At 32.3% G+C, this 72,089-nt stretch overlaps 7 protein-coding genes across 10 annotated transcripts in view; 2 read left to right on the forward strand and 5 right to left on the reverse strand.

Moving 5' to 3' along the window:
* The first annotated feature begins 15,114 nt into the window (after positions 1-15,114).
* LOC114763162 (B3 domain-containing transcription repressor VAL2) lies at positions 15,115-22,219 on the forward strand. 4 transcript variants are annotated; one of them, XM_028952772.1, is made up of 13 exons: positions 15,115-15,376; positions 15,476-15,650; positions 16,408-16,489; positions 16,595-16,693; positions 17,113-17,771; positions 17,909-18,005; positions 18,117-18,291; positions 18,923-18,999; positions 19,113-19,538; positions 20,274-20,323; positions 20,476-20,589; positions 20,674-20,741; positions 21,229-22,219. In XM_028952772.1, exons 2-13 carry the CDS (start codon positions 15,511-15,513, stop codon positions 22,008-22,010), a joined length of 2,769 nt encoding a protein of 922 aa, XP_028808605.1. In that variant the 5' UTR covers positions 15,115-15,376; positions 15,476-15,510; the 3' UTR covers positions 22,011-22,219. The 4 variants fall into 4 exon arrangements, with proteins under 4 accessions (XP_028808605.1, XP_028808606.1, XP_028808603.1 ...); XM_028952773.1 differs by having other exon boundaries at positions 15,518-15,650; XM_028952770.1 differs by having other exon boundaries at positions 15,115-15,325.
* Positions 22,220-24,492: 2,273 nt separating this feature from the next.
* LOC114763163 (probable serine/threonine-protein kinase PBL1) lies at positions 24,493-28,385 on the reverse strand. The gene is made up of 5 exons (XM_028952775.1): positions 28,250-28,385; positions 26,852-27,525; positions 26,192-26,449; positions 25,910-26,029; positions 24,493-25,409 (listed from the first exon to the last, which is right to left on the reverse strand). Exons 2-5 carry the CDS (start codon positions 27,482-27,484, stop codon positions 24,771-24,773), a joined length of 1,650 nt encoding a protein of 549 aa, XP_028808608.1. The 5' UTR covers positions 27,485-27,525; positions 28,250-28,385; the 3' UTR covers positions 24,493-24,770.
* Positions 28,386-35,022: 6,637 nt separating this feature from the next.
* On the reverse strand, positions 35,023-36,917 carry LOC114763164 (RING-H2 finger protein ATL74-like). The gene is made up of 2 exons (XM_028952776.1): positions 36,906-36,917; positions 35,023-35,748 (listed from the first exon to the last, which is right to left on the reverse strand). The coding sequence occupies exon 2, from the start codon at positions 35,665-35,667 to the stop codon at positions 35,077-35,079; it is 591 nt and encodes a 196-aa protein (XP_028808609.1). The 5' UTR covers positions 35,668-35,748; positions 36,906-36,917; the 3' UTR covers positions 35,023-35,076.
* Positions 36,918-47,410: 10,493 nt separating this feature from the next.
* Positions 47,411-50,701, forward strand: LOC114763160 (uncharacterized). The gene is made up of 7 exons (XM_028952768.1): positions 47,411-47,483; positions 47,752-48,366; positions 48,511-48,657; positions 48,914-49,028; positions 49,263-49,723; positions 49,805-50,087; positions 50,215-50,701. The coding sequence occupies exons 1-6, from the start codon at positions 47,430-47,432 to the stop codon at positions 50,063-50,065; spliced, it is 1,653 nt and encodes a 550-aa protein (XP_028808601.1). The 5' UTR covers positions 47,411-47,429; the 3' UTR covers positions 50,066-50,087; positions 50,215-50,701.
* A 169-nt stretch (positions 50,702-50,870) lies between these two features.
* Positions 50,871-52,076, reverse strand: LOC114763148 (non-specific lipid-transfer protein 1-like). The gene is made up of 2 exons (XM_028952758.1): positions 51,709-52,076; positions 50,871-51,129 (listed from the first exon to the last, which is right to left on the reverse strand). Exons 1-2 carry the CDS (start codon positions 52,059-52,061, stop codon positions 51,120-51,122), a joined length of 363 nt encoding a protein of 120 aa, XP_028808591.1. The 5' UTR covers positions 52,062-52,076; the 3' UTR covers positions 50,871-51,119.
* A 5,715-nt stretch (positions 52,077-57,791) lies between these two features.
* LOC114763151 (non-specific lipid-transfer protein 1) lies at positions 57,792-58,718 on the reverse strand. The gene is made up of 2 exons (XM_028952759.1): positions 58,308-58,718; positions 57,792-58,021 (listed from the first exon to the last, which is right to left on the reverse strand). Exons 1-2 carry the CDS (start codon positions 58,646-58,648, stop codon positions 58,009-58,011), a joined length of 354 nt encoding a protein of 117 aa, XP_028808592.1. The 5' UTR covers positions 58,649-58,718; the 3' UTR covers positions 57,792-58,008.
* Positions 58,719-70,078: 11,360 nt separating this feature from the next.
* Positions 70,079-72,089, reverse strand: part of LOC114763161 (protein DETOXIFICATION 53-like) — a 3,709-nt gene continuing 1,698 nt past the window's right edge. The window contains exon 2 of the mRNA XM_028952769.1: positions 70,079-71,521. Within this exon, the coding sequence (XP_028808602.1) occupies positions 70,079-71,521 (1,443 nt within the window). The remainder of the gene's footprint in view (positions 71,522-72,089) is intronic.

A 72,089-nucleotide genomic window follows, 5' to 3' on the forward strand; every position in this document is an offset into this window, starting at 1 on the left:
ATTACGCTTGTTTTAAAAACAAACAAACAAAACACAAGTCTGAAATAAAAATCAAGAGTCCAAGGACAAGCCATGTGTATATTTTACTTCTGCTACTTCATATAACACCCTCACATTAATTGCATTAATTTTAATGGGGATAAGTGTATTTGGTTGGAAAAAAAATAGACAGAGAGCGAGCGAGATTATGTAACAATATATTATTCAAATCAACAAATTTAAATAAATCGCAATAATTTCATTTCAAACAGATTTGGGCCAAATTTGGTCCATTTGAAAATGAATTGAACTTTTCTTACGATCCAACACATGTGCGTCGTGTTACTTTATGGATTAAACTGGATTAACCCATCAAATGAAGCCCATATTTTCAGCCCCAAACAGAATCTACCTTTTTTAATTTGATTGAAAATATATAAATATATATATTTGACCGGAATTGGAAAATATATATATATATATTGAGCATATAAACTTAAATACCTAAAAGTTTTCTCATTTATGTCTGATAACAACGATCGGTTTGAAATACCTGTAGATTATCGATCTTTAAACTAATTTATTTTATTTTAAACTAGTTTTGTTAATTTTGAATCTGACGAAACCATGGAATCGCGACACTTGAACGCAGAACCATTGAATTAGAGGTGGCACCGTGGCACAACAAGAAGATGAGCTCAATTAGGTGTCTTGTTATAAAAGGGAAACACATATACATACATGGCTTTTCATAGTCAATGATTTAAGAAACCAAAATCATGATTATATTGTTGTGAAAAATATTTAAATATTTTTATACATATGTCAAAGGGGGTGTTTGGTATAAAGTAAAATCACTTTAAAAAATAATTTCATGCAAGTCGAGATTAAATTACTATCACATGCTTATCTCGGACTCTGTTTTAAAAAACTAATCCAAATATGATCAAAATCAATTTACGCGTCAAAAGGAGGAATATGTATTTAAAAGCCCATGATTAATCAATTCACATATAAGAAGCAAAGTAGCAGCTCAGTGTTTTTGTTACACAGGCATTGAAGCCTTGGGTGTCCACTTTGAGTTCATAGTGTCGCCAGCACTTTGTGGGAACCCCAACACAGCATCCCTTTTCTTCTACTTTCTTCTTCTTCACCTCCTTACCATATTCAAACTGCAGTATATTTTTCAAATTAATTTCAATCGATGTTTCTATAATTATAATATGCTAATAAATTGATCTTCCCACTACGTTGTTCGTGAGATTTACAAGTCAACACATCAAAATGTTCAATAAAAGTAATACGACTCTCTATTTTTAACATAAGAATTAGGTGGGGATTGAATTTAGTTTAAAATATATAAGTCTCTCGAATCAATGATTTTTTCCCAGAATATCCCTATTATTGTACATAGGTTTTCACAAGCAGGTAATTCTGAAGCACATAATTAAATAGGATAGTTTAAAAAAATCAATAGACATTTGTTACAAACAACGAACTTAATTAATTTTCTTAATATGTGTAAATAAGTCATAACTTAATTTTTATATTAAGGATCAAATATAGTAGCTAGCAATACATGATTGTATGGTGAAAGGTGTAACAGTAGTTTTCTTTTTCTTTTTTTTTGGGTGAAGATAACAGTAGTTTTGTAATAACAAGTTATATAGTAAGTTTCATATAATGCGTACCTTTAAGGAGCAAATTTTGTCGTTCTGAAGGATGGAGAATGTGAATTCCATGGGTTTAGGTGCCAACCAAAGCAAACTTTTCACCAATTTCATCACAGTTTTATTTTTTGGAGTACATCTCATTTGGACTTTCACATACTTCAGATCCTGCAGTGGAGATAGATTGTTTTCCACATACTCTTTTGGGAATGTCACATCCTGAAAATGAAACCAACTAAACCAACTTAGAAGACTTCAAATTTAAAATAGGACAATGAAGGAGTTTTTTTTTTGTTTCCTCGTTAGATATATTTAATTTATTCCGTATATGACTCTTAAAAATGCAGCTCTGGATGTATACAAGAACCTCTCGATCTATAAAAGATCAACCAAAATAGGGCAAATATACATATATTATATAAAGACTCAGCAAAAGACTTGTCTGAATTTTTTCCCCTTCAAGTTCATAGACTTAAAACCCGTATTTTTTAGAGAATTAATCATTTGGTATCTATAATTTTGCTTTAACTATGACTTAATCTCTAAAGTTTAAGCCAATTCAAATCCTTATATGAACCCGATTGATACCTAGTCTCTGAATTTTAACTCTATGCAACTTAATACCTATAATTTAATCACACAAGACATTAGTCCGTAAATTTTAAAACATAACTACTTTAGTCTTTATAATTATATTTTTTAAAATGCAGAAGCCAACATTTTAAAGATTAAAACTGTAAGGATTGAATTACACCAACTTTGACTTTACAAATAGAATTTTAATCAAGTTAAAAATAAAGGCACTTAATTGCACAGAGCGATGAAAACTGAAAAAAAAAAAAAAAGAAAAAAGGATGAATTCTTCCACATTTTTTCAAAGAGATTTTGGCAATAATTCTTTAACACTCATGGCAAACTGAAAAATAACGTACCTTTGCTTGGAAGCAAGTAATAGTGAGGTCTTTGATGTGATGAAAGCAAGCGAGAAACTGCATAATGTTACCAAACCATAATTGAAGATCTATGTTACATTTTGGTAACTTGATGCTGACACTATTGCATTTGTTTGATGAGATTTGCATCCGATAAACTTGCAAACTTCCATAATAGTCAAATGTGAGCAAGTTTGGTGCATCAATTGTTGCCTCTTTTAAATTCGAACATTTCCTCAATGACAACTTCTCAAGCTTGTCATTTTTCAGTTCCAACTTCTCCAACTCATTGCAATCACTTATTTCCAACACCTTCAGACAACCTAAGTCTGATATTGTACTCCTCAAACACTCATCTGTTAAAATTGCTCCTTCCAATTCCAGAACCTTGAGAGCCACACATGCTGAGATATTAACACTACATTTCTGTTCTTCGGGAGAGAGACAATAACCCAAACGCTCTAGCTTGGGCGCCGAGAGCAACAAGTTCTTCATTTTGAAATTGTGCTTCATGTCCAACACTTTGATGCTAGGGTTATGAACACTCAAGTTCTCAGGCAAGTCACAGTTAGTAATGAACAACCTATGAGTGACTAGTTCCATCAACTGCTTTGAAACCTCTGCATCGTATAGAAACATACGTTTTATTGATTCACAATCAGAGACGTTAATGTGACATCGATGGGGTTCATGGGTTTCCTTTTGAAGGCCAATAAAGACGAAATCCATTAGATTCTTTGCATTCAACTGAACGCCTTCTAGCCCACTGCAAAAATTGATGTTAAACTTCTCCAGAGACAAAGATGAAACTTTTATAGTTTGTAATCCTTCGCAGAAAGAGATTAATAGTTCTTTCAGTTTTGGGCATAGGATGTTAGCCTCAGCAGTTGAAAACATAACTCCAGTAAGGTTGAGCAGAGTCAAAAATTGTGACGAAAATAGACGAAGAAGAGAATCATATCTCACACTAATCAAGACGTCCTTGATGGGTAAATCAAAAATGATCTCTTTAGTATTGTAGTCCATAGCAAAGTTGAGCAACACATCAAACACAGTAGGGAAGAGAAGAGAGTCTGTGATACTTTCATGGTGCTCTACGGTTAACGTCTGCAAAGATTTATCGGTATTATGAGGACAACGAAGTTGGAGGGTTTTGAGTATGAAAAACAAGAAGCTGTGATATGGGTCTTTGTCTCGTTTAAAGTATTCATAGTTAAAGTGAAGCACAGGAAAGGAAACCCAAATAGAATGAAAAGTTTTGGATAAAACACTAAACTTGGCAGCTTCCTTGTAAGGGAGAAAATTGATGATGTGGTGGAGGAGATGTTGAGGAAGATTTTCGAACCTAGTATCGTTTCTGCTATTTTGAACTATGCTTTTGCTGGCGTCTTCCATCTCCTCAAAGTGGTTAGTGTTATACACAAGAGGTACATACAAGTTCACGAGAAACAATAAAATTTACCTGCGAGAATGTTGAGTTTGGAGAAACTAATAATCTATACGCACAGTATCTTCCTCCCCTTCCATGGGAATTGAGGAAATTCCGAAGCCTAAAAAGGGTTTATATACAAAGAGGGAATGGGTTTGCCTTAATTAAATTAACAGATGCCACAATAAATAAGATAATCAATGTTTGGATTAGGTCATCTCAAAAATAGGAAAACAAGAAATTTTCCAAATAACCCAAATTCGTATCACAATCCATCGCTCATTATCATATCAAATCTCTTTTCTTTTTTTGCCGAACATATGAAATCTTATTTATCCTACATATTAACCCAAATTCGCATCACAATCCATCGCTCATTATCATATAAAATCTTTTTTCTTTCTTTGCCGAACATAGGAAATCTTATTTATCCTACATATTAACACATAAATATTTCATTTGATGCGCCACTCACCTATCGATAAAGATCTTTTATATGACCATTGTACGTTTAAATATTTAAATTTAAATTTATATTTTTTAAAATATGAGACATATATCTTAATATTTATTTATCTCTATTTTGAAATATCAGATATGTATATCATCATGATATAATAATATAGTATTTAGATAAATAAATATGAACCAATATTGTAAATTTAGCATTTCATAAAAAAAATAAAGAGAGGGACATGACTCATGAGTCTATTATATAGTAAATAGATTACTCCTTATCAATATAAAACTAAAATTTATGACGAATTGTAAAACTAGACGTAAATCCTGAACATCACTTGTATATTCTCTAATCTAGATATTGGACCATGTACCTATATAGAGACCCATTCAGCCGATCCTCAATCATGCAAAATACAATTTATGGCCAGTTTTATAGGCTTACATTTGGATAGGGCCTGATAAGATATGGTTTGATCAAGTTTTAATGCAAAAAACCTAATAACATGAGTAAGTTAAGTGACAAGTCACAGGTTCGATTTCATTCTTGATACTGTAACCTCAAGTTATTGGTGTTTTTGGTGTCTGTCCTACTAATTAAAAAAAAAATTATCCTATGCTTAGCTATATGTCGATATGATATTTAATTTAATTATAGGGTAAAAATAATCTTTTTGACCATTGAATTCTTGTCACAAGCACTTCTTTTTTTGTTTTATATATATATATATATATCTTTTTATTGAAGATAATTCTATTTAAAGTAATATTAGATACTAAATATAAACGCATACCTCTCTTAACGGGGCATTTGAACCCTTTGCAAGAGACTAGTCATATGTTGTGGGCCTTGATTTTTTTATTTTTTTGACCTGAGGGCTTTGAAATTATATACAATTGACCGTTGATTTTCACCCATAAGCTGACATTATTGTTTAATCAAATCAGCATGCAAAATCATAACCCATCATAAAATATACCGCAATATGGGCCAATCACATTTATATGATCATCATATTTTCCTACCACGTTTACCAAATTAAATTGAATTTGATTTGGGTCAGATAAGAGGACCCAGCTGGAATTTTGAAGAGTGGGGGGCTTGTCCGTAATTACGAGTGGGGGCACTATTTTTGACTTGAGAAATGAGAAAACAGATGCTTTAACAGAAAGGGAAGGAACACAAAACTCAGCAAATCAAAAAATGTAATGTAAACACGAAAGGTAACCAAAATCAAAATGTTTCTTAGCTTCTAGATAAAAAGGTCGCCCTAATGATGATGAGCCCCGTTGAATATTGTTAATCATGTAGCACCAATTAATATATTATAATTTTGTTTTTAATTATGTTTAATCACTACCAAATGTCTTCTAATTATCAGTGATCGCTCCACACAAGCCTAAAGAACAACTAAGCATATTATAAATTAAATAATTAACATGACACGTTATATATTTTAGGAAATAAATTATGCTTAGAGATCAGACCAAACCATGTCAAGTTATTTGCATATAAGATTTTAATTTTCTAAAATTATACTGCAAGGCCAAAGTCTTTCTTTTAAAATAAAATAAAATGCGTAATAACTAAAGTGCTCATGAGACAAATGACTTTTTAACCACTAATTTGTTTATTGCCCTATTCAATAGTCAATGGTCACATATAGGAAATTGAATGTTGTGATGGAGAATGGTTGAGATAGAAAATTTCTTATATCACTGTATGTGGCTATGATATTATTCTCCTACCTATCTTCCATGGATTCAGGGGTAAGAATCCAACCAACACGGAAAGGGGTTTAATTCCATGTGGCAGCACTTGGGGAGGTATCATGACTAGATTTGTATGTCTAGGCAAACACTTGAGGTTCCCAATATAAAACGATGAAACACCTTATCTTTGGTTTGAGTTGTGTCATAACCACCGTCTAAGATTTTAATACTACCTCCAGTTTTTAGTACTTCTCCTGTCCTTAATATAAGACTTATTTAACTAATTTGATTAGATTAAAAAAGTTAGGTAAATTAATTAATTATAAGAAATATGACATATTTTTCCTAAATCACCATGATCATCTTCCTTAATATCCTCTCTCCCTCTTCTACTTGATTATAGTTGAAGGAGTATCCATAAAAGTAATTTAAAAAAAATTGGTAAATATGAGAAATAGGTCTTATATTTAGAATCAAAATCAACTCAATAATTAGGTCCTATATTGGAGTATAAGAGTTAGTTTAATTTTTAATTTGGTCTTAAATATAAGACATTAATTTATTTAATCTTTCTTATTTATTTATTTTTCAAAATAGTCCTTATAATAATTGTACATCTTAAAAGTTTCATCAAATGATAGTTCTAACTAATACACATAATTAATAAAAATATTATAAGTAAAAAAATTTCTATTTATTATAAATAATTCATTTAACAAATTTTCTCAATCCATCTAATTCATCAAGACAGTATAATTTGATATTGGAAAAGGAGGGAAACGTGATGCGAGTAAGAGGTGACGCAGGCACGCCGCACTGACCACGCGTGCCATTCCCACTCGCATGGCCCTCTCATTGCTTTCATTGTTTTCTTCTCCATAACATGCCTGTCCAAGTGTCCATACCGACCTCACTCCTTTATCCCTAACCTACGTCATCACTCCCCTCACATGATGTCATTATCATCATCACTGTGCCATAAAAATAAAAGATACTACTATGCATACTGTTTTTTTCATAAGATTTTTTAACTAAATTTAACGGTTTAAAAAATAGTCAAGATTAGTTAAAAAAATTAAATATGTAAAAATTAAATAGTTTTTAACCATGTCCTTGTTTAACAAGGGAGCAAATAAAAGAAATAAATATTAGTAATGAAATAAAGGGTGAAAAGGAACGTGAGAAAAATATAAGGGATAGAATATAAAATTAATTAAGAGTAAAATTGGTAAAATGTATTTAATGTTCAGATAACTCTAAGTAAAATATGTTTTTTCCTAAAAAAAAGTCAAATCAATTCAAATTTTATGGAATATAATAAAAACAACCTGCAGATGGAGTACTTTTTTAATCAAGGCTTGAGCTGGTTCCCAGTTGTAAGGGCTATGACATGCCTTGAACAAATTAAAAGTTTCTTTGGAATGGTGATTGAAACTTTCAAAAGTAATTTTCTCAACTGGAATTTATGAAACACGAGATATGTGGGGAAAAAAATTATCTTAACTTATACGAAAACAGCTCAAAACAAACAATAAAAAGTCCTTATAAAAATACTTATAATAGTATAGGTATTTTTCTATGAAATTATAATTTGCATGACAATATTGAGCTTTAAAACAATTGGGTGTAATTAACCGATACCCTTTTAAGAGCATCTTAAGGTTTTTGAATTTTTTATTTTGTTTGTTCTTTGGAGCAATTGATTTTGAAGGAGATAGAAGCCAAGAAGGTTACTTGGCATAACGTAATAATTATCGTGGGATAGGATTTTAGCTGCGCGTGACCAAATTTGTGGGGTTTGGTATGTGACAGATGATAGGCAGAATTGGGGACATCACCCACGTTTCACTTCCCATCATCAAGAAACAACCATCTATCTAATCAATCAAAAACGCAAAACTTCATTAATTATTGTCTTGTAGTAAATCAGTGTAAATTGTTTTCTGTCTTTTATTTTATACTTAAATAATCAACTGATACATATCTCTTCACATTATGTAAAGTTAAAAAAAAGATGAATAATTTTATTATTCATCACCTATCAACAATAGACATATTTGCTATTGTAAATTTCATATGTATTTTACATGTTCATATTGATATTATCCGTTGATGTCATTGTCAAGGCTAACTAAACATTCTTAATTCCTCATAAAATGCTCATCATGAAGATTAAGGAGATATTTGGATGAAATCAAAACTATGGTTTTAAAAGTATTTTTACGGTATACGAAATAAATATGTAAAAAAATTTATCTCGATTTGCAAAACATAATTTTCAGAAGCACTTCTTGTGCTATCCAAACACTCCCCATCGTTCACATTAATAATGAATTACATGCATGTTGGATTATGCGACGTTTTATAGAATTCAAATCCAAAACAATGTTTTTTTCCTTGTGAAAAAAAAAAAATCCATCTCAAGCAATGGAATTGATGATACAAAAATTAACGACATTAATATAAAATAAATATAAAAATTTATCAAAGTAAGCCAGTATAATATATATAAAAAGCATATATTTATTATCAATATATTCATATACCATAATACCACTTTCAGTGTTTAATATAAGAGTTAGATAACTAATTTATGAATATTAAAAAAAATTAAATTAGTTATTTATAATAAATAAATATTATATTTTTAAATTATCTATATCAATAATGTATATTAGAATTATCCTTTAATATACCCAAGTAGAATAATGCATAGTGGAGGGAGAATATGTGAGAACTAAATACAATGATATGAATAATATGAATAATTAAATGAGAATAAAATAAAAAATCAACAAACAAAGTTTGAAATCATCTCTAAATGTCTACCATAAAAAAAAAAAGGAGAATTCCACACAAAAAATTTGAAATTACGAAACTTTAAATAAAATTTTTTTACAAAAATGTATTGTTATTTATAAGTTTAGTGTTGTCAAAATCTATTAAAATATTATTATCAAACTTGATTTAGAATTTAATGATTTCAAACTTTTTTTTCATAAAATTATTAAAAAAATGTTATCCTTCACAATTATCTCATATAAAAACTATGAAGAGGAACGAATGCAGTAGTACCGAAACATTCCGTGCAATGTAACAAGGGTGTAAATATATGGGACAAATCTCATTATTTATTATTAAATCTGGTTGTTAATATAAAACTCAATTAATTTTTGAAAAAATTAAGAAAGTTATTAAATTACTTAATTATAGTATATATTACATGATCTCTTTAAAATACTCTCTTTGGTCTTATATATAAGTTTCAAATAATCGAATCACGCTTAATGAACTAACATTTAAAATTAGTTAAAAATAATAAATGGGTCATAAATATTTTTTTCTAAATTTGTCCTTATTTATCAAGAAAGTAAATGAGAGGCAATAAATGAAAAAAATAATGAAAGATAATATATAGAAGTGATATTAATGAGAGAGAGTAGCAAATACAACCAACTAGGAGCAAAATAGAGGAAAAAAAGGTAATAAATGTTTAGACAAACTCAAAAATAAACCTTATATTTTGAATCAGACCCATCTCTAAAAGTAAAACTGATATATATAGTCAGAAGAAGTACTTACGTATATTATTAAATTATGTATCAAGTAATACAGTTTAGTTTGAAGATTAATGATAAACATAAATTCTTTAAAGTAATTTATTGAGTAACTTTTTTAATCTTTTCAAATAAGATAATTGAGTTTTATATTAAAGATAAGAGGTAGTACTACTTTTGATTCTTAATATAAGAGTTAATTTGATTTTTAATTTGGTTCTAAATGTAAGATTCAAATTTATTTTATCTCTTATATTTATCTATTTTTTTAAAGTAATCCGTGTAGATTCAAATTCCCCCTCATATTTATCTTTTTTTTTAAAGTAGTTCTTATAGTAGTTACACATGTTAAAGATTTCATCAAATGGAAGTTGTAACTAATATACATGATTAACAAAGGTATTCTAAAGAATTCAACTCATATTTGTTACAAACAATTAACTTAACAAACTTTCTTAATCTATTTATATTAGTTAACTAGCTCTTATATTAAGGATGAAGATAGTGCTACCCTCAATCTTAATTATAAATTATAAATAAGATATTATAATTAGGGCATGAGGAAATAGTATTTTTTATTATTATAACCGAGGAAAATGATACCTGTAGCCGTACAAGTGGGTAGATTATCGGGCGAAGGCTGCTGATTTAATGCCAGCGATGCATTATCGTTGACCAGGTTGTCAATGTGGGAGCAGATTCAGAGCACGAAATTGGGCGGCTAAGAATCTCGAAAGGACAAAAAAGCACAAGCCCAACTGTGCTTTTCACGGCCAAATCCTGGATAGTATCGTCATTCTACCTCCCCTAAGTGGAGCATTTCCCGGCTCCATCATTATTTCCGCCTCGTGTATTCGCTTTCCGCGCTCTCCTCCGACGTATTTATCTTCCTTTTTTTTTTTTTAATTTTTAATCCTCTCCTTTTTTTTTAATTTTCCATTAATGAATCTCAGATACTTTGGGCCAAAAAACAAAAATCCTCTGCCCAAAAAATCTCGGCTCCTTCCTCTGGCCTCCATTTGAAAAGATCGTGGTTTCCGTTAACCAATCAACGGTAGATACCACTGTTGTCAAATTTGCGAGTTGACTCGCTGAGTTTAATGTTTTTACATTTTCAGTTAACAAAATCGTGTCGACTCGTTCTTAAACTCATGATAACTGTAAACTTGATTAAATTTACGAGTTCATTTATCGAATTTACCGTTTTTACGTTTTTAGTTTACAAAACCGTGTCAATTCGCTCTTAAACTCGTGTTAAATTTTTTAATTTGATTATGTTTAGTGACTTTATATATGATTTTTATAGAAATTTCTTTGTTGAATATGATAAATTATGAACAGTGATAGATATAATTTTAATTATTTAAATTTAAAATGTATTTAAATGAAATTGTTCTCATTTTTTATATATTAACTATATGATTATATACTTTTAATATCACTTTATTAATAAAAGTAAACTCTTACAAGTTTACGATTCAAGTTTACAGTCCGAGTTTACATCATTATTACGAGTTTGTTTAAACTCACGAATTTGACAACCTTGGTCGATACTAATCTATTTACAAAAGTTATTAAGATTCATATTCATAAATTATGATTTTTTTTTTTGCCAAGCTAAATCATGATTAATTTAGAGCTTATTCCAGTTAAAATGGGAAAAAAAGTAAATGGTAAACATATTAAATTTTCTCTTTTTTTTTTTTGGTGAAATTTTCCGTGTTTATTTGATACCAATGCTTTCAAATTAGACTTCCAACGCCCCCCAAAAAAAGTAGCTTCCATCATGCAATGAAATACTGATATCGATCTACACACATATATATAAAAGTAAGAGTATTTGAATAACTTTTTGAAAATAATTTTACGGTATATAAAATAAATATGTTAGAAAAATTTTATTTCAACCTACATTGAAACTTTGTTTTAAGTGTTTTAGAAGTTACCAAACTTTTTCTTAGTACAGTATTCCTCTGGTTCTAAATATAAAACCTATTTTATAGTGTAATTTATACTTTAAAAATATTCTTATATTTAATATCAGAGAAGTATAATATTTAAGAAGCCATTAACAACAGACTGTAATTTTTGTTTCATGCAAGTACAAGAAAAGCCGACTTCAGTCACAACTCACAACAACGTTGTATGACAAAAACATTAATTCTTGTTTCATTTCACTCTATCTTTAGAAGACATTTTTGGAATAGTTTCATGTTTCATAATAAAAAAACTGTTTCGGAGAAAACAGTTGTTCATATGTTGTTCCAAAAAGACTCATTATTAGTTGTGAGTTAATAATAAGAATTGGCGTTAAATAAAATCTATTTTTGATAGGCACAACAAATATTACGTAACACTGTGATTGGATGATGAGGGGTGGGCACTATATATAAACATTAATTATAAAGGGAAGGTCAAGTGCTCGTCACCATGCAAGAACTCGTTGGAATGAATTTCTGAATGATTCAAATTCACACGTACAACCATTAAGCCAACACTTGTTTCTGAATCGTTGACCATTATGGCTGCCAATATTCCACCTTCGCAAAATTACTACGACCTCATATGTTTAATACCACATTCGCTCCTAATTATAAGACTCAATTGACTAATTTGGAGAGATTAAGAATCTTAGTTAAGTTAGTTATTTGTAATGAATATGTGTTGTCCTTCTTAAAATATTCTTGTTAATCAAGTGTATTAGTTAGAGCTACCATTATTAGAAGGACTACATTAAAAAAAAAAGCATAAATATGAGAGACAAAGTAGATTGGGGTCTTATATTTAGGACCAAAATAAAAGCCAAACAAGGTCTTATATTAAGAATCGGAGGTAGGACAACATATATTCATTACAAATAACTAATTTAACTTATTTTCTTAATCTCCTTAAATTAGTCAACTAACTCTTATAATTAAGACAAAAGGTAGTAGCTAGTTAGGATTTGATTTAGTTCTAAATATAAGATATCAATTTATTTTGTTCTCTAAATTTATAATTTCTTACTAGCTATAGTATCTTTATTGATTATACATATCAAAAGGTTTTAACTTAAGGGTAATTATGATTAAAAATAGTACTTTTAAAAAAATCAACTTGTATTTGTAATAATAACTAATTTAACTATTTTTCTTAATCTATTTAAATTAATTAAGTAGTAAGGACCAGAGGTAGTACTTCCTTATGTTCTTATTATAAGAATTATATAAATAATTTACATAAATTAAGGAAAACAGTTAATTTAATTATTTGTGCAAGATTTATATATTAATTTTTCTAAAATACCTTATTTAGTTATGTGCATTGGAAGCTATCATTAAAGTAAACCTCCTTAATAAATATTATTAATAAACACAGCAATTTTCAGAAAATGTTATAAATTTTGGAAGGTATTATATTTTAAAAAAACAAATTATTTAACTCGCCCTTATATTTTAAAATATATGACTATTTATTAATGATGTATATATGTTTAAAAAGAGAGAATTACAATAGTGTCTTACAGAAGAGAAATAATTATCAAAAAGTCTCAATAACAACCTCAACAGTTTATAATGACAAGTCTTATAATGAGAATGACAACTCGTTTTTCAATTATTTTTCTTGTTTGAGACATTATTGTAATTCTCCCTATTTAAAATGAGATTACTGTGCAATGGCCCTTTTGATAGCTCACATTTATAGAGAAGACAAATCATGCACCAATTAAACCAGCTAATAACTAATAACAAGTCAAAATTTCGCCTTCATGAATGAATAATTTTCTTCTCATTTCTTTGTTTTTTTTCTTTTGGCTTTATTAGACCTTTTTCCAAGGTTTAAAAAATTTCGAAGCAAAATAGGTCGCAAAAGCACCCGACTTTTTAATATGTGAGAAATTAAACGTCTTTAAACAATGTGAAAGTAAATCTATATTCTTTATAGGATATAAATCTAAATTGTTTTTTTTTTCTTGTTTTCATTGATTGTTATATACTCCTCCGATCCTTAATATAGAACCTAATTATTGAGTTAGTTTTGGTCCTAAATATAAAACTCATTTATCATATTTATCAATTTTCTCTAAATTACATTTATGGATACTCCCTCAACCATAATCAAATAGAAAAAGAAGAAAGGTACTAAGAAAGATGATTATAATATTTTAGGAAAAACATGTCACATTTCTTATAATTAACTAACTTACCTAACTTTCTTAATCTAATCAAATTAATTAAATGGATCTTATATTAAAGATTGGAGGAGTACTTGTACTACTACTAGTCCTTGATATAAAAATTACTAAGAATTAAATTTTATCCTGAATATAAGATATCAATTCATTTTGTTTTTTAGTTTGTCCAAACTAATACCATTAAAAATCAGTTGTAGCATAAGATTTTCGATTACTTGGGATTTTCCTTTACCTGTCTTGCCACAATTGATTTTTTTTCCCCCACAAGTTGATCTATCTTTCTCGCCTTCGATTTTTTTCGGGAGTTCCCTAGCATTACAAAATCAATACTACCTCCAGTTCTAATTATAAGAATTAGTTGACTAATTTGAAGAAATTAAGAAAATAAGTTAAGTTAGTTAATTGAAATAAATAGGTGTTGTCTTTCCTAAAATATCTTTGATAATCAAATGTATTAGTAAGACTTAGAACTAACATTATTAGAACGATTATTTTGAAAAAAAAATACATAAATATGAGAGACAAAGTAGATTGGGATCTTATATTTATGATCAAAATAAAAGCTAAACAAGATCTTATATTAAGGACCGGAGGTATTAATATTTATGACAACATAAATTTCAACTGCTCAAATTCTTATTATTATATTATAATAACATATTGGTTAATCCTTTTTATTTAGAAAAAAATTGGGGAAAATCCCTCGTTCAAAATTTTATTAGTAAAAAAGATTTGATAAATTATCAAAAGTATGGGTACTCTATATATTTTGTATACACAAAATATAATAGAATAAAAGCATTTCAGAAGATCTTGAATCATAACTCAAATAATGGTCATGTAATTGTACCGATAGGCCTTTAATTGAATCAATCAAATACATGACCTTTAATTAATGAAATACAATCCATCCTAAATCATCACCCTGTGCCAAATCCCCATCAATACTTACATAGTCATGATTCCAGTTTCTAGATGAAAATAACAGTGTAATTTTCTTGGCGGTGATAAATTAATTAAAACTACTAAATAAATAACCTAAAAATCACGGAATTGACGTTTACTCAAAAAGAAAAGGGAAAAAATAGAATTAATAAAATTAAAAAAAATAATAGAATAAAAGTAAACAGGGGTAAGTGGGGGAGTTGGCCGAGTCTTGAAGTATAATCATCGTGCATGCATTAAGTGCTTCTTTTCTTAGTTTCTCCTTTCTTATTCTGCATGCACACGCCTCCCTTTCTCTTCCTCTGTTCTTCATTCGCCTCTTCAAGCTTTTCCGGCCAACCTAGATTCACATTACTTCTCTTTTCCCCTTCCTCTTCCGATCTGATTCTTCCTTGTCGTTCACTTCCTGAATGTGAATCTGCGAGGTCGGCGCGTCCGGCGGCGCCTGATTTTTCGACAAATTACCGGTGAGTATGCTGCTTCTTGTGAACTTACAGTGCTGCTGATGCCAGCTTAAGGTTGGTGTTTGGATGCTTAGCTTTTTTATCGGGGTTTTTCGTTTGAGATTCTGTGTTCTGCTTCGTGAGGTTGGTGAAGTTCTGATTGGAAATTGTTAGGGTTTTCAACTGTTTTGTTTTTTTGACTGGATGCAATGGAAGCTGAAGAATTGAGTTTGAAAATGGTGTCAAGAACTTGCATGAATGCGGCTTGTGCCACCTCGAAGTCGGTTCAGTGGCGGAAAGGATGGCCCTTGAGATCCGGCGAATTCGCCGATCTCTGTGATAAGTGCGGGTAATATACTCTAAATTTCGCATTGATATGTACAATAGATATGTTATGGGGTTGTACGGAATGCTTGTTGGGAGAAATTAGAAATTTCGCGGTTTTCTTATTATCTATTTTTAGTTCTTTCGCTTAATTTTGAGCTCATTTATTTCGTTTTTTTTTTTTGGTCAAAAATTTCATCGAAGTCCAGTAGGGTGTTATACTCACATCCTTGTTGCGAGTTTTGGCTTCTTCGTTTTCAACGGCTTGTTGTTCTCCCTGTATATTTTATAAAGGTGCCCTGATGCTACAATAGGACCTTTTCTCTTGTGTTTCTTGTCAGGGTCCTATTCTACCTTACCATATGAAATTTTCTGATTTTCCAAATGAATGGCCAAAAACTTAAAATATTTATCAGTCATGGCCTAGAAATAATATAACATGTTCCTGTATGAAAAAGGAAAATCACGGATCACCATTGGAACGACCAGGGGATTATCATGTAGCCCACCTGACATACAAAGAAATAAGCTCATAAATGGTTGAACTACATTATCAAAAATAAACCTAGTCCATAATATATAGTTTAAAGCAATATAACTAGAAGTATTGAGTTAGACCGAATGTTGCTTTTAATTAAAAATTAAGAACACAAAGTATGATTGTATTGGTTGGGACCAACTTCATTGAGATCGCATGTGGCCTTGGCTAGGTTTAACATTGAAGATTTTTAAATGATAATTTCACAGTCCATATTCTTAATCTGTACTTTTTTCCTCTCTAGCTCTGCTTATGAGCAATCAACATTTTGCTATGTGTTCCACTCAAAGGATTCTGGTTGGAGGGAGTGCGCATCGTGTGGCAAGGTAGAGTATATTCAAGAAAGTTGCTTAGCTTTTAAGCACCCTGCTTTATGTCTTTCTTAAACATTACCCTGCTTTTAATGATTCCGTACTATTTAATATACACAGCGTCTTCATTGTGGATGCATTGCTTCTCGAAATTTGCTTGAGCTGCTAGACACTGGTGGTGTAAGCTGCGTAAGTTGTGCGAGAGATTCAGGACAACCTGTAAGATAAATTTACTTTTTCAGTTATTTAACAAAGCATACGTGTTCACCACTAGGGAAAAGAATGGAACATGAATCAATGTACTTCCAAAGTCTCATTAATCTTTACAACTTATAAAGAATCATAGATTAACGATCCAGATATTGAAGTGGAGTCCTTTGTTTAGCTGCACCTAGCTTTATTAGAAGGTTGTTAGGCTGATTAATGAGGAGCACTAAATGGTTGCCCTTGATCATGGACTTGATCATTCAATTTAATGACAGTTGTGTGTGACTTGCAACCAAATATATGTTTTATGGTTTGTTGTTTCTTGCATTTAGGGTTATATCACTTGTCAGTAAAGGAAAAAACTAATTTTGTATGCGTTTATTTTTTAGTTGAATGCTGTGTTTCTGGAATTGATTATCCTTATTTTACAGAGTTCAACTATGGAAAAGCCTGATGGATCTGGTACATCAAAAGTTGAAATTGGAAGTGAACTACAATGCTCATTGGTTTCTAACCAATTAAAAGGAAGCAATGTTGAGAAAGTGAGAGGGGTGCGGGTAGGGGATTATGCAGAGAATGATGGGCTTAGGAGTTGGCTCCAACATCATAATGGTGCCACAAATGGGCCTCCTATGCGATTAAAACAAGAAGTTATGCCTTTTATTGGGGAACTTGGAAGCACTTCAATATCACAATTCCATCCAGAGCCAAATGGATCATCCAAGGCTGTCAAAGTTGACAATTGCAAGACAGATGTAGAAATAAGAGATATGTATGAATCATTGGCTCAAACAAATTTGAGTATGACTCTTGGTGCTCCTTTAGGTAATTCAAACTCCTTTCGTAATGATGCTTTTGAGGAAAGGGAGCAGAGTAAGACATCATCTTCAACATTGCCGGGGTCCAGATCTCGCCATCTCTTACCCAAGCCCCCTAGGGCAACGCTCCCCATAGGCTTGGAGGCAAATGCAGGGATAGTATCTCAAATTCGTGTTGCCAGGCCACCTGCTGAAGGACGTGGAAGGAATCAGCTACTTCCCCGTTATTGGCCTAGGATCACTGATCAGGAGTTGCAGCAAATCTCTGGAGAGTATCCATCAGTATGTTTATGTGAACTGTTAAATTATTTGCAGGCTACTTCACTTAGAATGATACACCTGTTACTGTTCGTATTACTGATTAACTTGAAAAACAATTTCCTTAACCATTGTTCATGATATGTTCAAGTTCAAATTCAATCATTGTCCCACTATTTGAAAAGATGCTTAGTGCAAGTGATGCTGGTCGAATTGGTCGCCTGGTTCTTCCAAAGGCTTGTGCTGAAGTGAGTTTGCTCAATTCTGCATTCACATTTTTTATATATTATTGTCATTTCATCTAAACATTAACCAAACTATTTCTTACCATATAACTAAATGAGGAAGTCATTATGCAGACATATTTTCCTCCTATCTCTCAGCCAGAGGGCCTTCCCTTACGAATCCAAGATGTGAAAGGAAAAGAATGGGTATTCCAGTTTAGATTCTGGCCAAACAATAACAGCAGAATGTATGTTCTAGAGGGGGTAACGCCCTGCATTCAGTCTATGCAGTTGCAAGCTGGGGATACTGGTATGTTTTATTTTGCATTGCTTAATTTATTAACAGAGATGTTTTGAGAATAGATAAGCTACGTGAACTTTCTTCCCTCGAAAAAAGAACAGTTGGCGTTCATAATAATCACATAATTTGGCTATTTTTATATTCTGCATTAGTCTATTTGCTATAAAAGTCTTTCTTTGGACTGGACTATCTCTCTTTTTGTCACTGCATGGCCCCTCTCTTAACTCGCAGTGTGAAACAAGATGTATATCCCTATCAGAAAAGAATTAGCTAGTAGGTTTACCCGGTGGATATAATGTTTCAAGATCCGGGCTGCTTATAATGTTATTCATGTTCCATGTTTAAATAAGCTTATGAAGCTCGGTGAACATCCTTTGCTACATTTTCTCTTTGAGAGAAAATGGATGTTTTATCTGACAGAAGTTGGCTGCTGTGAGCTATATGCTGTCAACATTGCTCATGAATCTTCGAATTGCATATATTGTCAAATGGCCTTTGTTTGATGAAAAGTTGATTTTGTTACCACTTCTAACTTTGTGGAGACCCACTTTTTTTTTTTTAAAAAAAAAAACTATATTACTACCTTCTGGGGCTCAAAATATGGATGTAAAAAATAAATTTTTTTTATTAAAATATGCAGTGACATTTAGTCGTATGGACCCTGAGGGAAAACTTATAATGGGGTTTCGGAAGGCTACAAATTCTTCTGCAGTACAGGTAACAGCTAGTTTCATGCAGAAATGAGAAACTCAAACTAAAATATTTGATATATACTTTTGGCAAAATAGTAGACGAAACAGCCATCTAATATCCATTTGGCTATTGAACAGGAATCTCATCCATCTAATATTCCCAATGGCAATCGTTCAAGTGAAACTTCCTATCCCGGTGTTTATGAGAATTTGCCTGTATTAAGTGGCTACTCTGGCCTTCTTCAATCCTTAAAAGGAAGTTCAGAAACCCAACTAAATGCATTGACTAAAAAGTGGAATTCAGCTTGTGGGGAGATGAATTGGCATAATATTGAGATGCCTGAAGGCAGGAAAAGAGAAGGATTGCTTCTGCCACCAGCATTGGTTCCGGAGAAGAAAAAGACTCGTAATATTGGGCCAAAAAGTAAGAGATTGCTTATTGACAGCCAGGATGCACTGGAGCTCAAACTAACCTGGGAGGAGGCTCAGGATTTGCTCCGTCCACCACCAGCAGTTAAGCCAAGCATAGTCATGATTGAAGACCATGTATTTGAAGAATATGAAGTGAGTAATTTCTTGACAAAAATCTATAATTCATGCAAACTCTATGAAATCCACACATTTTATTGTTGAATTTCACAAAGCTTCCCATCTTGAGTTTTCATCCATGCAAAAGCATATGAAAGAGAATTTGATGTCTTGTACACCAGTGCGCAACCACCCCCCCCCCCAAAGAAAAACAAAAAAAAAGCTTCAAATAATCAAGATCCGGTGGTTTGTTGTTGTGACTTTATGAATTCTTTTACCCTTCAGATTATGTCATTCTGGCAGAGTCTAAAACTAAGATATTTGTGGTAATTATGATCTGAAAGACAAGAAATTTTCAGAAATCCTTGCAGCTGCATAGTATTCTTTAGCTCAGTCCAGCTTTTCTTTTCTCACTCTATTAATTATTCAGCTAATATTAAACTAATTGAAATTATATAACGTGATATGGTACCCATGTCAATGCATGTTCAGACACTAGTAAGTATTGGATTATATTGTTGTAATATCTCAGTTCGTATCACTCGTTCAGGGTGTGGTAGTTTTTGGTGTGTGTGTCTGTCTGTGGTGCATGTAAGAACCTTTCTTCTGATGATGAGCTTGTGAAATTGAGTTTTTAAGTTATATTGATGAACTTTTTTCTTTTTGATAGAAAGTCTCCACTTAAAGGAAATACGTTATAATAAAACTCAGCCTGTTCAAAAGGATCTGGAAGAGTTGACTTGTAAAATTCCTATACATGGCTTCTTGCAGGAACCTCCTATCTTTGGGAAGAGAAGTATATTTGTGGCCCGTTCAACAGGGTAAGATGCATATTGTTGCAATTTCTGGCAGTAATCGCAAGGGTCTTGTTTTTTCCCTTTACCATTATCCCCATTTCATTTATATTTCCATTATTTTTCCTATCTTTTTCCACGTTGTGCTAACACTGCATGAATGGGTGGATTAACCTTAGGATGCATGAACAATGGACTCAATGCGATAGTTGCTCAAAATGGCGAAAGTTGCCTGTGGATGTACTTGTTCCCCCTAAGTGGACATGCGGGGACAATTCATGGGATCAGAGCAGGTCAGCAGGAGACCTTTTAGTGCGGTGTAGTTATTAACGAATGTTCTTAACGGGATCCTGATGTTTTTGCGATGCTTTCAACAGGTGTTCATGTTCTGCCCCCAGTGAACTCACCCCAAGGGAACTGGATAATCTTCTGAGATTAAATAAGGGTATGTCTCCAGTTTTTGGTTCTTTCTAAATGTACATGGTAATGGTGTTATATAGTCACCGCCGCATGGTACACTTGAAAATTATTTCATCAGTGTAATTTGCAGTATCAATGTAGCCCTGGTTCTGTATGATGGCAGTTTCACGGGATAGTTGCAGAAAGCATCGCAATCGTGGTTGCATGAAGGCGTTGTCTAAATATATAGATTTTCATTAGTGAAGAATACTATATGTGATTATTCATATCTTGGAAGTTGCGTTTGATTGAATGAAATGGTTGATCTGTTCCTAAAGCAAAAGCACGCGCACAGTTGAAAGGTGCAAGTGATTAATTCATAAAACTTGCCCAACAACCTGGTGAAGAACATGAATCTATGTTTTCTGATTAGAATTAGGAATTTCACAAATTATGCTTTATGACCAAGGAATGGTGTTCTTTCTTTTAATAAATTCTGGATCGGTGATGTTTCATCCATCGTTTTTGTATAGAATTCAAGAAACAAAAAATGGCGGCTAGCCACAGGCTGTCCCTGGAGCAGCATGAATCTTCTGGACTGGATGCTTTGGCCAATGCTGCAATACTTGGAGACGATGCAGGTGATTCTAGCAAGACGCAAGTTGCTACCACTACAAAACACCCTCGGCATAGACCTGGCTGCTCCTGCATTGTCTGCATCCAGCCACCCAGTGGAAAGGGAAAACACAAACCTACGTGCACTTGCAATGTATGCATGACAGTTAAACGTCGGTTTAAGACCCTGATGATGCGAAAGAAGAAACGTCAGTCTGAACGTGAAGCAGAGATTGCTCAGAGAAACCAGCAATCAGGTGGGCCGAGGGATGAATCAGAAGTGGAAAGCACCTCTAGAAATTTAACTCCAGCTGATGGTTCTGAGACTGAAGCGAGGCCACCAAATGAGTTGGACTCAAGAAGTCAAACCGATGTGGCTGAAACTAGCAAGGCACAGTTAGACTTGAATTGCGATCCCGATCGAAATGACATGCAAGCTGGCTCAAACAGTGTCAGCATGATGAGTCTACTTCAAGAAGCAAATCTCCCTTTGGAGACATATCTGAAGCAAAATGGTCTTGCTAGTTTGGCATCAGAGCAACAAGCAAATTCAGCTTCCAATGTGCAGGCGCAGACCACTAACGAAAGTGAGGGAAGACCCAACGAGGATTGTTGTGCTGCTTCTGATGTTAAGGAGCAAGAAAGTAGTCATGAACAGAACAGTGGTGAAGACAAAAGCGAAAATAATCCCCCTTCATGAAGTCCTTACCTTACGTTGATTTTCGCTTCATTTGGATGTTTATATGTCCCTTTTTTTTTTTTTGCGCTTTGCCACATAATTTGTATCTTGCGGGTGTGTGAGCCAATAATTATACATGTTGAATCTTGTGTTTTAGGCTGTAAACTGCAGTCTATAGAAGCAAGAGCTTGAAAGGAATCATTTACAGGTTATTTGTCATTTGCCATTAATATGTGTCTAAAAGGGCTCAACTTGTTTCGACAAAGTACAAATGTATGGCTGACAAATCCATTCTCTCGGACTACATATAAAATTGGCTATTTAAGCTAACAGAAGGCGTGCATCCAGACATCTCAATGGCTGCTTGGATACCTGAAAATAACGTCTTGTAACCATAAGGTAAGATAGATGGCTGCAAGAATTTTTTTTCATTTTTTTATTGTTTTGCTATGCATAGATATATTTTTATTGGAGGAAATTATATTCAAGATATTGTCAAAAACTAAAAAGTGTTTGGATGAAATCAAACCATGGTTTGAAAAATAGCTCCCGGAGAATAGATTTTGTCAAGAATAGATTTTGTGGAAAAGAGATTCTGATAAAATGAGAGTGTTTGGATAGTTATTATCAGAAGCACTTTTTATATATACAAATTACTAAAAAAGGCATAAGTTAATATGATAATTACATAAAACATAGATTTTATAATATATTTTAATTTGAAGGAATAAAATTGTTAATAATATATTTTTTACCAACATAATTAATAATATACTCCCTTCGTTCCTTATTATAAGAAACAAATAACCAAATTACGTTGATAAAAAAAACAGTTAAAATTAGTTGAGGACAATTAATGTGTAAAAAGTATAATGTTTTTTCCAACAATGCCCCTATTAATAAGGAGAGAGAGTATGAGAGAGAATAATTAAATTATTAAAAGAAAGAGAAGTGGGAGGGAGAGAGAGTATGAGTTGGAGACAAAATAAATATGGGTAAAATAGGAAATCAATACAAAAAACTAGAGACAACTTTTAAGTGTCTCTTATATATAGGAACATGCCATAAGCATCAAATGTCTCTTATAATAAGGAACGGAGGGAGTATAAGATAATGTAATTAATAAATAATTAATATGTATATATATATTTATAAGATATAAGATTAAATATGAAGAGGGGTGTTAAAGTCATATTATTGTTGAGATCTACTCTGACAAACATAATCATACTTTCCAATTTGAGCTAGAAGCAGAATGGATTCACTTCTCTTGAAACTATGATTTTAGCCCAAATCATGGTTTCGGATTATTTCTCCCTGTTTCGCTCACTCTTTCCTTAAACCATGGTTTGGGATGATACCCAAACACCCTCTAAATATAGAGACACGTGAAGAACTAACATCTTCTGTTGAATCCAGTATTTCTTGGTCACTACAAAAAATATTTGGCTCACCAAAAGTTGTATAGATAAAATTTATTTCATTGTTATTTTTATAGATATGCGAAACTGAATCAAAGAAAAAGTACAAGATCTCAAGCAAAGCCGAAGAGATTAAAAAAAAAAATGATACTCTAGATAAATCTTCAAGGCAAAAATATTACAAAGAAAAACATGTCATGTAGATTTTTGGTTTGTTCTTTTAAGCCCTCTTGTCCCTTGTTGAAATATCCAACCTTGGAAGAAATTAGACAACTTTCAATACATTACACCGAATTTGATAAATGATAATACGACTTGCTATATTTTGTGTGATCTTGTATTGCTTTTGGTTTTAATGATTAATTTAAAGAATTTTAACTTATGTTGATATAGTTAAATTTCATAGCTACGTGAACTCCAAGGACAGTCATTTTTTTTTTTTAAAAGGGCTGATCTTGACAATATATCATGGATAATTTGTTATAAAAAAAAAAAAAGATGCTGCATTAAATTTAGGAAAAATGGCAAATAAAGACCCTAATATGTGAAATTCTAATTTGAGACTCTTAATTTAAAAATAGTAAATAAAGACCCGGTCCCATATTATAAATATGAAATCTTGGTGAAATGTCCCTCGACTAAATGACAAGTTGATTATGAAAAATGACAAGTTTACTTTAACAAATGACAACTTTAGTAGACCAAATCACAACTTGGTTGAGGGTATGTCAAATGAAAAGTTGACTATAGGAAATAACAAGTTCACCTTAACGAATGATAATTTCAGTAGACCAAATCACAACTTGACTGAGGAACATTTTACACATTTCACTAAATTTCATATTTACAATATAGGACCAAGTCTTCATTTGTCATTTTCTAAATTGAGAGTCCTAAATCACAATTTTATATATTAAGGAGTCTTTATTTACCATTTTTCCTTAAATTTAGTGCCTTTTTTTTTTCTTTCTTTTTTCACGTTTGGCTCCATGTTTTTCCACCATCCAATGCAAGCCATCAATTCACGAATTCATTGTTAATTGTTATCCCACTTTTCCATCTTCTCGAGCATGGAATTACAGTGATCATTAAAAAAACGCTTCATAAAATAAAATACAAAAAAGATTTAGATCTTTCCAGGACTTTAATGCTTTTGTTGCTGACAGTCAGCATCCTATAGTATACAGATTGGAAGCAAAGAAGGAAGGATAATATCACCTTGCCTTTCCACTATCTACAAAAGAACATCCTCTCACCCTAATACTGTAAAAGGTGGGAGAATCAGATCTTTAATTCTTTATCTCCTGTGAACTAGTGCTAATCAAATCAATGAAAAATCAAAAACAAACATTATAGACAGTCAATATCCTACAACACTAGCCCTCCTAGATGCTGAGGAAGACGACTTCTGGCTTAACTGCCGATCAAGCTCATCCAAAGAAAGCATAGAGGAACACCCTCGCAAGGGAAGCAAGTTGGGCCCACCAGACCATCTTGGAGGTGAACCAGATGGCTGCGCTCCTGATGGCAGTGGTGGTGATGGAGAGAAACTCATTCTAGGCTGGGGACAGACGATGCCATTAAGACTTGGCGATCTTGACATCTGTTTTCCAGAAATTGCAGCAGGCTCTTGCAGAGGAAACCGGAGAGAGTACTTCATATCCTGTACCATTTTAAGATGCTCAACAACAATTCTCATAGTGGGTCTTTCTGAAGGCTCCTTCTGAAGGCATTTTAGTGCAATATCAGCTATTGTCCTTGCTGCTTTGGAAGGAAAGCGACCTTTCAGTTGAGGATCCATGATCAAGGACAGTCGACAATCGTCGGCCAGGAAGGGCCAACTCCACTTGACTAAATTCCTCTCTTCCTTGGGGTGACGGCTATCCAGATTCTTTCTTCCGGTCAGTAATTCTAGAAGAAAAATGCCAAAGCTCCAAACGTTGCTCTTCGGAGTTAGCAACCGTCTTTCCAGTGTCTCCACTGATAGGTTTCCCACAGCCTGCACAAAAATAAGATTATGAAAACGCTGAATGGAAGCAGAACTTACGCATTTATCTTTCATGACAGAAATGAGAAATTTTGAAGCACATAAAAGTACCAGCTTAATGTACCAAACAGTTTAAGGTTTCTAGACGAATTTAAAGTTTTTAAAACAGGAAATTAGTTACTGCATAGTTAGTGGGAAAGACTTCAGCTTGGAACTCACGGTGTTGGACAATACCAACTGAAGGACGAAAGTGTATGAAAGATAGTTATTGGCATCCAATAAGTCTGGGAAACCAATGTTATCAATTACTAGTAAAATAATATAAAGAAGGAAAGAATTGGCGCAGAAACCAGAAGTGATGGTTCCATAAGCTGAACGTTTTCAGAACTTCATTAATTAACTGCTATTTTTTGTATGTTCTTAACAAACAAAGCTTATCATCCTCGGTGATAAATTTTTCATCATTTTCAGCAATTAACTGAATTGCCAAACACTATGAAGTTGGAACTCACCGACGAACTGCTTGGAATCTCTTCTTCAGGAATATGCCCAACACAACCATATCCTGAAAGCTTTGCACTAAAATCTTTGTCAATCTGTATGTTGGCTGTAGAAAACTCGTTATACATTGCCTGAAGACATTAAGAGTCATATCAGCAACAATATAAACAAATATGCCTCTTAGTCAATGCACCAAAAGACTGCCCGTAAAACTGAAATATAGTTCCGTTCAGCATAAATGATTGCATAAGAGAAAAGACTCACACCAAACGAAGTTTAAAAAAAAATTTCACCTGGAAGGGCCCTTCTTCATGCAAGAAAGTAAGACCTTGGGCAGCACACAAAGCAATTCTCATTCTTGTATTCCAATCAAGTGGTGGCCCATCAGATCTCCCATACAACAAGCGGTCCAAGCTTCCATGAAAGAGCCTTTCATAAACCAACATTCTCCGTTCTGAACCCTCGCGAGCATGAAAACCTAGCAATTTGCAGAGGTTTGGATGTTGCAAAGATGCAATAGTGTTAACCTCATTTATGAATTCCTTCAAGGCCTGAAAAAGAGAGACAACACTACAGAACTTCAGAATTTCATAAGGTGCTTTGAATTTCAGCACAAGGTTTCCAATGATTTGTAATTACAATTGAAACCGTAATATAGCATTTAGTTAACATTTGGAGGACAACAAGAGGAAAAAAGATCGGATACAACTCAAAATCAAGTCAGATGCAGAGTGCTAGTCTAATGGCCAACACTTCAATGCCGGCTGAAAATTTCTCTGGTGCAAGTATTCAAGTCCCACATATTAAATTTACAGAGAACTGGATTCTAGCCTTTCTAGGATAAGACATAAGGCATTAGTTCTCTTAATTGCACTAAGACGCACATGCTATTAAGATAATCGCAGCTACTTAGGCATGAAGATAAAAATAATTCAGTTTGGAGAGTCAAGTACCTGAGTGGAAGGGTGAAGACGGGTGACAGTGGCATCAAAAGTTTTTGAACTAGAAGCATCATCACCAAAGGAAGCTTTATACATTGTAGAAGAAAGACTCTCTGACATGAATCGATCTGAAGAGAAATTGTGGCAAGCAGCAGCAATATCCTCAAAGGGAAAGTTCCGTAGGGAACCAGTTGGTGGCAGTGGCAAAGGTCCAGAAGCATATAGAGGACCACTAGCTGTCCCTAACTTAAAGCTACTGGTAGCCTTCAATGCAACACCACCCTGAGGAGATGGAAGAGGTAAGGGTTGTGAAGTGGATACACGCTGTTCCTTCATCAATCCAGCTGGGTGTTTTGACTCTTCTTGTTCTTCATACTCAACTGACACCAAAGCATCTTGTTCAGCTGCATCCAGAGTTGAAGGAGCAGATAATGCTCGTATTCTATTTTTTGTGATTTTATTAACAGGTTGAATGGGTTTCACTCGTGTCTTGAAACTAGGAGGTGCAGACTGCAATGATCTAGTATGAGTTCGAGATTGAGGCAATACGGTTGCTACTCCATGCTCTTTATGATTGACATGTTTTATAGGGATCATCTGTTCGAACTTTTTCTTTTTACATTTCAAGACAGAGAAGCACCTCATCCTGTACGCAGAACTCAGCAATTGTGTAGAAAGGTCTACTTCTGCCAAGACGGAATAAGAAGAGCATAAATCAGATAATGGCGCAAACTTAGTTCACTCAGTAATATTTTGACAACCCTCAAGAAAAAATTTCAATGTATGTTTTGGAAACACATGATTTTGCAAACTTTCACAAACTTGTTCTGCGAAGAAAAACATAAGCGAACGGTTTTTTAAATCCTATGCTGACCCAGGCGTGTGAGTCTCATATCAGCTGGAGCTAAGACACAAAGCTCCGATATACAGTGAATGGCTTTTTATTCTATTCCCCCCACTAAATGGCTTTTAGGTTTGGTTTATTTCTAAATCATAGGTGGGCACCAAACTTAATTGGATAGTAATTATGAATGGATACAAATAAAATATCTCATCCTTCTATTTCATTTCTATCACTCTCATCATTCCATTCATTTCTCAGTACCTGCTCCCAATTAACCCCAACGCTACGGGAGCAATTATGCTCCAATTATCCGCAAATCGCAATTAATAAAAATTTGATCAATTAATCACTCACAAATCTCCTTTCTGCAGTTGCATCCATCGCATTCCCAGGAAGCGGAATAATAAGATTAGTTTAATTTGCCATAACATTGGCCCGTTTATGCAACAAACGGAACAGAATTCAGGAGGGGGAAAAAATACCGGAAACGAAACTCCCTAGCAAATTCACGATAGAAAACCTGCAAATGACTGTAATCAAAATAGAAAGGAAGAAAAGAATCAAACCTTTGATGTGGAAGGTCGCGGAAGTCGGGATTAAGCGAAAGCCGGAGAGGAAAATGGTGAAAATGAAAATTGTGGTTATGATTCGGAGAAGAAAGGCCCTTATGAAGTCAAAAAAAGCAGACGGGAAAGTCTGAGAAGTAAAGGTTTAGAGAGAAGACGAAGAAAGAGAAGGTGGAAGCAAGTTGAACATTTGAATACAAAGAGGGTCAAAGAGAAATGAGCACTGGTCATTGGTCAAACCTACCAAAGACAAATTTAATTTAATTAATTCATATCAAATATATAAATCTTATTAATTTATTATTACCAAGTTTCTCGCCAATTTCCTTTTGACCGTTTTGTCCCCCACAGTATTTTCCCACTTCATATTATTTTCATGGAATGCTTAGGGGTATAAAACTCTAAAAGTAAAAATGTCTCAACTCAAAAATATTTAGATGAAATCAAATAATAATTTTAAAAATGATTAATATATAAAAAGAGTTTTATCTGAATTTGTATGAGAATTTTTTTAAAACATGTTTTTCAACATGTTTTTTTGCTGAGTCCAAACATGAACTTTATGTGAAAGTTAATATTTTGTTGGCAGGAAAAAAATATTAGTATAAAGGTTTATATTGTTTATATAAGTCCTGGACAATTGAATTTTTTTTTGGCAACAAAAATAAATAAATAAAAAAAATGACAGTTGAAAAACATAAATCATCTCATGCCAGGTAAGAATAAATAAATAAAAATTAATCAAAAAAATTTTTAAACCTCCCCTTCTTGAGAAAAACGTGTTGATTCTGGTTTAGGACGGACCAGACCAGGATGACCTGTTCGGTAAATTCACCCAGGCATTGGAATTTCCATGAAGTACAACTCCATTGATGAAGTGACAGGCTGGTCAAAGTTTAAAAACTTATTATTATTATTGCTTAAAAAAATTGCAGTCAAGTCAAAAAAAATATAATTATTAAAAAATCTTAATAATAATTTGTAATTAACAAGTTACAAATATTTTTAATTTATTATTAAAATTCATTGGTAATTATTTTGTTCTTTTGAAACTTTAGTGTAACTTTCCTTCTCAAAAAAGTAAGTTTAGTCAAACTGACTGCTCGCTAACATCTATGGTCTGTATTAGCAACTGGCTGAGAAATCTACGGCCAAGATTGCTTCCCACCTTTGACCTTTATTTTTCTAACAACAAAAAACTTTTTTAATTTATATTTTTTGTGATTTTCTTAAATTCATATTTGATTCTCAGAAAATTTGCTGAAAAATCCCCATTGCAAAATTTATGATCAATATCATTGTTTATTTTTATAATTTAATTATATTTTAATTTCAATCTATGTAGTTTAAAATTTTGGTTTTATTATGTTCCTGTTGTTTTATTATTAAATACTTTGGCCTTGGCCAATTCCATATGCATAATTTTTTTCTTATTTGATATGAATATTAATTAATTTTAAAGCATTGTTTTTATTAATATATTTCAAGTAATAATGTAAAAATAATGTGTAGGTAATAAATTACATTTTTTAATTAAAAATACTCCTTCTATCTTTAATGCATGACTGGATTTGAGAATTGATATTGGTCATATATTGAAAACTTATTTCATATGCTTATCAATTTTTTTTTTCAAATTAACCCATATTTCCTCAACAATAATTTTCTTTAAAAAAATCACATTTTGAAGAAAAAAACAGTTTGAATGGTTATTATTATATTCTCTATTGATATTTATTTATTTGTTCCACTCAAGAGAAAATATTTATTTATTTGTAGCACCTCGCGAAGACCAACTTGGTCCCAGTCTAGGCCTATGTTGGGCCGCGCCATGGGCCATTTTTCCCGAGCTAAATCGGTTTCGTGGGCCATACACCACTCTGTGAAGATATTATCTTCCGTTCTAATTATAAGACTTTATTTATAAATTATAAATGAAGTCTTATAATTAGGATTGGATATAATATTAAACTTACCCTTGCACCAACGGAGAGTCTTGCAGAAAGGACTAATTTTTTATAACGTAGTGTATTAAGATTTGAATCCTTATTAGAAAAAATGTTCATATTTAATATCTGACAGTGTTTCGAATAAAATTGTCTTCAAAAAAAAATACCTATACATAGCAACAAAAAAAATTGGCCTAGCCTATCTTTAATATCTAGCTATGAAGTATATATTTTCTATCCTTGGTATTCTAATAAAAATTAGTCTCTGTTACTCCTCCGGTCCTTAATATAGGACCCAATTGTTAAGTTGGTTTTAGTCCTAAATATAAGACCCATTTTTCATATTTATAAATTTTTTCTAAATTATCCCTATGGATACTCTCTCAATCATAATCAGGTAGAAGAGGAAGATGAGGTATTAAGAAAGATGATTATGATATTTTAGGAAAAACGTGTCACATTTCTTATAATTAACTAAGTTAACTAACTTCCTTAATCTAATCAAATTAGTTAAATGGGTCTTATATTAAGGACTGGAGGAGTATTAGCAAATGACATTTTATGTATAAAAAAAGTTATATTAAAAATATTACTCCTCTGTCACTTTTCATAGGATCCAAATAATCGAATTGTGTGGTTTAAGAAAATTGTAAAAATTAGTTACAAGTAATGAATGTATAGGAAATATACTTGTTTTCTTTCCAATATGCTCTTATTTATAAATGACTAAATGAGAGAGAAAAAGAAAGATGAGAATGTATGGGAAAAAAAAGATAATAAAAAAGAGCATATTAATTTAAACTGTATAAAAATATATATTTAATATTCAAATAAATTAAAAGAGAATCTGATAAAAAATGAATGAACTAATTCAAAAATCTGAATCTTATAATAAGAGATTGAGGTAGAAGTATATTCTGTGGATATCCAGAAACCTCCAACTCATATAATTGTAACTTTCATAAATCAAACCTTCCGAAAAAAACGTGGCCATACACTTTCATCCCACATTCATGAATCCAAGACCAAGACATCAAAAGACCTTTTATTAACCATACGTTTGGTATGAGAAAACCGGAAAGAAAGGAAAATGAGAAAAAAAATTTAATGAGTTCATTTTAAAAAAATTAGAAAATTCGGGTTATAGAACTTTAATAAAAAGAATATGTAAGATAAAAGAGCAAGAAAATTTAATTAAAAAACTCGTAATCCCACTTCATTAATTTTTTAAATAAAACTTATTAAAAATTTTCTTCTTTTCCCTTTCTCTCAAATTCTCTCATACCAAACAGACCGAGTTTCTCTGTAAGGGTGCATAAGTTTAAGACTTTTCGTATTTGTCTGCATGAATTTGTGATAATATTTTATTATATAAATATATAATTATACATCTAATTTATTTTTTTTGTAAATTTTTATTTTCTTAAAATATATATATTAAATAAGAGTAAAGTTGATAAGTTATTAAATTTTGAGACAATTAACAAAAAATTAAAAAAAAATTATCATGATAAAGCATATTAAACATGGCTTATGAAAATATGTTCTACATTGATCCATCATATCCCTTCAAATATTGTTTAATGATAAAAAAACTTACAAACAGAAATCTTGCATATGATACTATACACATGGAGATCAAAAGAATAAGAGTTCTTCTCCATCTGTCATTTCTATATTTTCTCGTGCTCTTGTACCTCTTATATTTCCACACTTTATAAGAAAGTCAGAATTCCCATCCCTTTTTATGTGCTCTTTAATTTTTTTCTTTTAAATGAACCTCGTGCAATGTTGCGTGGGGTTAATCTGTAGACGATAAAAGGAAAATGAAAGTTATGCTTTAACATGAATTACAGCAACATTCACAATCATTACTATAACTTAACTTTTTCTACTTTCTCTTTTTCTATGTACAGTTATGTTTATATTAAGTGCATACTGCCCAATACTAAATATAAATACATATTTCAATATAAATTTAAATTTTGATTCATTATATTGTGAGGGACTAACTCGTTCTATTAAGTGGGTGCTGAGATGAAAACCAAACAATGGTTTTAAAAGTGATTTTACGGTATATGAAGTAAATATATAGATGACTTTATCTCAATTTATGAAAAACTGCTTTTCAGAAGCATTTTTATATGATGCCAAGCACTCCCTAAATCTAACTTCTATTCCACTTCCTTTTTTTTGTCTTTTTTCATTCATCATTCTTTCTCTTTTTATTTATTCTTTCAACAAGCACAAAATTTTGGTTGAACAAAAGCTACATGTACATGTTCTTCCTCTCATTCACGGCAATGTCATTTTAAAGGTAGAAGTTATTGACCAGAAAGAATTTCATTTACTATGTGCTGGGACTCTGGAAGTCAAGACAAATTTTAAATTCTTAATAGCCTTTAATCTCCAAAAGACCAAAACGGGTACAAATATGTGCAATTATCAACACGGGCTTCAAAAACTTTATGGTCAACCCTGGTCCCTTTCATTCATAGTTATATTCTCTCGCGTATACTCTTCCAGTTTTAAATATAAAACTCATTTTATAGTGCAAATACTATTTTATAGTGCAATTTGTATTATAAAATGAATCTTATATTTAGGATCAGATGAGTACTTTAATAAACAGGAAAATAAAACTACTTTTAATCACATCCGATAATACTTAAATTTGATTCATAATATCAAATAATCATATATTTATATTAAAAATATAGCCCCATAAAAAATGAAAAAAGCGGTTTAATTAAAGCATCTAAATTCAAAAGTCATAAGTACTGTGTAGCATTGAAAATTATGATAACTTCTTACTTTTATTTGTTAAGAAAATGCAATCCCCTTTGTTCATAATGTATTTCCTTAAAAACTCATATCAATATCAAAAGTCACATTTTTTAAAATTATAGATCAAAATAATTATGCATTACTTTCCCCTGTCAAACCATTTTAAAATTTTAAATAAAAATAAATATTTTTTGGCCAAAAATAAAAGTAAATATTGAAATTCTAAATGTAATTATTAATATGATATATATATATACACACACATAAACAACCATATAAAATAAACAATCCGCGACAAAAAAAGAAATTAGGCGAGCCTGGATTTTAACCCAATGCACTTAATGGATTAAGGGATCTATAGATCGATAAAATAAATAACCAAACCAAAACTAAGCAAAACTCAGTTCTCATGCTTCACCGGGCAATGCGAAGAAGAAGTGATTTTACATTATATATAAGCTAAATACGATGATCAATTTTACTCCTAAATATAAGACCTATTTTCTAATATAAATTATACTATAAAATGAGTTTTATATTTAGGACCGGAAAGAGTATCTTATAAAAGAAATAAAAATAACTTTTAGAAGTCAAACCAAATCACCCCTCAATTCTAGTTGGATGAGGATTAAAATTTGAATGATGAACACTATTTTGATAGATTCAATATAAAAGTAATTTTCTCATGCGAATGGTTACATGTTTACAATGTTTCACACAACATTTTGCGTTGAACGCAAACATGGTTTCGGATTTGGATCCTCTCAGGATCCTTCTTTCTCCTTTTCTTCTCAGAATCTCATCTCTACCAATGGATCAAATAATAGATGGTTCAGATTTAATATTTTAAAAAACAGATGTCCACCTTCTCTCTCCTATTTATGTAATGTTATAATAATAGTTTTATAAAGTATGAAATCTGAACCATTCATTATTTGATCCAATGGTAGAGATGAGATTCTGAGAAGAAAAGGAGAAAGAAGGATTCTGAGAGGATCCAAACCCCATGGTTTCATTACCACTATTGAGCTTTCTAGTTGGGCCCCCAAAAAAAAAATCTACTATTTTTTGTTAAATTTCTAGGTGGGGAAAGGGCAATAATGATACTCAAATCTCAAAACATTAACTTCACAACAATTTAGCCTCTAAAAAATTATACGAAAGAGGTGTAGCAAATATTGATTCAGATAATTATAAATAAGAGAATTTCAGTAGCAAATCAATAGAAATGATTTATAAAACTTAAATGCTTGATTTTTAAGTAAAATTCTCATATTTGCGACTATCTCAGATGATACTTCAAAGGGAAATTTGGTTAAACCTATTTATTTAAAATTTTTATTGGCCAGAGAGCTTTGGTACAACTTATTTTTAACACGTATGGCTCTTCTTTAACTGCATACACTCTATCTTTAATTATGTGTAAAAAATTTTACAATGAAAATTACTCTCTCTATTCCTTATTATAAGAGACGAATAATCAAATTACGTACCAAATTACGTTGATTAAAAAAATAGTTAAAATTAGTTAAGAACAATCAATGTATAAAAAGTATAAACTTTTTTTCCAAAAATGCCCTCATTAATAAAAAGAGAGAGCATGAGAGAGAACAATTAAATTATTAAAAGAAAGAGAAGTGGGAGGGAGAAAGAGTGTGAGTTGGAGACAATAAATATGGGTAAAATAGGAAATTAACACAAAAAAGTAGAGACAACTTTTAAATATCTCTTATATATAGGAACATGCCATAAGTATCAAATGTCTCTTATAATAAGGAACGGATGGAGTACTTACACATAACTAAAGATATGATTGTGCCATTCAAATGTAAGCCCCTCTAATCAATAAAAATTCTAAGTAAATACTTTTAACCAATTTTTTCTATCTGTAATTTACCTTTCTTGAAAATTTTAGAACTTAAACAGTAATTAAATTAATATTTTGAGACTTAAATATCATTAAATAAGTTAACTATTAATTATTACTATTATTAACGGTTGCCGCGCGCAAACCTAAATTTCCTTTTTTTTTTTTTTGTCCTTGTACTAAGGAAAACTAAATTTCTAAATCCCTCTGATTGGACGATTTCTTCAACTTGCCTGCTCGTCGACGACCAGGGCGTGGACTTGCATGTTGCCGGGCCCATCTGCCGGTGCCTGAGCTCCGGCGGGTTCTCCTACTTCACTCCTCCCATTCGAATTCAAACTCGGATTTGTGGATTTCTCTAGCAGCGAATGGCGACAGTTGGGGCAAGAAGAATGTGACAAAAGCCATGTGTCTATGCACCTCACATGGAACCCGTGATTGCATTTTGGCAGCATTCGCACCTTATCTCCTTTCTCGAACTCCCCGAGGCATATCGGGCACTCCGTCGCCGGTATGTTCGCCCCGGGCCCGTACTCTTTCACCGGAATCCGGCTCAGGTGACGTTTCTTCAGGCCCGTTGAGGCAAGCCTGGCAGCTGTTTGTTCTGTGGTCTCTGTGGAAAATCTTTGGCTACAACGCAACACACATCGCACCATCGAGTTCAACCCAAGCGCGCATATTAATGCGCACAACAAAGCCGCCAGTATGATCACCATGTTCGCGTCGAAGTTTACATCTCGCACGAACGATTCATGGGTCTTATTCCTATATGCCGGAGACACACTTAGCCCGGCGTCGAGAAGACGGCGATGCATATTCACCGCTCACAGGTTTTCGCTTTCTGATGGATCTTAAACCGAAGTAAGGATTTCGAAGGGCTTTGCTTGTGTCTTCAACTTCGAAGCACAAAACCGGTATTCACTTCTGCTTCTTGGATGGCAACTGGGTTTTGTGTTGGAGCAAAATTTGAAGCACCCACCGCTAAGAATTTTTATTGGTGTCTGAACTTTGAAATCATGGAATGTTACTGGTTTCGGCTTCTTGACTAGAAACTGGTTTCCGGTTCACTGATACTACGGCTCGTGACAAATTTACTTATGGGTAGAAACAGAATTTGTAGCAGCTACGGGTAAGGACTGATCTGATGGGTTTTCTTGACTCTGAACTTTGAAATCTGGGAATGATATCACTTTCTGCTTCTCGACTACGAATTGATTTTGAGTCTCTACTCAGCTGTGGCAGATTTTCTGTTGGATATATGGGGTTAAAATCTGAAGCAGCATCTACTAAGGATTGGTTTGATGGTTCTTCTTCTTCTTCTTCTGGGTGAATTTTGAAAACCAGGGATGGTATTTCCTTTGAGCTTCTCAAGTAGAAACTGATTTGTGAGTCATGGCAGCTTGGTAGTGAAGATTCCTGCTTGGAAAGGGACACAGAACAAGGTGAGATATAGAAGCATCTTTGATCTTTCGCCCCCCCCCCCCACTTTCCTGTCTACAGGGATAAAGGGAGAAAAAGAGAGTGGTGAAATTGGTTTCGTGGGTATACTGTTATCCAAACTGGGGACCGTTCTGTTCTGGTGTTTGATTCCCAGCTTCCTCCTGATCAGAAATGGTCCCGTTTAGCTAGCAAGCTAGGCTGCTTCGTTGAGCAAGATTGCCAGAGAAGATTGAGAGAGATTTGTGGGGGAACTAGAAAATCTCAAAGGCCTTTTACTGAAACCCCAGATTTAGGTTTTTGCCATAACATGGCAAGTCACCCACAGGTTACTTCAGACGCAGGGAAATAGCAATACACACACGCACACATATATAATATAACAGACAAGTGGGTGTATTGTTCATAAATAGGGTCTACTCCGGTCTTAGGAAACACCACATGCGCCCGACACAAAATTTAAAGTCACAAAAGGCAAAGGGATCAGTCGTCCATGTGCTAAAGAAATTTAGTTATTGCTCATACCAAGAGTTAATCTACATATAAACATGGAAAAAACAAGTAGGCGCCAAACAAAGAATTAAATCCCATTTACATGTTAACCTCTGTGATAAACATTTTGCTACAATCTTCTAAATCTAATATATTGTTAGAAGAAAAATTTATTGGTGATTAATTTCTTTATTTAATATTATCTTATAAACTTTTCAGGTTGACATCTAGTGCTTATCACATCAGTGAGTATTGCATGTTGATTAACATGATGAAATTTAGACCGTTTAAATCTAATTTGGATAATAGATGTTTAAAACTTTTACATTTTACTATTTTAATTTGATAGATTTATTTTTTGAGAAGTGACATTTATAAAATTATATTTAATTTAAATTTTGTATAAATTAAAGTGAAAAAAATTGAAATATGAAAATTGAATTAAATTAAATTGGGTTGATACAATATTTGGTCTGTTGAGCTTAGATTCATTTTGGTTTTGATCCTTTAAATTTCAAACCATAAGTTTTAATCTCTTAATAGGAAAAATGATCCGAGTTTTTATCAAACTAAAAGAACAAATATTTTAAATGAAAAAAAATTTAAAGGATTAAAACTAAAATAAAAATAAACAATTTAATATTAATGTAGATAGTGCAGGTTAATAATGAGCACCCACGTACATGTGCTCCTACTCGTGTCTCGTGATATGCTCGCTCTGGTTTGCCACGTAAAATGGCGTTTTGGCAAAAGCAAAAATCTTGCTTCTCTCTGCTTAAAAAAAAAATTTCTCTCTCCAGAATGATATTTTGCGGTGACATGACCCCATTCTTTTTTTTTTTTGGCCAAAAGTGACATGACCCCATTCTAAACAACACTCGTTTGCAGGTAGGATCAGTAAATTGGCTTCCTTTATCAATTTTTTAATAAAATTATAACACATAATTTTTTGAGCAAAATAACGCATAAATTTTAATTATAAAATATGAGATTATATTTGTACTTGCAAATACAATTATAATATTATTACAAACCATAAAAATATAAAAAAGGGTAGAAGTCTCCTACTAAAAATTTTGTTAGTGAAAATGATCTAAATTAAAACATTGGTTCTTTCTGTATACAAAATTTTTGGAGCACCAAGTGTAAGAATTTATCGGATCATTTTCTCCAACAGAATTTTTAATTAAATTTTTTTTCTCAATTTCTCCAAAAAATCCTAATTAAGTTTTTTTTAAAACATTTTTGTCATGGACTTAAAGTGTACTTTTTTTAATGTTGCACCAAAATTTTGGTGGAAAAAAGAGTTTCTTTTGTGAAAATGGCCCAAAAATATTATACTCCTCCGGTCCTTAATATAAGACCCATTTAACTAATTTGATTAGATTAAGGAAGTTAGGTAAATTAGATAATTATAAGAAAAGTGACACATTTTTCCTAAAACACCATAATCATCTTTCTTAATACCCACTCTCCTTCTTCTACTTGATTATGATTGAGGGAGTATCTATAGGGGTAATTTAAAGAAAATTGAAAAATATGATAAATAGGTCTTATATTTAAGACCAAAACCAACTTAAGAATTTGGTCTTATATTAAGGACAGGAGGAGTATTATATATTGATAGAGGAGATTTGCCTACCTAAGACCTAAAAGACAATAATTAAGAAACTAATGGAATGGAATCATGAACAGTTTGGTATCAAATCCAAGGGGCAAATGCGAAATGACATTGGTTATATGTAACTGTCCATGTTGCGGCAGTCTCATTAGCCTTAGATTTTTGTGACTTTTTGACGTGTGATGAAGCAAACTCACTTGGCACATTTGTATCAAAAGTGGGAAGAGCATAAATAAAAAGAAAAGAAAAAGTAAAAGGGGAGGGGAAATAAAAATCATCAACCCCACTAAAATATCTCTACCTTCCTTTCACTGTTCGTGTTAGGCGGCTTATCGTACCTAGCAAGCTGCTAACTGATATTTTGTAGCTTCTTTTCTTAGATTCTTTCTATTTTTTTTTTTGGTGATGAAAAAAAAAACTTTAGTTGATTGGAGATCCAAAATCACCATAAAATTTTTGTACTGGTTAGTACTACCTCTTGTTCCTAATATTACTTTCGACTCTTAATATAAAGTTTTATTTGATTTTTATTTTGATCCTAAATATAAAACTTCAATCCATTTTATCTCTCATATTTATATATATTTTCAAAGATAGTTCTTCTAATAATAAGAGTTCTAACCAATACACTTGATTAATAAGGATATTTTAGGAAAGACAACACCTATTTATTACAAATAATTAACTTAACTTCTTTCCTTAATCTCCTCAAATTAGTCAACTAACTCTTCTAAATAGGACCAGAGGTAGTATAAAAGTTAATAAAAATTAGTTAACTAATTTGAGTAGATTAAGAAAACTAGTTAGGTTAATTATTTGTGATAAGTAAGTGTTGTCTTTCTTAAAATACCTTTACTAATCATGTATATAGTTAGAACTGCCATTTGATGAAATATTTAATATGTGCAACTACTACAAGAATTACTTTGAGAAAAATAGATAAATATGAGAGACAAAGTAGATTGAATCTTTTATTTAAAACTAAATTGAATATTAAACTAACTTTTACATTAAGGATCAGATGCTGTATATGATATTTTTCATTTGGATTGGAATTTTGATGTCTCTAATGGGAACAAGGTATCAGTCATGATTCGTGAATTATGTTGTTTATCATAAATTGCAATTTAGATGATCATGGAATTTCTGGTCCACTTCTCTTGTTCTTATGGGTCCGGTATATGTTATTTGTGATAAGAAGAATAGAATTTAGATCACATATCTTTGTATTGATTCGCACCTGTCGATCAACCATCAGTTTTAATCGGTCCACATCATACCATCATCACATGATCAACCTGGTTGAGAATCTTTATTTTACAGAAGTTGGGTATGCAAACATGGTGCCAAAAAAAAAACAAAGGATTTTATTTAGGGTAAAATAGTATATTTAGCATTTTGGTGTTATTTTCCATATATATCTAAACCTTAATCTTTTTTTTTTCTTTTTAACATCCAGTATTTTGATTTTTTTTTTATGCATTTAGCGTCATTGATATTATTTTTTAATTGTATCTAGTATCCTTATTTTATTTATAATTTATGATACTGAAAATATTATAAATAAAATGAAGGTGTTAGAACTACTAAAGAAACATTAAAGTACTACATGTGCCATCCTTCATAGTGGTAGGGTTTTTCAATTTCAAGAAATTGACGTTGAGAGTCTTGATCACTTTTGTTTCCTCCTTATAGGAAGGCCTTCAAACACACATTTATAGGATGAATCCACAAAATCTGCCTAAATTTGCTGCACTCACAAAATTAATGAGATGTGAACAATCACACTAAAAAAGCTCATTATATTCAAATCTTAGTTAACAGTAAAAAAAGATTAATCTAGTTGATAAATATATAATTTGTAAGGATACATGTTCAAATTTTGATGTGTCATTCTTAAATACTATCTCCGGTCCTTAATATAAGATTTCGTTTGACTTTTGTTTTGATATTAAATATAAGACCCCAATTTACTCTGTCTTTCATATTTATGTATTTTTTTTCAAGATAGTCCTTCTAATAATGATAACTTTAACTAATACACTTGATTAGCAATAATATTTTAGGAAAGACAATACATATTTATTATAAATAACTAATTTAACTTCTTTCCTTGATCTCCTCAAATTAATCAACTAGCTCTTATAATTAAGATCGGAGGTAGTATTTTTTAAGTGCTTTTTAAGTTGTGAGATGTCTTCATTCTAGTGAACCTTTGCAGATTCAACTATTAACCTTTTTTTTTAAAAAAAAAAAAAACCTATTAGCCCTCCAACTCTGTGTTTGTAATGACTAGCAGTGACGTGGCGAAGCCTTTTGCGTTCAACTCCTCCTTCTCCTTCGAAGGATCCACCACATGTCAATTTCTAAGTTCAGAAGAGCACAAAGTGTTAGAGTAAACATTATTTTTACATTCATTCTTGCGATACTCAGAGAAACTGAGGACAAGCCCTCATCCTTGCTTCTTCTAAGGCCGCCGTGCATCTGGTCGAAAGCTACCCTTGAAGCAATCCTACAAGCGGTGGCAATGATTTGCTCGGTGAGGTTCACAGTAGAATTAGCTTCTGCAGATTCCATTTGCACGTGTTAATTCAAAAGCGCAAGCAGATTCAAACAAAATAATCAATCAAGCCTTCAAATATATATGGAAAAGAAAAATACTAGATGCTGAGAGGGAATCTATTTAATTTGAAGAGTTTCCAATAAGCTCAAGGAGAGACAAGACCGCAACCATAAAGTTTACGCGCTTGTATAAAATTAGCACTGGGAAAATGAGCCGGCCCGTCACGGGCTCGGGCCTAAACGGACCAGCCCGTTTAAGCCTGATTCTCAAAAACATGCTAATTTTTCAAGCCCGGCCCGTGGGATAACAGGCTCGGGCTGGCCCGCGGGCTTTTAGCCCTTTTAACTACAAATTTAATTTTTTCATGTTTCTTGCATATTTAATTTCATGTTTCTTGCATATTTAATCAAAATAATAAAATTACTAATAAAAGATATAAATATTAATAAATTATGTCACAAATAGAAACACCATCATATATAAACATTCAAAATATCCATCACATCGCAATAAAATCCATTAAATAGACAAACTAAATGGAAGAGTGAAGACAAAGATAAACAACCAGATAAACATTAAGTTCACAATAAACAACTAAAGCATAGAGTTCATGTCAAGCAACATCAGGCTTCAAGTGACAGTGGCAACTTCATTTTTTCGAAACTTCATCATCACTATCATCAATTGCAAGGATATTTGATTGTACTTCACTATTAATCGGCTCTTCTTGACTTCTAAAAATATCAATGATTTCTTCTCCATCATCAATATCACATGCATTCTCTGCAACAAATAATAAACTACAATCATAGACAATTGAGCAATTAAAAGCATAAATAATTGTAATAGAATACTTATAAATTAGTGAATTACCTTTATATGCAAATCCATGCAACCAGTTACGAGCACAAATGAGAGCCTGAAGGTTTGTTGGAAGAATGGAACTTCTATACTTCGTAAGAACACGTGAACCAATACTAAAAGCCGATTCACTAGCTACAGTTGTGATTGGAATGCTCAAAATATCAGCTGCCATCCTTGAAAGATTTGGGAACCGAGTTTGATTGTTCTTCCACCAATTCAAGACATCCAAATTTTTCCAATTATCAGGCTTCAAAATTGGTTCTTCTAAATAAGTTTCCAATTCAAACTTGTCCATAGAAGAATGATCCATGATTGCATAGATATCTTGATAATCCTACATTATCAAAATTGAATCAAATACAAGCTAAATAAAAAACAAATTTAATTGACAAATTTAAAACTTACATCAAATGCATCATCAAAAGATGTGGTTGTTGTTGTTGAAGCACTTGAAGTGTGAGAAACATGATGAGTTGTAAGGGTTGAAGATCTACAAGTTGATGCACTTCCATACCCTTGTTTAGAAGATGATGTGATTGATGTTCCCATATTTAAATATTCATTGAAAATGGCATCTAACTTGCTCTTGACATTGGCAATCTTCTCAGAAGAAGTGACAGGGTCAATCTTTGCATAACAATATTTGATAATGTTAAACTTCCATCTTGGATCAAAAATCACAGCAAGTGTAAGAAGAATATTGTAATTTTGCCAATACTTGTCAAACTTTTCTTTCATTCTTCTGGACATCTCTCTAATCACATCATCAATGCTCTTCATGTTTGCATCAAGTAACATCTCAATTTTTGATATTTGTATAAAATAAGAGTTGGCAGTAGGATATGATGACCCAGAAATCAACCTTGTTATCTTTTCAAATGGCCTCAAGAAACTGCACATTGCCTCTGCTCTATTCCACTCATCGTTTATCAGATTAAAACATCTTGGGTAGTTTGAATCACACAAAGCAAAGTTTGCAAAAGCACGGCGATATTTAAGTGCACTCTCAAGCATTGCATAAGTAGAGTTCCATCTAATGGGCACATCTAATCGTAGGCTCATTGCAGTGTCAATGCCACCTACTTGCTCAACACATTGCTTGAACTGAATCATTCTTGCATCAGATGCCTTCAGCCATTTAATACTCTCTCTAATCTTCCATAAAGCACTACTTGCTACTTTCAAACCTTCTTGAACTATTAAGTTAAGGATGTGGGCACAACATCTTATATGAAAAAATTCACCACCACAAATCAAATCAAAGTTTTCTTGCAAAAGCAACTTCTCTTTTAGTAAGTCTTGCATGTTATCATTTGCAGATGCATTATCTAGAGTAATTGAGAATATTTTATTCTCAATCCCCCATTCTTTCAAACAATCATACACTTTTTTAGACAATTGTACCCTAGAATGTGGAGGCTCCATTCTACAAAATGAAAGTATCTTACTATTTAGTGTCCACTTTTCATCCACAAAATGAGCCGTCAAACATATATATCCTTCAGAAGTCACAGCAGTCCAACAATCAGAAGTCAAACATATTCTACCTATACTTTTTTGCAATTTCTGTTTCAAATTATTTTTTTGTTGGTGGAAGAACTTCATAACATCAGCCACAATCGTTTTTCTAGTCATGAGCCTCACATCAGGATTTAACATTCTAAGTAGTTCCCTAATCCATCTATATTCAACAAATGAATAAGGAAGACCATGTTCAATTATGGCCATAGTCATAACCTCCCTAATACGATTATGATCAATTTTTCTAGACCTTATGTTGCCTTCACTGTCCATCATCATCAATCCAATATCATGAAATTTGTCTAAACTTTTGCAAGTCTTAATATGGCGACTTAAATGTGAAGTGCCTTTATCCCCACCCGATGCATATAAACTTTGACAACCATTACACTTTGCCTTATTCACCCCATCAATCTTAACTCTAGTAAAATACTTCCAAACATCAGAGGTCAAAATCCTAGGCTTCTTTGGTTTTGGTTCTTCGGTCACTTGAATAGAAGATGATTTACCTTTGCCATCCATAGCTAATGATGCATCATCAGTCCCTTGAGCCTTTTCTCTTTGCTGCGGTGAGAAAGACATGATGCTGCCAGCCTGCCAAGAATCAGCAAAAAATTACAATTTAGGATCCTCTATTCCTCTTAATGTATATTAGTAGGCAATTAATAAATAAACATCAAACAGTAATCCATATCAGAATTCAGAAACGATTTAGAGAGTCTAAAATTGGGTGGTCTAAACTATAAAATCAGGAATGAAGCAAAGACTCACTAGAGTAGAGATGCTGACGCTGGTTACTGGTCGGTGGAGAGGTGGTACTGCACGACGCACGCCTTGAGGTTGGACAGACTCACGAACAGCAAGGGAGCTGATTGACCGGGGATGCAAGGACGTTGGTCGATGGGGGAACAAGGGAAGCAGAGGGGGAACTGGCGAAGCAAAGGTGGGCTATAGGCGACGGCCGACGGTGACTGCGAATCTACGATGTGCGATTGGTGTTCTGTAAACGGCAACGGCGACGGTGAGTGGGTGATTGCCAACAATCTGCGATGTGCGAATCTGCGTGAGGTGAGGCCGAGAGAGATGATGACTAGGCGACGGGAGTGAGGGTGACTGCCGACGCCGACGGTGGTCTGTAAATCTGTCTCTGTGGGGATCTGGGACTAGGAGTCGGAGTCGAGACAGATTGGAACTGGGAGACCAAGAGTAGGAGACCGAGAGAGACGAAGACGGATGAGACGACTCGAACTCGAAGAGTGAGTGCTACTACTGTCTACTGAGCGACGCTGTGACGGTGAGCGCCAGAGTCCGCGTGAGAGGCTGAGAGCATGAGACCACTGAGACGTGAGTGGCCGAAATTGCGAAACTAGAAGTGGAAGGAAGGAAGACTCTGGTCGGTCAAGAGTGTGTGTGTAACAACAGACTAAGTGACTAACAGTGTAAGAGAAGGGAAGGCGGAAGGGTCAGCCGATTAGGGTTAGGGAGTTAGGGAGTTGGGGACTTGGGGTTTTCTTTTTCTCAAAAAAAAAAAAGAAATAGCGGGCTTAAACGGGCCGGCCCGTTTAATTATAAGCCCTACAGGGTTGGCCCTTTTAAGCCCAATTTACTTTTGGAAGCTTCATATTACAAGCCCGACCCTTGACTTAATCGGGCTTAAACGGGCTAGTCCGACGGGCTCGGCCCGTTTTTCCGGCTCTATATAAAATCTCAATCCACTTAATGTCTCATACTATCCTAAATATAAAAGCTAGTTGACTAATTTGAGTAGTTTAAGGAAATAAGTTAAATTAGTTATTTGTAATAAATAGGTGTTGTTTTTCCTAAAATATCCTTACTAATCAAATATATTGGCTAAAACTACTATTATTAGGAGGACTACCTTGAAAAAATAAATAAATATGAGAAAAAATGAATTGGGGTTTTATATTTAGGAACAAAATAAAAATCAAACTAGGTCTTATATGTCTTATATTTAGGACTAAAATAAAAGTCAAACAGGGTCTTATATGTCTTATATTTAGGACTAAAATAAAAGTCAAATGGGGTCTCATATTAAGAACCAGAGGTAATATTTATCTATTTTTTTAAAATAGTCATTGAGTAATTATACATGTTAAAAATTCTATCAAATGGTAATTCTAGTTAATACACATGATTAGGAAGGATATTTTAGAAAAGACAAACATCTATTTATTACAAATAATTAACTTATTAACAAACTTTTTTAATCAACTCAAATTATTTAACCAACTCTTATATTCTTACATTAAAGAGCAAAGGTAGTATATCAGTGCCTGCTGCTGCAAGAAAAGGCCTTTGACCAAATTTATGGTCCTTCATTTTCTTGACTTCTTTAGTTGGTCCTGCAAATCACAACACTGCCATGGAGATTGCTCTGGGCTGAACGTGCATAACGACCAGTTATTTGAGATGCCAATTAATTTACCCGCTTCCTTCTCAAACGGGGCTTCAGGTGGCTGCCGAAGCAAGAAGCAGGTATGAGGAGGTGGGCCAACTGACGCTGATGCGTAAAATGTTTACTTTTTGTTCTTTTGAACTATGAAATTGAGGCGCCGGATCCTTCGAAGAAGAGGGAATAGTTGAACGAAAAATATCCGCCACATGACCCACATAACTGCTGCGCCTATTTTTAATATTATCTCCGGTTTTTAATATAAAAATTTATTTGATTTTTATTTTGATTTTAAATATAAGATCTAATCCATTTTGTCTTTTATATTTATATATATTTTTTCTCAAAATAGTTATTCTAACAATAATAGTTATAGCCAATACACTTGATTAGCAAGGATATTTTAGGAAAGACAACATCTATTTATTACAAATAATTAATTTAACTTCTTTCCTTAATCTCCTTAAATTAGTCAACTACTCTTATAATTAAGACCGGAGGTAGTATAAGAGTTAGTTTGATTTTTAATTTAATTTTAAATATAAGACATTAATTCATTTTGTCTCTCATATTTAACTATTTTTTCTAAAATAGTCCTTATAGCAATTACACAAGTTAAAAATTCCATTAAATAGTAGTTTTAGGTAATAAATATGATTAACAAAGATATTTTAGGAAAGAAACATTTATTTATTACAAATATCTAACTCAACAAATTTTTCTAATCTATTCAAATGAATTAACTAGATCTTATATTAAAAACCAGAAGTGGTATTAGTTTTTCCTTAAAAGAACAAAAAACTATTTATTAAAAAAACACGGCCATGGATAACATTTAGCTTAACTAATTAGAAAGCAAATCATGATTCTTACCTTTCACCTTATTTAGCTTCTTGTATTTCACAAATGTCAATCCTTAAATTTTTAACTCCTTGGGCGTTTTGCGTGACAAACACCCTAGCATGTATCTACCCAGTGAATTTGAAGAATTTCACACTTCTCATCTCCATATAATCAAGTGTGTTTCTAGACAAAACAAATGGGATTTCTAATTATTCTTCCGGTCCTTAATATAAAACTCAATTCTTAAATTGGTTTTGGTTCTAAATATAAGATCCATTTTTTATATTTATCAGTTTTCTCTAAATTATCCCTATAGATACTTCTTTAACTATAATCAAGTAAAAGAGGGAGAGTGGTATTAAGAAAGATGATTATGGTATTTTAGAAAAAATATGTCACTTTTCTTATAATTAACTAACCTACCTAACTTCTTTAATCTAATCAAATTAGTTAAATAGATCTTATATTAAAGATCGGAAAAGTATTAGTTGTGAAAAATAAAAAGAAATGGTATCCAAGGAAGTAATTTAATTAATGCTTTATACAACTTTATAATAAATAAGGTTTTTTTTAAAATTTTAATTCTTTTTTATACGATTTTGGATTTAATTTTCCTACGAAAGCGTGAAATACCCCTATAAGTACTCATTTGAGATTTTCGCGCCTTCTTGGTATCTCTGGAACACGTCATCCATTTTGAAGTCCAGCTTTCTCGACAAGCTTTGCCTTCCCGCGAGGCTTGCCTCTTGAGCTTCTGCGGTTTATATTTCAAAATTCTTCGTTCGAAATCTGTGTTGTCAAGAATTATAGAATCGAGTTCGCAATGAGAAGATCCACCAGAAGATCCCTCATTACTTCAGTTGAAGTCGAAGAACCGGTACAGTCTTCTTCCCCTTTTCAATTATCGTTTCGATTTCATTGTATCTGAAGCTTTATAATCTCTTTGGTTAGTAAGAAACCATTGGAAACGAAAAATTTGACTTCAATTTCGTTACTTTTTTGTGGATAATTGACTTTCTGGATGCTGAGTCTCTGTATTGTAATTGGGTATGCTTGGTGTCGTACATATTCTGTTGCAACCCCGCGATTGCTTAATCTTCTCCCAGTTATGCGTTTCATAACTTCACCGAACCTTATCTCTTTAGGTGAGGAATGTCAGTACTAGATTCTCCTTGAAATCGTACGTGAAGAGAGTTCAGCTGCTCACTGATGAGCAAAGATCAGCAATTACAAAAATGGGGTTTGGCAGTGTGTTATCATTTCCCAATCATTCGCTCAGCAAAAATCTATTAGCTGAGCTCATGGAAAGATGGGATTGTGAAAAGCAAGCGTTTATTTTTCATCTGGGTGAAATTTCGATGACTCTGTTGGATGTGGCCCTGATTTTGGGGTTAAGGGTAGTGGGCCATCCTGTGCACTTAAAAGACGACGAGCCTTTCTCTGATTTGGAAGAGGAATACGGTGCAACCATGTCAAACAGAAAGGTTGCAGTGGCTTCACTTGAAAGTAGACTTGATTCTCTGGGAGACTCTGCTGGTGATGATTTCATCAGGGCATTTCTACTGTATACATTTGGCACTTTGCTTTTTCAGAGTTCAAATGGAAAAGTAGATTCTCGCTATTTATCCCTTCTTCGAAATTTGGACGAGGTTGATCAATTTGCCTGGGGTGCTGCTGTCATCGAAGATTTATCTAAGTGGTTGGACAAGAGGAAAGAAAATAATGTGCAATATGTGGGTGGTTGTCTCGTGTTTCTTCAAGTAAGTTTTAGCGGATGGCTATTTTGTTACTTATATGATGGACTCTTATGTACCAACCTTTATTTCTTCATGGCGTCAACCTTTGGTCCGTATTTAGATTTCTTGTAAGTGTTATTGCTTAACTTTCTTGTTTATGGCCAACAGACATGGTCTTATGAACATTTTAACATAGGCCGGCCTGGTATACAAGAACACGATTTGGCCTTTCCTCGTTTGTGTCGATGGCATAATAGTAAATCCAATCAAAGACCTTGGTTTGCTTCAAGGTTTAAGGGTTTGCAGGATGACCAGGTAACATAAAAACTTTCTTTAAATTTTATTTTATTCCTATGTTAGTGGCTCCTCTGCGGGGGAAAACATGTGTACTGACTGAAGTAGCAAAAGCGTTGTGCATCCTCTTGTCTGAAGCTGCTATTGAAAATGTTATTTTGATGTTGGAATCTTATGATGGTGCCATATAATTAATTCTCAGTCAAATGCTTTCTAAAGCTGTAAGAAAATCAGGGTGAAGTGGGAATTTAATTCCTTTATTATCTGCATGTGCAAGGTAATTTGGACGCTCCAACCAACTCCTCAAGAGTTGGAAGTAGACATAATCAAAGAGGCGTTAGAGTTACAAGATGACTCTAAGGAGCTTCAAAGCGGGCCAAACTGTTCAACAAGTACATCAATCAGCGTAAGTAACAGTTTTAATTGAAGTGGACGAATTTAATTAAAATCAATTAATGCTATTATCAGAAGCGATCTGTTAACAGACTTTTGCTTCAAATCTAAATAAATCATTTTTCTATTCTTCTGGAACTTCCATTTCAATTATGCATGCGTGCCTCTTGTTTTTTTATGATTGATTTGGAATCGCGTGTAAGCAGGTTCCTGATGTAGATTCAGAGCTACAGACAGTACTTCTAAATCTCATGAATTGCAAAAAGAGCCGGAGGTCAATTTTGATAACGAAATAGTGGAAGACAGTCCCACAGAGTTGGGCACATGTGGTAGAGTTCATAGAGAGGAGGAGTATTTTGAAAACCAAATAGTGGAGGACACTCCCACGGAGTTGAACGCATTTGATAAAATTCATAGAGAGGAGTCGAATTTTGAAAACCAAATAGTGGAGGACACTCCCACAAAGTTGAATACATGTGATAGAGTTCATGGAGAGGTCAATTTTGAAAACTTGATAGTGGAGGATACCCCCACAGAGAGCAGCACATGTGATGAAGCTCACAGAGAGGTTAAAAACCTAACAGAAGAGGTTAGCCCCACAAAAAGCATTTGTGATCAAGTATGCAGTGAGCAAGAGGTCAACCTTGAAAAACTCATTGTGGAGGACACTCCGACAAAGTTGCGCATTTGTGATGTGAGATTATATATCATTGAATTTCTTCATATATACTTATCTGCATTGAATCATGAAATGAGAGACTTATTTGGGTAACAGGATGATTTGAGGGAGAGGGCTGTCATGTCGGAAGCCAAATATGCTGGATTGAAGGAGGAAATGAGCCGATTAAGGGAGGAAAATAGACTTCTTCAGAGGCAGGTTTCTCTAAATTCACAATTTGAAGCACAGAACGCTGATTTGAAGAAAGAGCTGGACATCTTAAGGGAAGAAAACCTACGTTTAAGACTCTTGATAAATAATTACGTGATCCGAATGGACAGACACATTCTGTCTGCAGAAACAAGGGACACTGAATAAACGTCACCCCGTTCTATTCATGGTAAAGCAATTTTTATCCATTAAATCTTCTTTTTTCTTCCTGCTTTGTTGACTTGCAAGCTGCAAAGCTATGGGTTTTTGTTTCACCTCCTTGGACTCTTTATTGACAAGTATCACATCTGCTGTAGACTTCAACCTTTGGCACTTACCTTGAGGGTCATGGTAATGGCTGTCAGACCACCTCTCTCATGCTATCCTCAAAGGGGTAGATGTTGCCACGTGTCGAACAATCTCAGTTCTTGGCCAAGGCATAAACTTTGCATTGCCAAGTGTATATATATTTGTTGCTAAAAAATGAAGAACGTAACATAAGTGCAGCTGCGTAGACTGTAGACTTGAGGATGAAGTTGCAAAAGAGGTTGCTCTTAAATGAAGCCCTGAATTCTTTGCAGGTAAATCCATAGATGGCGTTATTTATTTTAACCCTTGCTGTATATTTTTGGGCAGATTTTTAGTTATACTAGCACTGGATGATGTTGGGAGTCAAAATAATAATTTGTAGTTGGTATCAGTTTTCATTACTTTAAGGCATAAAAGTTTGCTGTTTTGTGACGTTGCGTGGAGATTTCTTTCATACCAGCCTACATAGTCATTGTATCTCTCCATTTGCGTTGAGACCCTGGTAACATATGAATTATTTGTGAATCTTAATTCATAACCCCTTCTTATTTATCTTATTTTGGATCTAGAAATCTAACGGTTTCCAAAGTCCTTGTAGGTTTAGGGAACTTGAAATATCCGAAGTGACATGTTGAGCTACCAAAAGTTATAATGAAACATAAAGTTTTCAAATCAACTACCAACACAAACTGCATATCATTAAGGAAACAGCTGCTTTTACATTGCATTACTCTGCCTAGGGCATAGCAGCATATAGAAGCAGTACGGGCCCTACAACTACCCAGAGATACAAGAAGACTAGTAGATTAGATCATGCTTCAAAGAAGCAGGTTCGCTAATGATCTTCCATGTGGGTTGTAACCACTTATTCACACACATGCTGCTACATCCCTCAATTACTTCTCCATCAACCTTACTGCACTCTGCATCCAAGAAAAAGAAAAGCCCGTAAGAATAAAAAAGGCCGATAATAAAGGGGTATATAGTTCATGCTGTTTATTAGTGCAGATTACCTGCTGCATTATGCCATATTTTAATAATATCAGACCCCCACCAGAGATGGCAGTAAGCAGTACAACATATTGAGGAAAAATTCTTAGGCAATCTTTTTTGTGTAGCACAGAGACATGTAAGCATGGATCAACATAAAATTTTTGGCTGACATCTGAAGATTTGATTTTTTTACAGACAATAATGACGTTATGCAATTCATGTAGATGACCCACCTATGGGGTTAAGGCTTGAGAAAGAATGAATAGAGACAGGTGAGCATCATAAGCACGCATTTAAGTGGGAACGTACTATTGGTCTTTAGTCTATTGATCATTTGCACCAAATCTACCTAAACTTTTCATGCAGATAAATCAGTCAAGTGCATCAGGCAAACACGCCACAAAGATTGATTGTAGTCTAGTGATAAAGAGTCTGGATAGTTAGCAACAAGTCTTAGATTCAAATATTTGTTTTGAGAAAGACAACATAAGAAAGAGGATTCAAATTACCTGCTACAGTCAATATTGGGGCTGATCTGGTAAGGAATGTTTACCCCACATTTCCTAGGAAGGCCAGCAGCGAGGTTAAGATTGTTGTTATTGTAAGGGATGTTCCTAATAGCATTCTTGATGCAGTTGCAAACGGTTTTGCGGTCAGGTGTGGTCTGAGCCTGGTTAAAGAGGGTCCTGACCCCATTACAGCATTGCCCCGGCACGGTGGCACCGCCGTTGACTATGTAGGGAACACAGGGTGACAGGTCGGTCATCACCTGGTCGCATGTCACTGCGTTGGCCTTAGGAGAACAAAGTGCTAGGCACACAATCAATAAGCTAAGCAACCTCGCCACAAGTGAACTTGCCATTAGTCTCTGTTCTTGGTAAAGATGGTAGTTCGGACTGGCCTGAGTTTTGGGATACTACGTTAGTTGAGGTTTCAGCGTATGGTATTTATAAAAGGGAGGGAAGGGCATGACAGAAAAACTTTGGGAAAATCACTCTTACGTCCCACTCAACGATTCATAGAAAAAAAAAAACCCCTTAAAATCATTAAATTACTCTGCAATCTCATGTCCTTCAATATAACACATTATAGATGATAAGCTTGGCTTATTGCCTAATTTGTTACTCCCTCTGTTCTTTATTATAAGAGACAAATAACCGAAATGCGTTAATAAAAAAAATAGTTAAAATTAGTTAAGAACAATTAATGTGTAAAAAGTATAATTTTTTTTTCAAAAATGCCCTCATTAATAAGGAGAGAGAGCATGAGAGAGAACAATTAAATTATTAAAAGAAAGAGAAGTGGGAGGGAGAGAGAGTGTGAGTTGGAGATAATAAATATGGGTAAAATAGGAAATCAACACAAAAAAATAGAGACAACTTTTAAGTGTCTCTTATATATAGGAACATGCCATAAGTATCAAATATCTCTTATAATAAGGAACGGATGGAGTATTTATTATATTAAAGCTTAATATAGCAACTGTTTAAGTTTAATTTTTATATAACAACTTTAATCTAATACACTGCCGATTACTTTTTATAAGGCAACTACCTAAGTTTATTATGTCATAATTTGCTTTACAAGTTCTTAGGTCATATATTGAAACTAGGTGGCATTTAAGACTGGACGAAACTCTGAACAATATATAATATGTTACCTGAGATATATCCATGATATGGGCTGGAAATTGTTTTGTTGTTTTTCATTAGTGAAACTGCATACAAACCCATCAAGCTTGAGCTGTGTGTTGATGGGGGTGGATAATATCAAAATATTAGGGCAAGTGTTTATGACTGCGTAGGTGGGGATGAGGCAAAGTAGAAGATGATGATGGGACAAAGGCACGTGGGAGTGATTGTTTGGGTAGGTGGGTTAGTTCAGGGCCATAAAGAGCTGTGGTTGGGCTAGTTTAATGCAGTAATTACTGTAACAACAAGGCCTGGCTTCGCTATGTGGTGAATGAAGAAGCAACATTTTATACGGATCTGCTCAATCACTGCTATTTCTGTGAGTCATTTATTAATGATCCAATAGCCTGACTTTATGCACAAGGTTTATCTACACTTCTGAGTTTCCAGTAAGTTACTGTTAGGCAAGAACGAGGGGTTCTTCACCAAAAATAACTGAGTGGCATCAAGTCTCCGGGTTCATTTTTGAAAAAGCAGTGTTAATGAGTGGTGGCTAAAGTGACGATTCAATTTCACGGTGAGTTGGTGAACAACAATTTGTCCAATTTGTTTAATGCCTATCTGAAAAAGATTAGTGGGATTTCAGATCAGTTTCTGGAAATATAACAATCTTATTAGGAAAAATATGGCTTTTGATTTTTATCTATCACATCTTATCTTATTATTTGCAAAAGCTTGTAAAAATTAGCTCCTCAAAATAATCATAAATATTTTTCTTTAAATTTGCATTATTTTAGAATATATGAATAAACATTATAAAATTTCTCAAAGCAAGTTAAAGTGCATTTTTTGTCCACTTTAAAAAGGCTCGAGTACTTGGTGGGTCTGATAGGTATCGTTGGGTGTAATTATTTGTTAGGTATTGCCCATAAGTAAAAATAGATATGATTTAGTATAGTGTCTCAAATAAAATTATTTTTAATAAGAGAATATATGATGACAACCATTAGAACCGAGGGACATTTTTTAGCAATCTGAAACGATTTTTTCTTTGCAAAAAACACTGAAAATATTTTGTGGACTGAGAATTATTCTAACCTTGATGAGTTCTTTCCTTCTCCGGACTTGATCCGCTGAATTTTATGGAAAAAGTATCTTTTCAAAAGTGAGATGGATTATTTTTTTTCCATTTTTGATAAATTGTTTGCTTTATTTTTTTCCTATCAACTTATATCACTAATGAATTAGCTAACTCTTCGTTGGTAGACATTTGAATATAATGCATCTTGTTACTATAAATTATCTGATTTTTTTTCTTATATGTAAAAAATCCAATTAGTTTAAGCAAAAATGGTCTTCCGGACTATCTCGTATAAGAAATGCTTCCTGTGTCTTTTGTTAAAAAGAAACAGTTACTACTGAAATCACACGGTTTAAAATATTACTTAAAAGTAATAAATATGTAATATATATTTCAACTATCAAGATAAATAGAAAAAACATTTTTTGGGTCCTATTATAGGGCATTGAAAGGAATTTTTTGTATAGATGTACAATAAATATGTAATAAAATTGAAAAGTTGTTAAATTTTCAATGAGAGTTAATAAAATTTAAGATTTTTTTTTATTTGTGTGAAACATGTTGGAAGTGATTTATAAATAAGATCAGAGTAATATTATTTGTAGAAAGAATACATGAGACAATGAATGAACATTTATTGCTAAGAGATAATAGGTAGCATATGTTTAATAATGGAGGTAAAAGTAAAAAAAAGCTAGTTTAACATTTCAAACAAGGAGGACTTATTTCTTATATTTAGGAACATTATTATAATAATAAGAGAAACTGTTTTTTTTTTTTTTTATAAAAAAGGATGGAGGGGGTATGTATAGTCTATCTCTTGGGAGAAAACGTTAACAGTCATTTTATTGTCAAATTTAAGTCTTTTTCTTTTTACCAAAATTATTAAATTTAAGTCTACAGCATATATCATAAGACATCAGAATATCAATGAGATATATGATTTGTTACGCGCATAACATTAATCAGCATATTTTTTAACAGCTGCCACTAAATTAAAAATGTTAAAAACTGCTAGATCTTAATAAATAAACTTTTTGTAGCAACCCTACGGATTTTGATTATACTCATTTTCATTATAAATATAAGGGCTATTCTAACAGTTTGTTTTAATTCTAAATTAGTAACTCAATTTATTTGTTTTCCAAATTTACGATTATTTTTTCCTTAACTCTTCCTGTCAATTACATATATTAAAGGATCTTATAATTAAGAGAATAATTTTCAATGCAAATTATTAAAAGAACTATTTTATGAAAACATACATTTATTAACAAACAACTAAACTAATTTTTTAATCTCTACAAATTAATTATTGAAGTTCAACATTTATGACCTAGTACCAGAGTAATGCCAAAGAAGGATTTGAAACCAGTTACTCATACTTCTTATTTCCATTCTTATGGTCCAGGTGGTATGGAAAAAACACTATTAAGGAAAATAGTTCAAACGTGGCAATAGAAATTATAGAACTGGAGAGAAATATTTTCATGAAGAAAAAATGTGTATTGAAAAAAGAAACAATTATTTTATTTAAATTATTCTCTGTTTTTGTTACTAAAGCTTATGTATCCTCCTATTCAAGACACTATCAAGTCCTAACATGGTTCGCCATGTTGTAAGGAATCAGTCTTTTTTTATTAGACCTAATTCCTATTGGTTATTTAAATTATTTGTATTAGTGTGAGAATATAAATCACATTATGCTTATAATAAGTTTATATGATGTCTCTCCTATAGGCTACGCAAAAAAGATGGCATTACAAGTGAAGTAATTCGTCAATAGCGTGTCAAGGAAAATGATTTAATATTTTTTAAATAAAAATATCATATTAAGAGAATGATCCATATATTAGAATTTGACAATGCCCACAAATAGATTGACAGCTGTACCAAAAATGCAATAGTTCGTCAAGTAATTATTGTTCTTCTAATTGAAAATGAAATTCATAAATAAGGCCTAACCCGACTGATACGGGCAAAGGCTATAGGTTATACTAATTAAGGATAGAACCTAATTGCTAATTACAAAACAATAGATGATGTGAAGCACCCAAATTATTGACCATAATCAATGTATCATAAAATGTTCCACCAAGCTTATTAATATTAATATTTATTGGTTGAGATCTTATTGTTGGAGACAACACCTAAATTTTCCAAAAGTCAAACACACCTTCTAACTCCTCTATAATGCTTTGCAAATCCTGTTAAAGGTAACACTTGCAGAGAAATGGTAAATCCGAGTCGTGTCTTACAGACACTGTTTTTAAAAGTTATTCCGCAACTACTAGCAAAGCAAGAAGCAGCACTCTTCCAAGATTAAACGGATTCTTCCTATTAGAGTAGGGTGATCATAGTAGCAAAAGACAAAAGAATTCAATCATAACTCACTTAATGACGATTGGGCACTTAAACACAATTAAGTTTCAGTTTCAAAATCATTAACTCACTTAATGAGAATTTAGAATTATTAAAGACGTCAGTTACAAATATTAAAGAGGTATAATGGTGATTAAGGAGGTGGATTAATTAGACAGATATTTTTCATAAAGAGTGCCTAGTACCGCGTTTAACTCATGCACAGGGGGTGAGGAAAAATTTTCATATTTGTCTGTGGTAGCGCATTATGCATGCGAACCCACTCCTCTTCTTGGCCCATTTGGTTGCCCAAGATTATTTATTACTTGGACCTGCACAACTCCCAACAATTTGGGACTCTTTGCGACTCTTCCTTTGATACACTCACACACATTATTTACAACACTTATAACCCAATAGCTTTTTATTGGGTTTAAATTAAGGAGAATTTTCTTTTTAAAAAAGTGTTCTTTTTTAAATTGAGTAATTTTCTTTTTATATAGACAGACGGAATCCAAGTTCATGCTCGTGTGGAGTCCAATTGAGTAATTTCAAAAAATTAAAAAAAATTAAAAAATAACTTAATCATAGCACATATTATAGTATAAGGGTCTTACATTTAGAACCGGAGGAGTAGTTTAGAGTAAAATGATAAATAGAGTAGTTTAGAGTAAAATGATAAATATAAATACTAATTTTTTTAGTTTTTTTTCAAATTAATTAACTAAATTTTATATTAAGGAGTAGAGTTACTATATATTCTTTTGACATTCCCAACTTGTATGTGCTGTACATTTTTTGTTCAATTTAGCTTTTGATATTTTTAAAATTAAAGAATGAATATGAAAAATGACTAATTGAAAACGATCCCAATTTAGGAATTTCTTCTCAAGCTTCCTAGATTTTCAGCTTATATGCGAACATATATTCTTGTTCCTGTTTTTTAAAGATGCCTGTATATGATGAACGAGGTCTTTATTAAGCAACATTTTAAGATTTTCGAATTCAAAGCATTATCATTCTTCTCATTTGATCCAGAGTATTAAAAAGTTTCATAAGAATGATCGAAGAGTTATATACAAGAATGATCCAAAATTTTGTAAATTACTAGATTGTAAGCCTTGCACTTATAAACAACTTATATTTGATCCAAACCATTATTTTAAAAAAAATGAATGCCATTATTAGCAAGTCTCACAACAACTAAAAAGTCTCATAATAAGCGAATAGTCATGAAAAATGACAATAAGTCTGTCTTGCTTATTTATTGTCAAAACTTTTCAACGATTACATTTATTTCTTAGATTTCTTAGTACTTCATAATATGACTTAAGTGGTTAATGACGTTTGGAACGAGATCATAAGTATTGTGGTTTGATGATCAAATACTGTCATGTACAGAAATATTTTATACTGTATTTAATTAGCTATAACCTCTTATACCATGTTATCGTTTGATATTTTTAATTACTAAATATATCAAGTAATTAGTGGGATAAAATAATTAACAAGGCATAAGCAAAGGTTAAAAGTAGGATATGGATATATACTATGTAAAGTGGCACAAGGGAGAAGCCATATTACACGACGAAACTATAGAGAAACTAAAGCTACATATAATAATATATATAAAACGAAACTAAGTTGTGGAAGGTCTTCAAGTCATCGCACTGATCACTGTGTAGTAACCCTCCTTTATTCTCTAGTACTCCTATTTTCTCCTTCATATCTTCATCTCAGAACTTGATGCTGCAATTCCCAATACAAAAAACCACCGCCGTTAGTAGCATACACAAATATATACAAAACACACACACACACACACACAAACTCATATATGATATTTTAAAACAGTACATATATAACTAACGACATGATGAAGGTATACATAATAATCAAAACAAAGATTAGTTATTTCACTAAAACTTGCGTCTTGCTCATCAGAAAAAAACATGAGAGTTGATGAATCTCAGGAAAATGGGTGTATATATACATATATATATTTATATGTATAAGGTTAGATATGTGTATATACCTGGCACAGTTGGTGGAGGTGCTGATCTTGTAGGGGATGTTGACCCCGCAGAGGGAAGGAAGAGACTGAGCATACTGATTGTTGAGTCCGGGGACCTGACCGGCGGCACCCTTGAGGCAGTTGCAGACAGCCTGCTTGTCGGCGGTGGTCTGAGCAGCGCCGACAAGGGACTTGACGCCGTTGCAGCAGCCGGGCGCCGGAGTGCCACCCTTCTGCAGGTAAGCGATGCATGGCGCCAGGCTGCTGGAAACCTGACCGCAGGTAACGGCCTCCGCCATGGGTGCAACCACCAGGGCCACGCAGAGCACCGCCATGAATGCCACCTTCATGAGACCCGCCATTGTTGGGAGCAAATAAGAAAGACAGATACTGCGGCTACACAAAGTTCTTTGATTCCGAATTGCTTTGGTTGCTTTGTGGTGAAGGGTGTGAGTGAGTTTATATAGAGAAATTTGTGTTGGGTAGGAAGGAGGACGATAAGGTAGGATCACTGTGAGTTCATAAGAATTAATTGTGATTAAGATTGATTTGCGATCATTTGTTGGTTGGCCCCAAAAAAAAAATCAAGTTAAAAAGTTCATTAACATATTCATTTTGGTGCTGGTGGGATTTATGGAAATTAGATGTGAAATCTGATTATGAAGAAGATTGGGATATAGAGAGTCAATTGAAAGAGACTGGAAATTAAAAGCAAGATCTGAAGCTGGAATCCATTAGTCTATGCCTATTTTTAAAGTTAGGTTTATTTTTTTTAAAGTGGTCATTGTAAGAATAGTAATTTTAATCAATATACTTATTAGTAAGAATATTTTTAGAAAAATAATATTTCTTTATTACAAATAACTAACTTAACTAGTTTTTTTAATCTATTCAAATTAGTCAATTAGTTCTTATATTAAGGATTGGAGGTAGTAATAAATAAAATAATTATTGCTTCGATTCTTAATATATGTAAAAGGCAATAAATTGTAGAATAAAGTAAATTGCCTATATTTTTAAGTTTTTGATATTTACAGGATGACATATTATAAAATATAACGGATTGTTAAGTAGATTTTATGAAATACTACCTTCGGTCCTAATTATAAGACCCAGTTGACTTATTTGAGGAGATTAAGGAAGTAAGTTAAGTTAGTTATTTGTAATAAATAAGTGTTGTTATTCCTAAAATATCCTTACTAATTAAGTATATTGGCTATAACTATCATTATTAGAAAGATTATCTTAGAAAAAAATGCATAAATATGAGAGACAAAATGGATTGGGGTCTTATAATTAGGACCAAACAAAAAGTCAAACGAGGCCTTATAATAAAGACCAGAGGTAGTATATGAATGACTAGTTTATTTCTACTTTCTAATCACTAATATACATGTCACACGAGAAATATGGCCAATTTTCCTAGTTTTCATTTTCTATTTGGTTGAACGAAAATGGAGGAAAGAAATATTTTAATAAAATTGATTTTTAGAAATGGGAGAAATTGAGTTGAAAGTTTTAATTAATTTTTCTTGTTATATATATACATATCGTCTTCCTTCCTGATCCTTCTTTTTTAAAAAAAAATTAATTCTTTAAAAATTTTCTTTCGTCACCTTTCATTGCCCTCGGACAAAACAAAAAATTAATAACTCCGTGTATACCACTGAGTAAAAACTAGTTCCCTTTGAGGCCCAACTGAAATTGAATACATGAAAAAAAAAATAGGTATATAATTTTTTTCCATAATTCAAGGAGATTCATGTAAGGGAAAATGACAGAGAAAGTGGAATATATAATATTATAATTTGAGAAGTTAAGGAAATATATTAACAAAGAAAAGTTCTTCCTAAATAAATTAGAATTTTGAAATTCAGTGCAATAACAAAAATACTTTTTGTATTTTTTTTAAAAAAACCTCAGCCCCGCTATCGCCGGTCGGTGTGGTGGCTGTCGATAGATTTTTTTGTCATAGTATTTTTTTTTACATGGGAGAATATTAGTTCAAATTGGGGACGGAGGGATTTGATCCCACAACCCCTTAGTCATTTGGGTTGACAAAAAAAAACCCGTTAAGCTATCAAAAACTTCTTAATCTTATAATGCAAACAAAAATATAAGTTGACTCTTTTATTGTGACTTCAGTTCGTGATAACAATTTACCTGAAAATGACAAGTCTTAATTCAGAAATAAAAAATCTAAATTTGATATTAACAAAACAACTTTCTTGTTATTTCTCAATTAAGACTTGTCATCCTCGAGTAAATTGTCGTCACAGGTTGAAATCATAGTAAAAGAGTCAACTTATATTTTTATTTGCATTATAAAGTTAAGAAGTTTTTAATGGATTAAATCTCACCCCTGCCACTTTGAACCAATATTCTCCCATGTAAAAAAAAAAATACTGTGACAAAAAAACTCTAGCAGCCACCACACCAGTGGTTAGCATCGATGCCCAGCGGTAGCTACCGGCTGCTAGTGGCTAGTCGTTAGCGGTGGCTACTCACCACTAGTGAGGAGTTGAGGTTTTTTTTTTATAAAAAAAACAAAGAACATTTTTGTTATTTTACTGGATTTTAAAGTTCCAATTTGAGGAGGATTTTCCTTCTCTCATTAAGTTTCTTTGACTTCCCAAATTAGAATATCATATATTCCATTTTTTTTTATCTGTCATCTTACCTTCATATAATTTACTTGCAAATAAAATATGTCTAACGAGAATATTAAATTGATGAATGACTTGGGGATCCATTGGTATGGGAAAACTAATGAGGGAAGTGGAATTTCTCACGAAATAGGTCATTTATTTATTTTTTCAGGTTAACAAAATAATATTGAAAAGTACTCCTCTTGTCCTATTTATAGGAGAGAGAAAGAACGTATTTTTTAATCCTATTTATGATATGTTTAGAAATTTTTTTATTATGGATGTACAATTTTATCTCTCATTTATTATTGTATTTGACTTTTTTTTAACAAATGCATTTCACTTTATTTACATGAGGTATAATGTATATTAAATAAGGATTAAAATTGAAAAGCTTTTAAATTTTAAATAAAAATTAATAAGATTTAAGATTTTTCTTAACCTGTGTGAAACATGCTGAAAATAATTTATAAATAACACTAGACGAATAATTTACCCATTAAACCTTCAAGGAGCTTTGCTTTTCCGGTATTTCATATTTATTCGGGAGAATTACTGTCAAGTCTCAAATAAAAATATAATTACTAAATTTTTTTAGTAATAATAGAATGGCTTATAATGACAAACTTAAAAATACTAAATGGCAACTATCGCTCATTATTAGAATTTACTGATGATTATTTTCTGTTTTTTGAATTCTCCCGAATTATTTTTAAAAGTAGCTTTTATAATGATATTTTTGACCAGCAAGAAGTAGCCTTATAATTATACTCCCGATGCTAGGGTCATTAATATTACTTAATGTTATTTTTAAGATAAATTTAATTTCCAAAAATAACATATATCTAACAAACAAAATATGATAAAATTCATGGGAATCAAATAATTAATTACTACTCCTCCGTTCCCAGTTTTTTCAATTGTGCTTCCATTACATTTTTTAATATATTCATAATACTTAAATCAAATTTTTTATATTTATTTTTATTGTCACGCATATTCATACGTGATTGGAGAAAATATAAAAAACTTAATTTAAATGTTTTTTTAATATATACTACATCTGTTTCTTAATATAAAAGTTAATTAAAAAATTATATTTGATTATAAATATAAAACATCAAACTACTTTTTTTTTTGTTAAAAGAGATTAATTTACTTCATCTTTTAAATTTGTGATTAATTCTATAAAACATTCCTATTGATTAAAGATGATTTTTATTTAAAAGTAGTTATGATTCAAAAAATACTTTATGAAATTTAACTTATATTTATTATAAATAATAAACTTAACAAACAGAACAATACTTAAAAGTAAGATATAAATTTTGGGATAAGTTATATTCTTTTAATTTTAAATATAAAATCTTTCTATTAACGTAAAACTTTTATATTTAGAATCGAAAAAGTATTAAAAATAACTAAATGCTCTCCGTCGTTTGACTAAGATGGTGGGAGTACAAGGTCAGAAAGACCACGTGGACGAACGAAATGAAGGCATGCGGAGATGAACAATAAATGGGCCATCATCCAGTTGTACGGTCTGATTCAGAGGGGAGGGAGGATGAAGGGTGGGGTGGTTGAGGGGAATTGAATGGCTGTCTCTTCACTCATGTGGCTGTCAACACCTGCCTTCATCTGAACCGTACGATTCGTACGGAATGGAGTGCTCGAGAATCCCATTATTAGCCACCTTTTCCCCTTTCTCCCACCTAACCTTATTAAACATTAATCCATCAAACCCTATTCATGTTCTTCCTCTTCTTTCGCCGATCTATTTGACTGGTATAGAGAAGTGTTGTTTTAATTTATATAAAATACTACCTGTACTTAGTATAAAACTCTTCTGTTTAATTTTTATATTAGTCTTAAATATAAGACCCTAATCTATTTTGTTTTTCATATTCATTTAAATGTTTTTTAAGATAGTCCTTCTAATAATTATAGTTTAACCAACATACTAGATTAGTGGGGATATTTTAGGAAAGACAACACTTATTTATTACAAATAACTAACTTAACTTTTTTTTTAATTTTTTTAAATTAGTCAACTGGCTCTTATAATTAAAACCGGAGGTAGTATGTTTATAAGTAATTTAATCATGATATTTTACAAATCATGCTGCTTATAAATTTTCCTTCCCCTCCTATGATTTAATTTTTTTATAAAAATAAAGATCATTATAATTTAAAAAAATAAATAGACTTAAACGGTTAAAATTTGATTTCAACCGACTATCATGTTACAAGGGAGATTTTTTTTAAATTTTTTTTATAATTATAAACTGTTGACATAAAATTTTAACAATTTAAATGTATTTATGTATTTTTAAGTGAAATTATAATAATATTTATTTTTAGAAAATATTTAAGACGCAATATTGAATTTTGATCCAAATGATCGTAGAGGAGGGGTAAAAAGACAGGGGAGAGGATTCCCTCCCCGTGTTTTTTTTTTAGCTCCTGATCTGGTCACTCATAAGAGAAGTTGCTGGTTGAATTCAATTTATAACAACAATATTTTAAAGTTTTTTTTTCCTACACAACTTTTTTAAAGTGCTATTAACTCTTCTAAAAATATAATTTTTTAAAGTAATACAAATACACTTGAACCCTTCATTTTATAAGTGATGTGTAACACAAAATGTTTCTCATTACCTATCATTTTAAATGTTGGTTTTTGGCATGGTATTTAGTGAACCCATATTAAAAAATAGTTAAAAAATTACATATCAATTATATTTGTTGCCAGAGTTTTTTTTATTTAGATGATTTTCTGTCATTTTGATCTGTTTTTATGTAAACTATATTAATGTATTGTCATATTTAATTATACTCTCTCAATGTATTTTTTTTACATTATTCAGATACTCAATTTTAAAAATAATTAATTTTTTTTCTTTCATTCAACTCAATAACTAGTGATAGTAATATTAATAAGAATTGTAGGAGGGGAAATAAAGCTCTCACACACAGTATAAGATTGTATCTTGGCATCTTTACTTAATACTACCTCCGGTCCTAGTTATAAGACCCAATTGACTTATTTGAGGAGATTAGGGAAGTAAGTTAAATTAGTTATTTGTAATAAATAAGTATTGTCATTCCTAAAATATCCTTGCTAATTAAGTATATTAGCTAGAACTATCATTATTAGAAGGACTATCTTGAAAAAAAATACATAAATATGAGAGATAAAATGAATTGGGGTGTTATAATTAGGATCAAATAAAAAGTCAAACGGAGTCATATATGAAGGACCGGGTAGTATCATTTTACCTTTATTTCCACAAAAAAGGCAAGACTTTTTAAAGGGATTTCATAACATTTGAGGCTACTCTTAGATTCATCCAAAAAAAAAAAAAGAAAAAAGAAAAAAAATGCTACTCTCAAAGCACTACTTCTTATAAGACATCTTTTAAAAATAATTTTTTAATCCTAAATATAAGTTATTAGTTAACTCATTAATTGATTTTTTTTTATTTTATCCTTGTTGTTAATTAAGTTTTAGTATTAATATCATTTAAGTTGGTTAAATTTAAAGAAAATTATTATTTAGGATAGATTTAATGTCTTAACAATCATTCTAAAAATCTCTTAAGTAAGATGGGACGGACCCTACCTGTGATTGCATTTAGTATTATTGCTTTTGCCACCGACCACAATTAATTATGAGGGGACACCTGGTTTAGTCAGCTCATCCCCTTAACGCTGTGTTTGGCTCGACGGAGGGAAGGGGAGGGGAGGAATTTTAATCAAGGGAAAGGGAGGGGAGAAAAGGGGAGGATAGCTACAAAGGGGAGGGGAGAGGAGGGGAGGGATTTTAATGATCTCCTGTTTGGATTGATTGGAGGGGAGGGGAGGGGAGGGAGCAATTTTAATAATACCTTATCTTGTTCTAATAAAAAATTGACTATTTTAACCTCATAAAATTTAAATGAATTTTCTCACTTTTTTATTTTGTTAAGATATAATTATAAATATATAATACAATTCATCAATTTTGATTTACAAAACACAGTCACACAAGTTACAAGTAATAGATTTCAATCAGAGAAAAGACCCTGAAGGTGAAAGAAAATACCAGCGGCCTCTTGGAATTAGAAGAAGAGAAAAAAAAGTTTACAAATGCTCACTAATTTTGGAGACAATTATCTTAATAACCTCTTGTTAGATACTTAAAAGGACTCTCTTATATAGAAATGTTTACGACTAATTAGAGGTTAACAAATCGAAAGGATATATAAGGAATTAAAATATTATCTCTCCCCTCCCCTCCAAAAAACCCCATTTTTGGAGGGGAGGCTAGAAGGGAAGGGGAGGGAAGAAAAACCCCTCTCCTTTTTAAAAAGCATCTTAATCAAATGAGGGGAGGGGAGGGGCCTCCCCTCCTAAAAAATTACACTAGCCAAACAAGGGGAGGGGAACAACTTCCCTCCCCTCCCTTCCGAAAATCCCGTACCAAACATAGCGTAAAAGATAAAGAAATTAAACCTCAAAAATTGTATCTCGTTTTTTGTAACGGAGTAAATTGAACTTTTAATCTTTTATTAGCATAAATAAATACGTTCTCCCATACATTACACGCAATTTGAAAAATAATTTACACTATTAATAGCTTATAAATAATATAGAGTGCTAATAATTATATACTCATACAAAAGACTACTAATAATATTAATATCAGCACAAAATTCAGTTGTTCAACTCACTCCTAACAACGTGTAATACACGAATAAGTTACATGCTAATTTTTCTATGTGCACTAATGTATTGATTATATAAATATTCTTTGAAATTTATTTAACTTTATATTTTAATGATTATTCATGCATGTCATTGCATCATATTTCATGAATATAATTATTCTTTTAAATATTTTATAACATAGGTTAGAATTCTTACAAGGAGAAGTGTCCATATTTTGAGCTTGATACTTGGTAGTGCCTTAAATAAAATTATCTCAATACCTGTACTTAGCAAAAAAAAAAAAAGCACTAACATTTTATTGAAAACATTTTTAAAGAATTAATAAATAACAATTGTAAACATTAATCAAGAATATAATAACTAAAATTTCGATTGTGGGTGTCAAATGAAAAAGCTGAATAAAATATTTTTGGAAGAAAAATAAAATATAATTGACAATATGTATTCCCATGGTGATGAAGCAATATAATGAAATTATATTATCTTTCTATTTCATTATTAATTTTTAATAAAAATATTTGTCAAAAATTTACTATAATTCAATTATCAAATTTGTTATACATATAATATATTATATCCCAATTCGAACTTTAAGTAATAAAAATACAAATAATTAACGTCCACTTTAAAAAAGGTACATGGCTGCAGATAATAGTATTAAAATTAAAAAAAGGATTATACTTCACAACAATATATGTTGCCGAGTGGCTCCATCAATGACCATATAAATATAATATATATATATATATATATATATATTTATATAACGTATATTGATCTGAATATTGGCCCTCTAATGTCATATTCTGAAAGTGAGAGTAATTAAATGAAAATTGGCTGACAAATTTTTATGATTCACTTTATATTTATTCACTTCATTTTATGAAAGTGACGCATGCTTAATATTTTCTCAACTAACTGCTCATAAATTGTATCATTGTCCTAATTTCCTGCCCAGTAGGGATTTGCCTCAAGGGTTAGGTTCCTGTTATATGATATTTATGAGAGTTTGATGTATACGAATCCCTTAACTTTGAAGCAAATAAATCATGAAAATGTGTAATGTGAGATTTAAATTTTCCTTCAAGCAGCTTCATTTTAAGAACATGATAAAATTCGATTGCGGTTAATTTTTTCTGGTATTTTATCAAGAGCATATTCTCAACCTCATAGTTCAATCCAGGATTAATGGTTTTCAAAAGAATTTGTCTTCTGTGTATATGCTTGGATATTGCTACGATTTACTATTTCTGGTCTTAATTAGAAGAGTTAGTTAACTAATTTGAAGAGATTAAAGAAAGAAGTTAAATTAATTATTTATAATAAATAAGTGTTGTCCTTTCTAAAATATCATTGCTAATTAAGTATGTTGGCTAAAATTATCATTGTTAGAAGGATTTACCTTGAAATAAATAAATAAATATGAGAGATAAAATGGATTGGATTTTTATATTTAGGACCAAAATAAAAGTCAAACAAGACTTTATATTAAGAATCGTAGGTAGTATTTTAAAATTTTCATTTTAAAATCCTTCAGTTTTCTGACAGATTATTCACCCTCATTATAATTTTTTGTTGTTTTAGGACTTCCAGTGACATTCGTAAAAACACAAGAATCTATCTACTCGTGAATTATGTCCCTTTCTTAAAATTTATAGTAATTTTCCCTTCTAAAAAGCACAAGAATCTCTCTACTCGTGAATTTTTTTATTTTTAGCAAATTATTTGGCACCCGAAGCCACATTAAATTTTAATTAATTTAGATCATGTAGAATATATGTTTTACATACAAATAAACTTGAGTGCCAAATTATGACATTTAACCGAAACCTAACTTATTTGGCTAGAACCAACACTTGTTGGTCCCATCATATTGAGCATGTTCTATCTCTATTTTTAGTGATTTTTCATTTTATACCCAACTTATTTAGTCTGTTACCCCTTATTGTCTTAAGTTTAAACAATATATATAAAAAAAATTAGTTAAATTAATTATTTATAAAATATGTATTAATTTTTTTAAATACCTCTTCCAATTATTTACATTGAAAACTATTACTATTAATTGCAACATACAACAATATTATGAGAAAAATAATAATTAATATGAGAGATAAATAGATTATCATTTTATATTTAGAATTAAAACAAACATTTGCAATTGGCTTATATATCTAGGATGAAAAATAATATTTAGAAAAATAAGTTTTGCCCATAAAATACTCATCTGATTCTAATTACAAGATAAAAAAAAGTTTTTTTATCAATAATTTTTCTATTACTCCACATTAAATGTTAGTGTATGTTGTTTAATTTTTAAAATATGTACATCTAATTAAAAACTTATTAAAATATGGTACTAAATAAATCAACCTGCTAGGCAATAAATATGTTTTAATAAATTAGTTAATGAATTTTAAGGTTTTATAAATACATATAACTAAATGTGGTGTTTACTTAAAGAATAGTACATAAATGTGGTAATAAATAAATCAACCTGCCAGGCAATAAATGCGTTCTTTTATTGGAATCTTCAATAACCTCAAATTTTTTTCAGATTGAATTGCCAGTTTGCCACCGCCGACAATTTTGCCTATATTGTACAAAAATTAATTATTCCTTTTTTTCCGCCGGAAAAAAGTTAATATGCTCCGTCAATCTTCTTTCTGCTCTTCTTTTTCTCTTTAAGACAATTTATAAATTTTTAGAACTAAAATTTTCTTTTTAAAAAGGTCCCTTATGAATGAATAAAAAGACTTAACCCATTGTGGGGGCAAATCAATAAAATTAAGAAAAATTATCAGCATTAATTGATGACGGAAGGGATAAAATAGTGAGATCCATTTTATTAGCTAGTATGTGTAAATTGGGTAATTTTATCGAATATAAAAAAAGAATAGAGATCAAAAAAGGAATAGAGGGATAATTTTTAATTTTAGATTTAAAAATTCTAGATTTATCTCTTTATTTTGATTAATTTTACTAACAAAATAGAACGAGAGCTGAATTACAAAAAAAAAAGGGTACATGACAAAGTTGATCCAAATTAAAAACAAATCTAATTTAATACTCTATCATAATACTCCTCCGGTCCTAAATGTTCGGGCCTTATACTAGTATAAGGGCCTTATATTTAGGACCGGAGAAGTAATACATTGACTCTGTTGGAAGTCTCAGATGTATTATGCCTGTAAATAATGTAAGATTGATTTGACATATTTGGCCTGTAATTCCAATAAAAATAAAAATAAATAAAAATCCTTCATCACCTTTAATAATATACCCCTTTGTTTTTTTGGCACAAACCTTTGATAATGTATGCTTGTTTTGGAGGTTTTGTGTCTTACGTACTCAGCCTGTGGATCCATTATGTTAGCCCAACAATATTCCATTACAGCCCAACAATTCAAGAATCACAATTAAATTAAATCTATTCTTCATTGTATTTACGCAAAAAAAAAACTATTATTCAGTCTTCAAAATATAAGTATCAAATCTTTGAATGGGTTTAATTTTTTTTCATAAGCATGGCTTTGGATTTGCCTAATCATTTAATATATTTTTTATTTTTACCTCTAATTAATTATATGTCACTCTCCTCTTTTTTCCCCCCTTACTTATTCTCTCTCCCACTTATCCTAAAGAATGTTCTAGGAAAATAAGTTGCATTGTTTTACGTATTTATTGTCGTTAACCAACTTCAACTAACTTTTTAAATTGTGTGAATTAGTAATTTAATGCTTATATTTTGAACCGGAAGAAATATTTATTTTTTGCCCCAAAACATCCTTAATTAAACGCTGTGGTGTTATGTATGACCACAATGATCCTCAATTAGTGCCTCTCTTGTCAATCAAGTAGTTTCAGTTTGCCCAAACATTTTATATCACTAGATCATAAGGGCTTTGGGAGTGCCTCAGTTCTGCTATTATCACTGCCAATGCAAGAAACTCCAAATAACAAATGGGCATTCCTACTTCAATCAAGTGGTTTCAGTTTGCTCAAAGTCTCAAACCTTTTATACGTATACCTCAGGTTGCGTTTATCGTTTTAACTGGCAATTCCTTTTCTTTCATTATCACAACTGACTTGCAAATTTAAATAGCTTCATTTGAGTGTGATGATTTCATTATGTGGGCTGTGTTTTTCTGCTCTATACGATTCTAAAACAAACTTTTAGTTACTACTTAATGAGCCATAAATTCATTTTTCATATTCCTCATACACCAAATTGTAAAACCCAAATTGCTTGACCAGAAAAAGGCTCAGTATGTGAACGAGTTGTTCACAGAAATCAGCCTTTATTAATCTGGTTCTCTTCTTCTTATATATTATTAATCTGGAATATGATTCAAAAGAAGGGAAGAAAGAATGCTTCTATTTCCTATAATCAATCATATCATGAACCAACAAACTCGATTATTACGTTGAACCTCACAAATCAGAATTAAGCAGCCCAGTTTCCTCATCCTTCTGATCTTCCTCTTCCTCCTTCTCCTCTCCCTCTCTGGTTTTCATGGCCATGGCTTGTGCTCTTTTACATTGTTCACTCCAATCTGTTCGACACACCGTGTAAACCATCATACTAAAACACGAAATCTGTGCTGCTAACATCCCACTCCACAACCCCAACATTTCAAATTTGTAAACAAAAGTAGCAACTAAGGAGACAGGCAATCCGACCACATAAAAAGCGCACAAGTTTATTCTTGCTCCTATGTTAGGACGTGCCGTCCCAGATAAGATCCCCCATGAAGCTGTTTGAGGCCAATTCCCAATCTCACATAAGCCAAGAATTGGCAACACTCTTGTCACCATATCTATGATTTGTATCTCATTTGTGAACATTCTGGCCCACACTTTCCTCACAGACAAAGTGAAGAAGAAGGCCATCACCCCAAATATGAAAGCTAAAGAAAGCCCTAGAATTGCAGTGCATTGTGCCCGTGAGGCTTGGCCTGCACCTAAGGAATGACCAACTCTTGTTGTTAAAGCAGAACTTAGAGAAAATGGGAAGATATAGAGGAAACCAGTGGTTTGTATAAGGATTCCCATTGTGGCCACTGTGATTTGAGGGTCACTTAGGAGGCCACAAAGAAACAACATTATCTCATACCACCACCATTCTAAGCACACTGACATACAACTGGGTAACGCAAGGCTCAGCAGTGGGCCCCACCCTTGGAAGGCTGCGAGGAAGAACTTGTTCTCTCCTGATGATCCATGCTTTTGCCATGGCTTCAGAGGTTTCTTGGAGACGAGAAGGTAAATCACAAGGCCCAAGTTCATGTTGATGGAGTTCAAACCAGTGGCCAAAGCAATCCCTTTCACTCCCAGCTTCAAATGCATAGTCAGAAAGTAATTCACAGGAATGTGCAAAACAGCAGCACAAGACGCAGCTATTGTTAAAGCAGTGGTCAGGCCTTGTGTCCTAAGAAAAGACCTTAAAGGGAACAAATGAGTTTGAGCAAGCAGTTCAGGGATAGAGAAAAGCAAGTAAACTTGAGCGACTTTGGTGACTTCAAGGTCTTGACCAAGCCATTGAAGTACAGAGGTCATGTTAAGCCATAGGATGATGATGGGGAGGGAAACAAGGAGGAGAAGACAGACCATTTTGTGGAAGGTTTGGCTAAGAACGGACCATCTTTTGGCTCCAAAAGCTTGGCAACAAATAGGGTCCATTCCCATGGTGAGGCCTTTGAGGACTGAGATGCCAGTGATGTTGGAGAAGCCTATGGCAAGTGATCCGCCGGCTAGTTCGACTTTGCCTTGGCGACCCAAGAAGAGCATAGAGACGACAGAACGAGAGTATATCAGAATGCTTGTCGCTATGAGGGGCAGTGCAACCTTGGCCAGTGACCGTGACTCTTCTTTCACCTGCGCCCATGCATGCAAATTAACTTTAGTCAACTTACTACATGTTTGCAATAATATTAGCAAGTTTAAAAAACTTAGGTGGGGCAAGAAAAACATAGTTAGATGAAAGGAAAAAAAATATTTGACATGACTCCGGGGGCAACTGACTTTTTTGCCCATTTGAAATTAAAGCAATTTTTTCTTGCTTGGATTTTGACTATTTTTGTATTTGAATATTTTAAAATTGATTTTTCAATATATCATTCAAACAAACTTATGTTAAATTGATTTTTTTTAATCAAAACTGATCCAAAGATAAATCACATCCTATTAATTGACTTTTGTCATAATTTTAGTTAGATCAAAGTGACTTTTACCAGTTGATCCGAACAAATTTCACTTCTCAACCGGATTCGTATAACTTGACCTTTCAAGCCTGCTACCTTATGTCCTGTAACTTCATAAAGCTGAGACGTTGGGCTTTTGCCGTACTAATTCTACACTTTAACATGGGCTTCAACCAGATTCTGTCTTCAACATTGGCTTGCCCTCATATGCTCAAGCCCAACGAAACATGTTGAGTTAAATA

The sequence above is a fragment of the Neltuma alba genome, unplaced genomic scaffold (assembly GCF_004799145.2).
Source record: "Neltuma alba isolate B1F8T4 unplaced genomic scaffold, ASM479914v2 tig00011259_pilon, whole genome shotgun sequence".
Lineage (NCBI taxonomy): Eukaryota > Viridiplantae > Streptophyta > Magnoliopsida > Fabales > Fabaceae > Neltuma > Neltuma alba.

Excerpts from the sequence above, each read along its gene's own strand:
- LOC114763162 (XM_028952772.1), top strand. The coding sequence starts at position 15,511 with ATGGAAGCTGAAGAATTGAGTTTGAAAATGGTGTCAAGAACTTGCATG. Across the intron at positions 20,324-20,475 it reads TTTGTGGCCCGTTCAACAGG|GATGCATGAACAATGGACTC; the intron begins GTAAGATGCATA and ends GATTAACCTTAG. Across the intron at positions 20,742-21,228 it reads TCTTCTGAGATTAAATAAGG|AATTCAAGAAACAAAAAATG; the intron begins GTATGTCTCCAG and ends GTTTTTGTATAG.
- LOC114763163 (XM_028952775.1), bottom strand. The coding sequence starts at position 27,484 with ATGAGGTGCTTCTCTGTCTTGAAATGTAAAAAGAAAAAGTTCGAACAG. Across the intron at positions 26,450-26,851 it reads GTCTTCACCCTTCCACTCAG|GCCTTGAAGGAATTCATAAA; the intron begins GTACTTGACTCT and ends TCTCTTTTTCAG. Across the intron at positions 26,030-26,191 it reads ATGAAGAAGGGCCCTTCCAG|GCAATGTATAACGAGTTTTC; the intron begins GTGAAATTTTTT and ends TAATGTCTTCAG.
- LOC114763164 (XM_028952776.1), bottom strand. The coding sequence starts at position 35,667 with ATGCATCGCCGTCTTCTCGACGCCGGGCTAAGTGTGTCTCCGGCATAT.
- LOC114763160 (XM_028952768.1), top strand. The coding sequence starts at position 47,430 with ATGAGAAGATCCACCAGAAGATCCCTCATTACTTCAGTTGAAGTCGAA. Across the intron at positions 47,484-47,751 it reads CAGTTGAAGTCGAAGAACCG|GTGAGGAATGTCAGTACTAG; the intron begins GTACAGTCTTCT and ends TTATCTCTTTAG. Across the intron at positions 48,367-48,510 it reads GTTGTCTCGTGTTTCTTCAA|ACATGGTCTTATGAACATTT; the intron begins GTAAGTTTTAGC and ends TATGGCCAACAG.
- LOC114763148 (XM_028952758.1), bottom strand. The coding sequence starts at position 52,061 with ATGGCAAGTTCACTTGTGGCGAGGTTGCTTAGCTTATTGATTGTGTGC.
- LOC114763151 (XM_028952759.1), bottom strand. The coding sequence starts at position 58,648 with ATGGCGGGTCTCATGAAGGTGGCATTCATGGCGGTGCTCTGCGTGGCC.